This window comes from Anastrepha ludens, chromosome 3 (assembly GCF_028408465.1).
Source record: "Anastrepha ludens isolate Willacy chromosome 3, idAnaLude1.1, whole genome shotgun sequence".
NCBI lineage: Eukaryota > Metazoa > Arthropoda > Insecta > Diptera > Tephritidae > Anastrepha > Anastrepha ludens.
This window is the reverse complement of record NC_071499.1, coordinates 95,339,117-95,411,205: the sequence shown is the minus strand read 5'-3', so window position 1 is coordinate 95,411,205 and position 72,089 is coordinate 95,339,117. Positions and strand designations below refer to the sequence as shown.

The following is a 72,089-nucleotide window of genomic DNA, read 5'->3' as shown; positions in this document are numbered from 1 at the left end:
ACTCAAATGTGAACGAGACGTTATCAATAAAACGGTCCGCGGATGACATATGGCAAAAATAAATTGTTTGCTTTTTTGGTAGGACTGTTATAAGCTTACATGGTAAATTTCAGCGTGATATGTCATATAGTTTGTTCTCTGTGCTACTGTAAACAAGTCAAGCTCGAGTGTGTTTTTCGAATTTAACGATTTAAATTCAAGTTGAACAAAGAATTTTTTTGAAATTTTGTTATTCCAACAAAATTTCGGTTTCAGACGGGGACTCTGCTCTGTCGTGTGCACGTGTTTTCCAATGGTACAAATCGTTCAAAGAGGGCCGTACATCGGTTGAAAACTTGCCTCATGAACGTCGTCCAGCAACATCAGTAAACGACGAAAACATCGGAAAAGTAAAGGAAATTGTGCTTGAAAATCGCACAAATCGCAAAATCGGTTAACGCTGAATATTATTTAGACGTTTTAAAGCGTTTGCGCGAGAACATTCGTCTTAAAAGGAAGAAATTGTGGGACAACAAGTCATGGTTCTTGCATCACGATAATGCACCAGCTCACACATCACGTCTTGTTCGCGATTATTTGAACAAAAATAATGTTAATATCATTCCGCAAGCAGCGTATTCGCCTGATATGGCTCCATGTGAATTTTTCCTGTTTCCCAAGCTCAAGTTGCCGCTCCTTGGAAAACATTTTGAGACAATTGAAGTCATAAAAGAGAATTCGAAGAACACACTCGAGCTTGACTTGTTTACAGTAGCACAGAAAACAACCTATGTGACGTATCACGCTGAAATTTGCCATGTAAGCTTATAACAGTCCTACCAAAAAACAAAAAAATTATTTTTGCCATATATCATCCGCGGACCGTTTTATTGATAACGTCTCGTTCATATTTGAGCAGAAGGTATATATGATGAAAATACTAGACACATCTAAAAGAGATATGTAAAATGTTAATATAAAAAATGATTCAATCAGTTTTGAAAAGAAGTCAGTACACGCGGAGCATAGAACCAGCTAAAAAAAAGACTGTTTATACAACAAAAATAAATTTATAATGATTGAACAGTAACCCCATCTTTTTCCTTAATTCGGAATCGGCCACGTATAGTCGATAAATCCCGCCATAAAGATGTGAAGAATATGCTGATGTCGATTTCGAAAAATGCATTTATGTTCTCACAAATTTCATTAATAATGGTTATAAGATTGGAAAAATAATAGCCAAAGCGTCAACCTATATTTCACTCACCACACGTCATAAAAAAAAACAAGCATTGCGCTTTGAGGCTAATGATTTTCCAAAAATGTCTGTCTTTCCTCTCCACATGCGAGGCAAGGATGTATAATTTGTTAGATTTACTACGCTTAAACACTGCAATGAGAACGCTTGGGCAAGTGGCTCATCCACACAAAACCTTAAACTCGAATTTATGGTGCATATTATAAGGGAAACCCCCGTTTATACTAAATTATAGAATCGTGGGTCGGGTCATTGGTATTCTGCAACATTTGATTACTGATCCGACTTCCAAATGGAAATTGTGGATGGCAACACGCGCTTTTCCAGAAAAGTTTAAAATTTTGGAAAAATTTCCGATTTTCTCAACTTTTTTTAAATCTCTGGAGAATCTGTCACATTGACTTAACCAGAGGAATACAAACCCACCAATCTGATTTGGCAGCATATGTGGTGGCAGTCCTGGTAAATCCAGCGAATCCAATAATTGCATTGCATGGCTTACAATCTATCATGCACAACATTATAAATCAATTTGTGCGTTATACAAGGTGGCACAAAATCAATCTCCCTTCGGAAGATTTAATAATTTGTGCAAATGGCGTCGTATGCCAATCATATTTGACACTTGTGAATTCAGTAGCAGTATATAAATACAAACAGACGCTTGGAGCACGTAAAAGTCAAAATAAAGATTTCCATCAGCAATCAAAAACCAAATTGGTCCATTAATTTTGCGCCATACACCCACCTGCAGCTTCTTTTCCTGAATTATATTGCCATTGGCATTGTGTCTGCTGCGGATGTTATCTGTTTGTGAAAGATATCTTCGTCTAAGGGCCTTAATAGATTTAGTTCAATGAAATACATCCTTTGGCTATGAGCTAAATCATTGCAAACAGACAGAAAGTGGAAGCAAACATAAATTTTTTCGCATATATGCATGCATTTTTTGTTTAGTATGTACATACTTTGCGTACATCGCATTGAATGGGATGGAATTTTACGATATAATAGTTGTTTGTGCATATGGATGCGCAGCAACGCCACAAACAACTCTTGCACATTTTCTAGCATACATATCCAACATTAATCCAATTAAAAGAGGTATTAAACATTTGAACGATGCCATTTCAACTCGTAAAATGAGCATTGGAGAACAATTAAAGAGACTTAACCAGAAATGAAGTGCAGGCGAATACAACTACCAACAATGGGTGTGCACTTCATTGCAAAGAATGCGTCGTAAATTACTTAGAAATTGGATTGTGAATGAAACAAGCTTGCAACCTAACCATGTGCTTGTGTATAAATATAACTGATATGCAGATAGGAAGACAGTTCCATGTGTAGATGTCCACCTAAGTGGGGAAAGTTACTGGTCGCCATTCACTTGGGAGTGGCCGGGACATTTCTTCTAAATATGGTTCAAGCAGCCCGCAACTCCTGGGATCAGCCCAAGTATCCTCTGGGTAGCTTCCGAACACCTGCTCGGGAGTGAGCCAACGTGAGAAGGTGAAGCGTTCCAGGATAGCTGGTTGTGCGCTGGCTTTGGGACCCGCCACTTAAAAATCCTCCCAATGAAAAGATATACAAAGCCTCAGATAAGAACTACCTTTACTGATGACGACCACTGCAAACGAAGTAAGGAGAGAGTAAAGGCTGGCATAACTGCCATTCAAGAGATGCGATGCACGGGACAAGGCAAGATAAACTTAGGGAATTGCGACGTCTACTACAGCTGCCATGTTAAGGAGCGCAAATTCGGTGTTGTGAGAGAGAGACTTTGTCGCCAAGTACTGTCGTTCACTCCGGTGGACGAGCGTCTCGCAATAATCCGCATCAAAGCCCAGTTTTATAACATCTCGCTCATTTGCGCCCACGTCCCGACGGAAGAGAAGAACGATGCGACCAAAGATTCCTTCTATGAGCGCTTGGAACGTTCCTATAAGCGCTGCCCCCGCCACAATCGAGCTTGGCGACTTCAAAGCCAAGGTGGGCGAGGAGGGAATTATTGGTCCCACAGTCGGAAAATTCAGCCTGCACAACGAAACATCCGGTAACGGACAGAGGCTGATCGACTTCGTTGGGGCCCGAAACATGGTAGTCTGCAGCACCAGATTCCAGCGTAATAAGATGCACCAAGTTACCTGGCTGTCTCCTGATCGAATACACACTTCTAGTGTATTAGATGTACATACGAGGATCCAACACCGACTTGGATCATTACCTCATTGCGGCCAAACTGCGCACATGCCTCTGTGCAGCAAAAAACGTGCATCTACCTACGAAAAGAATATTCAACATCGAAAAGCTCCAATTACAACAGACAACCAAAAGATTCACCACTCGACTCTCCCTCCTGCTCTCAGAGAGTACTGCCCAACAAACCGGTATGCATGAGCAATGGAGCAACATTTCTCGCTCTCTATGTACCGCCACCGAAGAAGAAATCGGATACCGACGAGCCCGAAAAAAACTGTTGGTACGACGATGAATGTCATGCTGCCGCAGAAAGAAAAGCTGTTGCCTATAGAGCCACGCTGCGCTCGGTCGCAACGCGAGCCATGTGGGATCGCTACCGAGAGATAAGAAAGGAAGAGAGACGTATTATTCGAAAAAGAAATGAGAGGCCGAAATACGTGAGTGCGAGGAGCTTGAGATGCTGGTCAATAGGAACAACGCCCGAAAATTCATAAATTCATAATTACATAAGGTTTTAAGACCGGGTGATTGACATCCAGAGCATACTTTAATTCTGGAGGGAACACTTCTCGAACCTGTTAAATAGTGGTAGCTGCGCATGTCACAGAGAATGTAAAGATCCCGATAACCCAATCGTTGACGACGGAATTGTTGTTCCGCTGCCCGACCATGACGAGGTGAGAATATCGATAACGCGGCTAAAGAACAACAAAGCCGCGGGCGCCGACGGACTACCGGCAGAGCTATTCAAACATAGCGGCAAGGAGCTGGTAAGGTGCATGCATCAGCTTCTATGCAAAATATGGTCGGATGAAAGCATGCTTGGATATTGGAATTTAAGTGTGCTCTGCCCAACCCATAAGAGGTTTGATCCTGCAATCTGTGCCAGTTAACACGGGATTAGTCTTCCAAATATCGCCTATCGGGTTCTAGCGAGCGTATTGTGTGAAAGGCTGAAGCCTACCATCAAACAACTTATTGGACCTTATCGGTGTCGCTTTAGACCTGGAAAGTCTACCATCGACCAAATATTTACAAAACGAGAATCAACGCACACCATCTTTTCGTTGATTTCAAAGCAGCATTCGACAGTACGAAAAAGAGTTACATATATGTCGCGATGGCTGTATTTGGTATCCCCGGAAAACTAATACGGCTTTGCAAGATGACGTTGCTCATCACCAGCAGCGCCGTCTGAATTGTGAAATACCTCTCCAAGCTTACCAATCGAGGTTTCAGGCAGGGTGACTCGCTGTCGTGTGACTTCTTTAAATTGAGGTTGAAGAGCATCGTACGAGCTGCAGAACTCAATCGCTCAAGCACAATATTTTATAAGAGCGTACAATTGCTGGCGTATGCCGATGATATTGACATCATCGGCCTTAACAACCGCGCTGTTATATTACTTTTGCCTTCTCCAAACTGGATAAAAAGACAAAGCGAATGTGTCTGATGGTGAACGAGGACAAAACGAAGAATTTCCTGTTTTCAAACAAACAGCCGACGCACTCGCGTATCGGCACCCACGTCACTGTAGACAGTTATAGTTTTGAGGTTGTAAAATACTTCGTTTATTAGGAACCAGCATTAACACCGATAACAATGTCAGCCTGGAAATCCAACGTTGAATCTCTCTTGCCGACAAGTGCTACTTTGGATAATTTAAGTTTTGGGGAAAGGAAAAAATCGCAGTGGGCTAAATCCAGTGAATATGTTGGTTGATCGATGTTATTTGTCGAATTTTTGGTCAAAAAAGTGTTCACAATATGAACCTTGTCGGACGGTGCCTTATCATGGTGCAAGTTTCTCGAGTTCCCTTTCCTCAAATTAGGCCGTTTCCTACGCACATTCTCTCTCAAACGTCGTATAACTTCCAAATAATATACCTTATTTACCGCAGAACCATTTGGAATGAATTCCGAGTGCACAACACCATGATAATCAAGAAAAACGAGTAGTATGACTTCATGGATAGCGCCATTCAGCCGCTTGTTGACTGGTTTGCATGCCAAACTCATATACCCACGTCTCATCACCTGTTATAATCCGCTGGAAATTCACTTGCTCAAGCATGTCTTCAGCCACCTTCGCCTAATGAATTTTTGGAAAGAAATTCAACTCTCTTAGAACGAGTCGAGCAGCCACGCGTCTCATGCTCAATTGGTGGTGTAAAATGTTGCTAAGACCCGCTAAGGTCATAAGCTGCCTCCTTCAAGCTTAAATGATGGTTTTCCAGCACCATTTCCTTGACTCTGTCGACGTTTTCATCCGTTGAAAACGTGGATCGCGACCAGGTCGGGGCAAATCTTCCACGACTTCTCGACCCTCTGCAAAAGCTTTATAGCACTCGTAGACTCGTGTTTTTGGTAAAGCGCACTCGCCATAGGCTTCCAACAATATTTTCAATGATTCGGCATACAAAGACCTGTTCAAAACACAAAATTTAAGACAAATTCTCTGTTCGATATGTTTATCCATATTGTAAATCGCAGAGCAAACCTGCGGTTGACTGATATTATTAAATGCCAACAACAAGCTAATTGATAGATCACGCTCATCCTTTGCGACACTATAGAGAAAAATTGTACCAACATTCCAGCAAAGCGAGCTTCTTAAATGAACAACTACCGATATATTTTTGACAGAATATATAATGCATAAATAGCCCTGCAAGTATTTTAGCTGAGTCACAAAGCTAAGATAATTTTATTAATTTAATTCTTTATAAGCCAATGGATTATTACATCCCTACAGAATAAAATTACGATCCAGATAGCATATAAAGAAGTCAGTAATATATAAATATACTTAAATATTGGGGTCTTCAACCAAAGCTAACCAATTGGTCCTACACAGCCATTGTAAGGCCGATACTGATATATGCGGCTCTAGTCTAGTGGCCCGCTATAGAAAAGAAGTATCGTACTTCCAAACCAAGATGCACAAGGTACAAAGATCAGCGTGTATTCCAACCACAGGAACGCTTAGCGCCAGTACTGAAGCGCTTAAGGTACTAACACATCTAGCATCACTGGACTTACACATAACAACAATCCCTAATACAGCGCGGTAGGACTCAGAGATATAGGAAGCTGGACAGCAAAACCTTACGGTGACAGCAAGATTCTCTTACACGAGCCATCACCGCTCAAAAGCAAATAAGACTTCACAATGCCCGACCTTAACTTCACGAAAAATTTTACGGCACGGTTTCCACTGAAAGCCGAATGGAGGAAAGAGAAGGAAAATGATGGTTCTACGCCAAACTGTGGTGTGCGAGCTGGCCTCTATTCTGAGCTGCTCATATTATCCAAATCAATTCGACTTCCTCACTATTCCAGCGTGTTCCTGGCAGAACTATTAGCAATCAGAAAAGCTTGCAAGCAACCAAAAACCACTACAAAGAAATTGGTGCAAGAGTAGCAATCTTTTCAGACAATCAAGCAGGTATCAAGGCCTTAATACCAATTTCATTTCATCCAAACTAGTTTTACATTATAGAGAAGAACTACAATTGCTTGGTCATTAACTTCAAATTACTCCCGGTCATAAAAATATAGAGGATAATACGATAGCAGTTGAGCTAGCAAGAAAAGTTTCGACACTAGGCATAGGAGGCGGTGGCAGTTGCTACCCTATTCAAGGCAATAAAAACATCCTTGCTTCATACTACTATGCTTTAAACGAAAGAAGGTGGGTCGAAGCAATTGTTGACTTTTGAAGCTGTCATTTTTTGATATTTGACAAGTAGAAACTACGCCGTTAATACAAATGGAACAATACACGCTTAAATAACGCATTGAAATCATTAAAATTCACTATAAGAATGGTGAAGATTTGGCAGAGATGGTTCACAAAACTCGAAAATTTTTAGGTCATCGTGCAGCAGCTTGTCGGATCGCAATACAGAAATTGGTGAAAAAATTTGAGCTGTTTGAACTAATTAGTGATATGAAGAATAAAATCCGTGCACGTCGCTCAAGAACAGCCGAAAATATTGCTGTTGTAGCCGAAAGTGTTGAAGAAAGCCAGGTTTGTTCGTAGTTCTTTGGAATTAGGCAATCCACAAACGTCATTACACCGTATTTTGCATAAAGATTTGGGTCTTAAGGCTTATAAAGTCCAGTTAACACAAGAACAACGTCGTGTCTTTGCTGATTGGGTCGTTGAAATGCATGAAAACGATCCAGAATTCCATCGAGAAATCATCTGGAGTGATGAGGCCCATTTCCACCTCGGTGGCTTCGTCAACAAGCAGAAGCTCAGCAGGGCTCAGAAAATCCAAGAGTTATTGTTGAAAAGCCTCTCTATCCTCAACGTATGACTGTTTGGTGCGGTTTATGGTCCGGCGGAGTCATTGAATCTTACTTTTTCGAAAAAGAAGCTAGAGCAACAGTTACGGTGAATCGATTGCGCTATCGAGCGATGATTAACAATTTTTTATGGCCGGAATTGGATGGTATTGGTCTGGACAACGTTTATTTTCAACAAGACGGCGCTACGTGCTACACAAGCAACGAAACCATTGATATTTTACCAACATAATAACACCTCTTATTGGAAAACCCTTTACATGTGCCGCAACAGGAGAAACATGGTCGAATTACGTGTTAGGATGCTCTCGCCCCAGCATCTCAGGTATCACTGCAACCCTTACAGGTCATTGGAAGGTAGGGATAATGCAGTCAGACCGAGGGGGTTAAATAAAGTTTTTTCCACTATTTATACGAATGTCCAGGTCTGGCTAGAGCAAGATTTTGCTCTTTTGGTAAGCCTTTCTGATAGCAAGGTAATGAAATCTCAGACACTGCTATACTTGGATCTCACGAAATAGATCTGATTAGATGATGTTTAAGTTTTCCCTAAAATAAAAGACCTGAATAAAGTCAAAAATGTATTCGTAAAAATTTTAAGTGATAACAAGGTATGGTCTGAAAGTTCTGGTGTCAATATTTCAGCAAATAAATGCTCCACATTCCATATATGTCGTAAACATAATTGCTCCTTTCCCTACATATCCTTTTCTAACATTCAAATTCCCTATTGTAACACTTTAAAAATATTAGGTCTATATTTGAAAAAAATCTAACATACAAAGAACACTGTAAATCGGTTAGATTAAGCTTATTCTCTAGATTAAACCTTATAAAATTTTTATCTTCTAAACATTGTTTGTGTCATACGAATTCACTTGTAAATATTACAAAAGCCCTTTTGTTATCAAAAATCGATTATGGACTGCCGATATATGGACACTGCGCCAAGACCCACATCAAACTACTCCATGCTCCGTACCACATCACAGCTAAAAGAAGTATTCGAGCTTTCCCAACCTCGCCAACAAAAGTAGTACTTGCAGAGGCCGGATTGCCTGATATTTCCTCCAGAATTGCACGTAATACTATGATATTAATTCCTAAGTTGTTTCACTCCCGAAACGACTTATTGCTTACACAAGTTAAGACCGTCATTGAAAACCCAATCACAACGAACAAACCTTCCACCATAATGCGTTGCTTAACCCTATCGAAACGGCTCCATATCATATCAACTCCGTCATTGGTTGAAACAGCAATACTTCCGACTTGCTCCTCGCTTATACCATCACTTATTAATGTATCACAAAAACAAACCAAAGACTCTACCCACAGTTACTCAACGCAGCCCTTGAGCCTTTCAAACGTGATTGGAAGATAATAAATACGGACGGATCGAAATCCGGCACCAGTACTACGTTCGCCGTGACAAATAAGTTTGGTGCCACCATTGTTGTATACTCCTTGCCCTCGTACTGCTCGGTATTTACAGCCGAAGCCGCTGCTTTACTTGAAGCAGTACTTTTTGCCTCTCGCTATGAATGGAAAACTGTAATTTGTACCGATAGTAGATCCGCCATCGAAGCTGTTTTCAACCAATTAAACGTTACGCCAATGATCATGAAAATTCGCAACCTTCTATTTCAGTACACCAATCAAATTAAGATACCACATAGGTATACATGGTAATGAAATGGCGGATAAAAGAGCAAAGGAAGCCAATAGAGAACCTCTGCATATGACTGACTACCTTACCGAAAGAGATATACGCACACTTGTAAATAAGCATCTAAGAGAAACGTTTTCAAGTGAATGGCGCAGTTTTAGCCATTACTACAAAGGCCATAATCCCACTGGCGGAAAACCTACTTACCCCACAAGCTCAGCGTGTAGGAAGATAACAGAATTCGCGCGTCTCAGGATCGGTCATACACTCGCAACTCACGTTCATCTCTTGAATGGCATCTCCCAACTGCGTACACTGTGGATCTCCTGATTTCAACATGACTCACCTCCTCGATTACTGCCCAAATTTACAACCAATCAGATCATCGATATTTGATAACAACAAACCATCGGATTATCTTGCACAAACAGTAGACTGTCATATAGAGCTGATTGCAAAATTTGTTACGCTTTGTAAACTTAATATAGTATAACTCCATAACAATAAAAAACAAATATATACTTAACAAAACTTAATTAGATTTAAGAGCCTGAACTTAATATGCCCAGCAGTTATAATGTCCGTTTCTAAATATTTTTATTTGCCTGAAATGTTAATATTTTCTTCTTTAGTTATAAATTCTCTTAACTCATATTAAACGATCTCTATATAGTTATAATAAATATAAATTAATTTTTACTTAAGCCGAAGGTCCTGGCAGCCAGTGCTTTAGTATTTAAGTGGAATAATTATTTATAATTGTTTTTCTTTTAAATAAATAAATAAATAAATAAATAAATAGATCTGATTCAAAAAACAAAAACAAAGATATCACACGAAAACAGTGCTTACTACCCCTGCTACAATAGGAAAATTTGTTTGAAAAATAACAAAATGGCGGACTTTTGAAAAAAGGTTCGTTTTTAGGGTGGAAGTTAGGGCTGAAAAGAAACGAAAGTAGCACCTGCCAGAATGACAAGCCTACAGAATAATAATCAGTTTAACTTTTTCCTTTCAGGTGTCCTGAAGAGCCAAAATCCTGTTGACAAGCCACCTATCCTTTTTTTTAAGACGCTTACTTTGGTGCCACACTACTACAAAAAAATTTGTCAAAAAAAAAAAAAATTAATTCCATACTATCTGATGTCAGCAGTAGCACACTATAAAATCAAAATGATCGCATTTTATTTTCTTAAAAAAAAAATTCCAAAAAAATATCTATAAAAAATGAGCATTTGACCAGACTACTACCTTGAAAAATAATTGGGTCGATTTATATTTATATAAAAAAAAATTTTTATGTCGCAAGTATTTAAGGGGAATATGAAAGGTAATACACTTTAAAAATCTAAAGCTATTAATTTCTCCACTAATGGTATCTGCTATAAAAAATTAAAAAGTTCACCATTCGTATGCCTTCGAGGAAATGTAAGTCAATTCAATAATGAAAAACATGCACCATATGGGGGCACGGGGGAAGCAAAATGTAAAGAATATAAAGCCAAGCGCACAAATTTAGTTAATTTTAATAATATTAATTCCATTTGTTACTGTGTGTGGTTATACATATCAGCAACATTTACTCTTGACAGCTGGCAGATAATCCATCACAAGTAAGAAAAATACCCTATATACCTTATAAATTTATACAAATTGTATTGTAAAGATTGGCATTCATTTCCAGAAATGTTCGTCTATATAAATCAGAATCCAATTAATTATGGTAATAATATTTTGTATTTAGTTTGAAGATAAGCAAAGAAGAAATTCTTGAACAAACCCGAAGCTGAGCTAAATTTGATCAATGATTGTTTTATTTATGTTATATTATATTTTAACTTATAAGTATACAATTTGTGTAATAAATGTGTATTTGTTTGTAAGCTACTTGAAAGAAGCTGCAATTATAAATAAGATTAGACCGCTCACAGGTATGTACTTGTTTGTGTATGTCTTGTTATGAATAAAATTTTGTAATATTAGATACAAACGTCATCACAACAACGTGTCAACTGTAACTGTAGCAAAGGCATTATCATATGAGTATACGGGTACATAAATTCATATGTAATTTATCAGTTGTATGCAATAAGAGTTTCATTTCAATTACTCTACGTCAGGTTGGAACTACCAAAGTGTTACAGATAAACTTTATCCAACGCGGAACTAGGATTTTTTGGATAAAATGCTCTCATAAATATGAATTTATAAAGTAAGTAAATACTAATAAGTTCTCCTACAATAATTTATTCAAAAAAATCAAAAAAAACTTAAAAGTGGGCATAAATAATCAGGTATGTGTACATAAAATGGAATAAAAATACGTTCAAAATGTAAAAAACATAAGTAAACATAAACATTTTTTTAATTACAATCTAAATCACAATGGTGCAAATAACCCCTTTCTGGAGGTCACAATAATAATAATATTACATTCGTTCATTCACCAAAAGGTCCTATATACAATACAATACAGTTTCACCCCAACTTCATTGAGTTATCAAATAAAGCCATTGTCGAAGAATACCGCAATCCTACTCCATGCCCTAATGCACGCCTTTTTGAGTCTCTGATTACAATAGAAGAAATTGATTCCACAATCATCACAATGACGGGAAAACTCCCTGGTTCCGATAAAATTGCTTACCCTCTACTAAAAAACCTTCCATTTTCCATAAAAGAAAGTCTTGTAAGTTTATACAACAACATATATATAGTAACCAAGGTATCTTCCCCCAAGACTGGAAAAAAGCGATAATTATTCCTATCCCTAAACATAATAAATCCAATACTTGTATTTCAAATTTTAGATCTATATCACTGGTACCTAGCGCATCGAAAGTGCTAGAAAATATCATCTCCAACGGAATCATATGGTATGCAAAGCAAAGAGAATTGATAGCCCCCACCAGTTTGAGTTTCAAAAAGGTCTCGGCGTACTGACCCACTTCTGTATTTCGAACATTGTGCAACACAAACACTGTCCGAAAAAAACAACTTGTCTGTATTAAGCTTGGGCTTCGAGAAAGCCTTCAACAGAATTGGTGCCCACATCGTCCTATGGGAACTAAAAAGATGGCAAGTCGGAAACAAAACCTATAATTTTGTGAAAGACTTTCATTTGAATCGCAAATTTTCCGTTTCGATAAACAATTATACTTCCAATACCCATCCCATGCATAATGGCATACCACAAGGCTCACCACTTTCTACAACACTGTTTATTATAGCATTCAATAAACTTAGCTTAGATCTTTGCCAAGTTAAAACCACCTTCACAAATATCTTAAACGACATCTATGTATGGTCAAACACGTCCGGAACTTATATCTTCGCAGAAAAAAGTTCAACTTTTCACGTTTGCAGAAAACACAAATGTTCTTTCCCAACCCTATCAATATCTAACACCCAAATACCTCATACTAACATGCTTAGAATACTTGGCCTAATTTTTGATAAAAAACTAACTTACAAGGACCACTGTAAATACATTAGAATTAGTTTAATATCCAGACTTAACATTGTAAAGTACATTACATCTAAACACAGTTATATTCATATGTCGACTCTTGTAAATATAACAAAGGCACTGATGTTATCAAAGATTGACTTTGGACTGGCGATCTACGAACACTGCGCTAAGAAACATCTTAGGTTAGGTTAGGTTAGGTTGAAGCGGTTGTCCTGTGGGGCACACTCAGGCTCATAGCCCATTGTGATGCCGCGTGGGGAGCTTGTCCCTATCTCTCCTAAAACCAGTGTGTGTTTTTCAAAAATTTTAAAATATCTCTGATTTCTATAGTACTGAGGTCTTCTAGCTCATTAAAAAATTGTCTACCCAGAATAGTAAACCTGCGTCTGGATAGAGCAGGGCAGTGGCACAGTAGGTGCGAGATTGTCTCTTCCTCGTCCTCATCTAGACAACTTCTACAGAAGTCATGTGTTTGCACACCCATCCTTAGGGCGTGTCTGCCTATTAGGCAGTGCCCCGTTATGACTGAGATCAATGTGCTAAGACTGTGTTTATTTTGGCTTAGCAGAGATTCTGTGCGTTTAGCATTTAGAGTCGGCCAAAGTTGACGGGCGATTTTGCAGGTTGCTTCATTTCGCCATCTTTCGTTTGCTTTCTTTGCAATTTCTTCAAGGATGTGTAGCTTACATGTTTGTAAGGGTATCGCTATGTCATTATCTATGTGCTCGTCAGACAATTTAGTGCCGAGTCTTGCTAGTTCATCGGCTTTACAGTTACCCTCAATGTCGCGATGGCCAGGAACCCATGTTACCTTTAGGTGAAATGACTCAGCCATCTCGTTAAGAGATGTGCGGCATTTCATGGCTACCTTGGAGGTTGTCGACTGTTTTGTGAGGGATTTTATCGCCGCTTGGCTATCAGTGAAAATGTAGATATCATTTCCGGATATCGCATCACACTGTATCAGTGTCGCGGCTTTTATTATTGCCATCAGTTCAGCCTGAAAGACACTACAGTAGTCGGGGAGCCGAAAACTGAAGGAGATGCCCAGATGTTCAGAATATACACCTCCGCCCATCTTGCACTGATCCAAACTCCTTATCACACAGCAGTTAGAAGAAGCATTCGAGCCTTTCCCACTGCACCTCTCAAAGTGGTGTTAACCGAAGCAGGCGAGCCCAGCATTCAAGACAGAATATTACGCAACACTATTCGGCCGCCGTAGCCGAATGGGTTGGTGCGTGATTACCATTCGGAATTCACAGAGAGAACGATGGTTCGAATCTCGGTGAAACCAAAATTAATAAAAACATTTTTCTAATAGCAGTCGCCCCTCGGCAGGCAATGGCAAATCTCCGAGTGTATTTCTGCCATGAAAAAGCTCCTCATAAAAATATCTGCCATTCGGAGTCGGCTTGAAACTGTAGGTCCCTTCATTTGTGGAACAACATCAAGACGCATACCACAAATAGGAGAAGGAGCTCGGCCAAATTGTAGGAACAATCGAAATCGGGCGGCTACTCGAGTATCGTAAACCGGTTAATAGCTGTGTGAACAAATGCGGACTGAATATTCGGCTAACCAAATAATCGATAATACCATACAATGCGATTTCTGCTCTTCTTTGGCTATGCTATTAAGCTATCTCAAGCCATGCCCAGTTTTTTAAGGGACCATCTTTTGTGTACGTTTCACAAACCTTTACGGAAATTTATGCGTACATGCACTGCAGTGTCAGTACTGCCTTCACTAGTTCTGAACAACCCGACTGCCAGTTTGCTTTGCAGCTAAGTAGTCTGCTTTCTACATCTTTTCAGTGCTATCAACTGGTATTTTTAACATGGCGATGTTCTACACAGGGTCAATTGCCAGGCCATCCTTTAGCATTATACTAGTGATCGAAATTGTAGGCCCAAACATTAGTACTTCTAGTTAATGAACTAGTTCATAAAGGACAAAAGCAAAGGAGATTATGCTTCCTCAATCAACATTCACATTCATTAATCCTCATTGGGGGCATACTTAACGTTTAGGGTATTCATTTAAGTAGTATTAGAACCATGTACGAGTATTCCATGTACCTTTAATTGGTAATTTTGTAATTGGTATAATACCACGCACTATCGAACTAGTATGACTTCTTCCATCAAATACTACCACTGAGCACATTGGCTTTGCACTGCAGGGGGCCTCTGCAAATTGCTAGTATGTGCGCCCACAGCAATCACAACAACTTCATGTGCGTATTACGTAATTTACGGTAGCCATGTTGGGGAAACGAAAATAATTTCAATTATTTTGTGTGGCTATACTAGTAGAAAACAAGTGGAAAATCTTCACAATCTCAGCAATGTTAGTAGCTTATATACTTATACATAAGCACTGGCCCCAACACACACATGGCTCACTTACTATTCTTGCATCGTATGGCTGATTGCATGACTCTCCAAAAGTTTGTTTGTTCCCTCCTGGCTTTATATCGGGCAAAGTAAAAAGCAAACCTTATTTCAAACGCTCATCAGGTGCCATAAAATAGCACATAAGAAATAAAGTTCGATTTTCTATGTCAGCTGCCCTACATTTTGGCTAAATTTCATATACTTTTCAGCAGTTAAGTAAACTTATTTTTACCAAATGAGTTTAACTTGCACTCATTGTTGTGTTTTCCCATTACTCTCCTTCCTTATCTGTTGCAAAAAATGAAAAGTATAGAGATTTTTTTTAATTTTTTGGGTTTCATTTTTGCCTTTGAAAGCTCAAAAGTTCTGCATTGTTTTTGTACTCAAATGTAAAAATCTACTCATTTGCATTACAAAAGAATGTGATGCTTACATATGAACACATGGGAAAAATTAATAAAACGATATGCCGCAAAAGGCTTGAATTTATTCGAAGAATGAACGAAGAGCGAACAGCAATGCAAAGCAGTAATGCCAAATGCAAGTTTCAACTGTAGTAAAGAGATTAAAATTACTGGATACTGATTAACTTCAGCTTTAAATGATTTAATTATCTTTGACTAGAAGACCACATACATGGAAGAACAGGAGGCTTTGGAGTTCAAGCCCAAGCCGAAATTAAAATATGGACGCAATGCTTGAGAATCATCAAAAATTTTAAAAACTACAAGCAACATAACATAATTCGTAAATTGAAAAAAGCAAACATTAATGAAAATTACAATTTTATTTAAAAATCGTTTACGCCAATGCAATGATTTAAAACAATTTTATAAACCCACGGTTGAGTTTAGACTCCCATTCTACTCGTAATTTAATTTTCTGCTTTAGTAAATTTTCATAACGATGGTAAATCCGCCAATAACGTAATTGCTTTCAATACTCTACTACTATTGCAATGACTTTCGGCTGAAAGTAATTTTTAAAACTTAATTGGGAAAAGAAACTAAAATATTTCGAAGTGCAGCTCTGTATGCAAATATTGAAATGGAGAATTCACAGAAGTGTAAGAAAAGTCAGCCAAAGTTAAAACTTTATTGCAAATAATATAAACTGTACATTCGTAGTAGCTGACTAATGAGGCGAGTGACATTCAACAAGAAAGTCAATACAACGAAGCAACCACCCAACTAGGATGTTGTTACAAGCAAATGTTTATTTTTAAGTTTGTATGCGTGCATGCAAAGAGAATGGATAAGAAAAGTAGTTACTCGACAATGAAAGAGTAGTGGCTTATGCTGTCTACCTGAATGGAGTGTACTCAAGCACTTACATATATGTAGTTGCACATACATATGTGCTTGGAGAAACTTTCCACAAACCCAGTCGGAAATGTTTACTGTTGTCTCATCGCTAAACGCAACGTTTGCAAGGACTTAAAAAATATATATAAAAATAAAACTTTTGACTCAAACTATTATAAAGAGCCGAGTTTAGCACTCTTTATCGTTTTTGAACGTAGTCTGATAGCAAGGGGGCCAAAGCAATTGCTGCTTTCAAGTTCATGAAATCAATTTACTTACACTCATATTCATAATCTTTTGTACGGTCTCTGCATTTTCCTATGCTAGCAGACTGCATGAGGACAAATCGATGTAGGCAATTGAGTAATAAAGTCCTCTCTCGACGAACAAACCTAACCCAAGGCTCTCATCATGCCCGTCCTAACGTATGGCGCAAAAGCGAGGACGATGACAGTATCCGATGAGGAGTCCCTTGGAGTCTTTCGGAAAAAGATTTTGCGGAAGGCTTGCGGATCTTTGCACGTTATGGACGGCGTTTATCGAATATATATATATATATATTGGGTTGCCCACATTCGACGGACCCATGTGTTTTTTTTTAAATCAAAGAAAAACACAATTTTTTTGATGTTGACGATAATAATAATTTGATTTGATATAAGTAGATTTGTTGACATCACTTCTTGAATATGATATCTCTCAAATGGCCGCCTTGAGCCTGTATGGCGTATTGTGCCCGTTTTGCAGCATTTTCCATAGTTTTAGCTAACATTTCGGCTGGAATAGCGGATATTTCCTAACAGACGTTGTTCTTGAGCTCTTCTAAGCCTTTGATTTTAAATATCCCCACAAGAAGAAGTCAGGTGGCGTTAAATCGGACGAACGCGGTGGCCAGTCAAAATCGCCGTTTTTCGACATCAAACGACGAGGAAACATTTTCTTCAAAAAATCGATTGTGGTGCGAGCTATGTGTGGTGGAGCGCCGTCTTGTTGAAACCAGAACTGCCTCAACGCTTTCGACGAATAATTGGCATCACAATTTTCTTCTTTTCTTCCTCTTCTTCTTCTTTTCACAATTTACTTCTTTTGTTGAATTTAAATTTGAACAATTTGGGAACGCTCGCGTGGCATGTACTGGTCCATGGTAAAAATCTGCTTGGACTGACGCTTTCAACGCGGTATGCCATTAAGCGATCTGACGTCTCTGTCAAAAGATATAGGGTTGCCAGATGGGTCCGTCGAATATGGGCAACCCTGTGTATATATATATATATAAATATATATAACATTTATTATTTATCTATTGCGTCGCAAAGCTCATTTAGCTCATTCTTCTTCGATGCATGCCGCCGCTAACGTACAAAGTTCCGAAAATCTTCCGCAGAACCTTTTTCTCAAACACTCCAAGGGGTTCCTCATCGGATGTGGTCATGGATATATCTACATATATATAGCGCCAATATATATAAATATATATGTAAATGGCGCTCACACATTTGTGGGTGTTTGGCCGAGCTCTTCCTGTTTGTGACGTGCGTCTTGATGTTATTCCATAAGTGAGGGGACATACAGCAGCAGATATTTTTTATGAGAATACACTCGGAGATTTGCCATAGCCTGCCGAGGGACAAACGCCATTAGAAAAAAAACTTGTTCTTCATTTTGGTGATTCACGGGGACTCTAACTAACATAGACATAGTACAGTGTATAAAAGTCCAGCGGCTTCGTTGGCTGGATCATGTCGTCTGAATGGACACAGAGGCTCCGGCTCTGAAAATATTTAATGCGGTAGCAGCTGGTGTTAGAAGAGAAAGGCCTCCTCTGCGTTGGAAAGATTAGACTTGGCTTCACTTGGTGTTTCCAACTGGCGCCAGTAAGCACTAGAAAGAAACGACTAACACTCTTTGTTAAACTCGGTCGAAATAGCTTAAGCGATTATCACGCTGCACAGAGGCGTGTGCGCAGTTTGGCTGCAACAAGGTAATGATCCGAGTCGATGTTGGGTCCTCGGATCGTACGCACATCTAATACACTAGAAGCGTGTCTTCCATCTATCACAACATGATCGATCTGGTTTCGGGTTTTTCGATCAGGAGACAACCAGGTAGCTTGGTATATATTTTTATGCTGGGATCTGGTGCTGCAGACTACCATGTTTCGGGCCCCGGCAAAGTCGATCAGCCTCTGTCCGTTACCGGATGTTTCGTTGTGCAGGCTAAATTTTCTGACTGTGGGACCAAAAATTCCCTCCTTGCCCACTCTGGCGTTGAAGTCGCCAAGCAAGATTTTTATGTCGTGGCGGGGGCAGCGCTCATAGGAACGTTCCAAGCGCTCATAGAAGGAATCTTTGGTCGTATCGTCCTTCTCTTCCGTCGGGGCGTGGGCGCAAATTAGCGAGATGTTAAAAAATCGCGCTTTGATGCGGATTATTGCGAGACGCTCGTCCACCGGAGTGAACGACAGTACTTGGCGACGAAGTCTCTCTCTCACAACAAATCCGACACCGAATTTGCGCTCCTTTACATGACAGCTGTAGTAAACGTCACCAGGTCCTACTCTTTTCTTGCCTTGTCCCTTTCATCGCATCTCTTGGATGGCAGTGATGTCAGCCTTTACTCTCACGAGGACATCAACCAGCCGGGCAGAAGCTCCTTCCCCATTAAGGGACCGGACATTCCAGGTGCATGCCCTCAAATCATAGTCCTTAGTTCGTTTGCAGGGGTCGTCATCAGTGTTGGAAGTTCTCATCCGAGGCTTTGTGTATGCTTTCATTGGGGGAGGTTTTTAAGTGGCGGGTCCCAAACCCAGCGCACAACCAGCTATCCTGTAATGTTTCGCCTTCTTACTTTAGCTCACTCCCGAACGGGTGTTCGGAAGCTACCCAGAGGATACTTGGGCTAATCCCGGGAGTTGTGAGCTGCTTGAACCATATGCAGAAGAATCGTCCTGGCCACTCCCAAGTGAATGGCGATCAGTAACTTTCCCCACTTGTGTGAACTTCTACATATGGAACCATCCTCCGCGAATATTACGTTTGCTTAATTTCGTTCTGAAACTGTCTTGCCCCTGCAAGTATTTTTCAATATTTAACAATGAGAGCAGCGGTTTTTCCCATGTGCTCCAGAAGTTGAGGTCTTCTGCAAATAAACGTCCGCGTGTCATGTCTTCGGATACATTTACACAAATTTTCCTTGAAATTCCTTCAGGTTCACGCAACGAGAAGTTTGGCTTTATCACAAGCAAATCAATGATCATCTGCTCTTGCTCTGGAGGGACATTTTTCAAATCGTTTTTCATACACCGGACTCATTTTGTAAAAACAACGTAAACTTTATAAATTTCTCACAAAATCAACCAATTGGACCATTGCGTGTATTGCGAAAAGAAAACGCATATTTAGCAGCGCTTACACTTTTTTATAACGAAATTCAAAGTTCGAATTTCATGCGTCACACCTCTATTAGACAGACTGTAAGCCTCATACTTTAAGTTTCAAGACCTACCCAAACCTATGTTCTGTAGTATTGAAGTGTCTACCATGGAGTTTGCCGTTTCAAAATTAGCTCAAACCTTTAGAAAGGAATATTTACTTGGTGTACGAGTGTAAGGGAATAAAAGTGGGCGAAAATTGAGAGCTGCCTGACGTTTTTATATTAATTATCACTGATCTTCGATACGTAGATATACCAATAAATTCTTGAATGGAAGGATATGGAATACGAATAAAAGTAATTACAGAATCCGTAAGGCAAAATTCGAAGGACGCGCCAAAAGCTGTTTACACAAAGTAATAAGTGGTCACTGTTTGTCATACGGCCGATTCCAAACCGTCGATTCCCGGCTAGCATGGCGGAGAAGAAATGAGCGACGTGTACGGGCGAACTCATTGAAGTAGAGATTTTCATGCTGGGTAACTTTGAGTATTGATTTAAGTAAAGGTTTTCTTTGAATACTGAAGTCTATACGGAAAACTTTGTGTAACAACATAAGCAACTTTCCACTACCACATGCCACTAAGTTGAATATAGTCTGCAAAATTTACTGTAAAACTGCGAAGCTGCTTTGCTCCTGAAGCGACCACATTCACATGATTGAGTGAGCTGCATGGCTCATTTCGCAGCAATGCTCCTCAACATTTCCCCTGCTCCTCTCGTAGTAATAGTTACGCCGCATCTGGCAGTATTACTGAGCTCTCTAATTTAAAGTTAACTTTATTATTATACTTCACATACATACCTACATGCATATGTGAGTCGAATAAAATAGTGTTTTTTTGGTGAATTTAAACGTTCGAAATTGGAGAGATGTTGAGAGCAAAAAACCTAAAAACTCGAACTTATTCAATTTAAATGACATCCTGCTCTGCTATGTATTTCCTAATTCCAACAACTTAAGCAGAAGTTTCCCAAACTTAAGTGCTTAGGGAATGCTCAATGAAAGAGTGCAAGAAGCGAGGAAAAGTAAAAGGGAATAAAGTCTAAAATCAGTGAAAACTTTTTCTTCCTGCTGAGAAAGTCCATCCGCGGCCAGATTAGTGAAGCAGCCAAAAGCTATTTGACTTTTAACAAGGAATGTAGTTCAGAGCATCTGTAACTGCGTGGTGTGGCACCAACAAAAATTATAATAATAAATTTTCTCAAGAAATCACTGCAGAAAAAACGCATATATTGCAACATGTTTAAAAATTCATGGATTTTTAAAGAGGGAGTTACTGTGAAGAAATAAAAAATAATGTGAAAGTAGAAAAAAATTACTGCTGGTTTTTCTATTTGATAGAAAAGTAGGCTTCAGACTTAGGACCAAGCTTATAACGCTAGTTAAATTGTTTTATTTCATGGCAAATTTAAATGCTTTCACTTATTGAATTTAAATATTAAAAAGTGTTTGTACCAAGAATAGTCCTGGTATAAATCTCGCAATTTTTTCGCTTATATTGGTACTCCTTCTATTGGATTGAGATGTTTGGGAATTAAATTGCATTAACCAATAACAGTTCCCACTGGAATGCCAGATAAGTTGCTACCCTAACGTATGTCTGGTAACTCGTATATAAATATGCAGGAATAATTAAAGCATTTATGCAGCTTGGGTAGAAGGCAAGTCCTTGGCTTAGCTTCGAGCCGTCAGCAACTCACTTGCACAAAAAAAAACGCATGGGTTAATGTTGTCTTAATGAGAAAAGTAAATGAACCTTACTATAAATTGATAAGTGGCGCAAAAGGACCGCAGCCACCCATTAATCGCTAGAACTAGCTGATCTACACTACGATCTTTAACAAATATGCAGTTATTTCCATGTTCACATGTTTTGATTTAATATAATAATTAAAGCAATTGTTTATTGCCAAGAAAAAACTATATCGTTTGTGATGTAATATATGTGTATTAGGCCGGGTCGATTTGTGGGGAGGCAAAAAAATCGCCCACTGCTCTCTGAAAACCATATTCTAGGGATCAAAATAAGAAACTTTGACGAAGGAACCATACCTCTAAAACGAATTCTGTTCCCCAATTTGGGTCGAACTTTTTAGTTTCTTTTCTCATATAAAGGCCAAAAATTGTGATATTTTGAAATGATTGTATGGGGAACCACCCAGGGGAGTTGCAGGGGATGTGCCACTGGCATGGGTGGATCGGCCGCCCAAAGTTAGTGGGGATCGGTCATACATTTAGACTCAATTGGAGCACTCTAAATGGGTCAAAGTGGGATTTTTCGTTCGACCCAAATTGGTGGACATCAGAATTCGATTTAGAGGTATGGTTCCTTCGGCAAACTTTCTTATTTTGATCCCTAGAATACGATTTTCACAGAGCAATGAGCGATTTTTAAATCGACCCACCATAATGTGTATGTATTATGTAATGTGTACAAAGCTGCAAAATCGCACCACAGCCGCAACTTGCACTTCAATACATGCATATGTGTTGTTGTTTTTGTTTAGTAGTTAAAGGTTTGTTTATCGCCTCACAAACAACATAAAATTTCGAACAACTTTCTACGTACATATACGAATGTGTGTATGCTTATAAATATTATATATAATATGAAGTTTTGCATGAATGTATTTTCACACATCAACCGCACACTTTCTGAAGGTTACTCATACGCACCCTAAAGCGCTTGGTGCTCATATTTGCTGACCTGCAATAAAGTGTTCTCTAGGTTTGCATATACCTACGTACATATATATAAGTATGGATTTATATAAATACATAAATTACCTTGGAAACTGTATTGCACCAATGCAGTTATGGGCTTACATTGGCTTGTACGTTGTACCTATGTACATACATATAGGGGCAGCCTAATAGCTTTGAGTAGTTGCTATTTTATTGTATTTTTTATTATTATTTTTTCGACATGTTTTCGCTGTTGACGTTACTATTACTGCATTGTATTGATTGCAGTCGGGATTTATGACTTTCGAGTGATAAACTTTTTGTTGATTCTTAAGTCGTGAAGCTCCGCAGCGCGCTTATGCCGATATGCTGAATAACCGTATCTACTCATGCACGTACATATCATATATTATATATATATATACTTACATAGATTCAGTTATGAACAGCAGATCAATTTGCATACATACAAAATATTGAATATATATTTTACTGAAATGTATGGGCTCGGATCCCAACGATATGAACAAAAAGGATTGTCGTGAAGTCAGCTGACAACTTCATGAAATATGTATGACCGCAGAGGTTAAATAATATAGAGGTTTACCGGGCTTTTAATGTTTCCATAATACATTTGACGCATAAGATATTTAATTTTTGGATTACCTTTTATTTAAAAAATGGTAGCGGCTAACAAAACTCATCTAGTTTACCAGGTTGAAAAACGTATGTTTTTACACCTTTTCTTCTCACACGTAAAATTTATAATGGAGTCTTTAAAATTACTGAACAATGGGACACAAATTTTGTTTGGGGAAATTTGCAAACAGAAAAATTATATTTGCATTTAAAGCAATTTATGGTTTCTAATATTCAGTTACGTAATCACATTAACATGAATATATATGTATGAAGACAGACATACTTCAGATAATGAAAAATAAGGTTTAATTGAATTTGCAGTCTCATTGAGCCCAAGAAGAAAACGAGCAATTGGGGCATAGCGAGCATAGTTTGTTCTGAATCTGAATGAATAATGATGCCGTAAAGACAGTTGATGGCAAAAAGTTAAGGGTACCCAGTGGTCTAGAATTTTCAAAAAATCGATTTTTTGTTTTTTCGATATTTCGAAAGTATAGTATCTTAAGAATATACTATGAAACTTCGATGTGGAAATTCCCAATATTATAGCTTCTACAGCCCATTAACTAGATAGAGAGCGGTCCGCGCGCTCCTGTACCTCAAACTTTAAACTCATTTATTTCGAAACGACTTTTTTTGGCACGGCGAAGATGAAAACAAATAAACTATTCAACCGAACCACTTGAAATTTGGACATGTTATTCACAACATGTATCGCTATGGTCGGAACTAAAATCATTTTATTTCAATAATTTCCTATTTTTTAAACTAAAAAACTAGTGAAAAAAAACCCCGATTTTACGAACTTTTTTTTGAAATGTGCGCCATTTTGTCAATTTTTCATTCTTTCGATTTGTTCTAGTTCCGATCATAACTGCACTTTCTGATTAAGAATCTTCTTGAATTTTGTGTTTCAGATGAGTAGAAGTCTCGAAATCATCTACGCCGTCCGGGTTCGATTTTTCGAGAGGGTCATCTTCAGCGGCATTTTTATAATAAATATTGTTTAAAAAGTAAAAAAAAAAAACTTTTTTGTATGCTCAATAAACGTACTAATAAGCCCGAAAAGTTGAAACATCGTTTTTTAAATTTTTAATGGCAAAAAAAAAATCGTGAAATTAGGTGAAATTTTCGTGCTCTAGACCACCGGGTACTCTTAATCATTTCTTAAAGAGGCGTATAGTCAATTTCAGCCTAGATAATTTTAACCAAGAAAGACAGCGGCAACATCGATCTTCTACTTTCTAGTTGTTTAAGATTAATTAGAAGTAAGCAGGATTCATATGACGAGACAGAATCAGGGAAATTCAGAGAAGAGAGAGCGAACTAGAGGCATTTTTTTTGTTGGCATTCGATACTGCTAATGACAACTTAGTGGCAAGGTATCCAAATAAACGCGATATATTCTCACTTAGATCGCAGGAAAGCAGCAAATAATAACTTAGCTGTATAAAGGTCGGCAAAGTTCGTGCTCTTTCTTCTTTTGAATCCAAGAACGGATTGCGCTTTTGATCAGAAGGTGCATTAAAATCAAGATCTAGATCTTCCATTTATTCTTTAATATTATTATAATATTAAGCTAGATAGTCTATAATTTTGATTAATGTTGATAATTTCACCTAATGTAACAATTTTGGAGCTATTACTTATTTTAAAGAAAACACTGCCTTGATTTTCAAGATGCGCCATTTTGAAAATGCTTCAAACCCCCGAAAAGTGTCAAATATAGAACTTTTATTTTTCATTCAAAATATTTCTTTTTTCATTATTTCGTTGATGAAGATAGCCTTTTATAATTTTAATTATTTACGTTAATTATTAATAGCATTAATAAAGAAAATTTCAGAATAGAATAGAATGAGTAACTGGTATAATTAGTCTTGCCATAAGTTCTAAGACAAATTTTGGAATGCATACGGTGAGAATGAATTCGCAGAAAAAAGTTTCGTTATTTTTGCTTTTGTTCGTATGCATTGCCTACTCATAAATTATACTCAGTTTCGTGGCAATTTTTGCTTGATAACAATGGAGTGGGAGCTCTGGAAAATCGAATTGCGGTGATTGCATTACAAAAGTGTGGTAAAAGGGAAAGTGAGATTTACGATTTGCTGAAAAAACTTAATATTTCGAGAACGTTTGTTTAACGCACGATCAATTGTATTTCCCAAAAGTCTGAAGAAACAGACAGAATCAGAAGTGTGCGCCCTCGTGTGGTTCGAACCAGTGCAGGCATAAAATACATTCGAGAAAGAACTCGCTGAAATCCACTTAGAAAGCAGAAAATCATGTCCGGGGAAATGAATATATCGACCACTGTGTGTCCTAAATCTCAACTGGTTATCTTTTAATAACGCACTTGAAGAAAATAAGACTCGACAGATGCAAGTAGCTTCTTCGGTGGCACGCGCTCAACCGCCATGTTGTTGTTGTAATTGTTGAGGTTTTTGAACATTTCCACTGAAATGCTCCTAACTAGTGATCAGCACCGTTTTAGTACCACTATCTGGTGTGATGATGTTTTTTTGTATTGTGTATTTTTTTTAATTTTTTTTTGTTGTTTCCAAGTCAGATCCATTTAGTGAGGTCCAGATATAGCAGCAAATCCTTTATCTCGATGTCTGAGATCTCCTTAATTTGCTGTAGGAAAGGCTTACCGAAGGATCGGAGTCGTGCCCTGGCTAGTCCTGGACATTCACATAAATAGTGGAAAAGACTTTCCTTCGCCCCTTCCGCTTGACAGCTTCTACAGATAGGATTGAAGGGTAGATTGGGTCTAGCTGCATGATCCCCTACTTTCCAATGTCCTGTAAAGGTTGCAGTGATGCGTGAAATGTTTGGCCGAGAACATCCTAGCAGGTCATTCGTCCTTTGGATTTTATACGACGGCCATGTGTTTTTTGTTGTAATACATGTAGGTATTTGCTTCCATCTTCTTTCGGCTAAAGCGTGATAGTGTGAAGCAATGGATGCTTTTAATGTGTTCAGTGGGGTGGAGACTGCCACCGCCTCTGCTATGTCTAATGTCGAGCCCTTTCTTGCTAGCTCATCCGCTATCTCATTGCCCCGTATGTTCGTATGACCGGGAACCCATGTCAAGCCAATGGCTGAGCAGCTCCTCTCTACACTGTAAGACTAGTTTGGATTAAATGTAGTTGGAGTCTAAGGCCTTAATAGTTGCTTGACTGTCTGAGAAGATAGCTACTCTTGCACCGATTTCCTTGTAGAGTTCTAGGGATTTGCATGCTTCTCTGATCGCTAAGAGTTCTGCCTGGAACACAGTGGCATAATCAGGAAGACGAATTGATTGATATAGGTTGAGTGGCTCCGAATGGAAGCCAGCTCCCACACCACAGTTCATCATAGAACCATCGGTATAAATTTCGATTTCGTGTCTTCCAATCACCTCTCCTTTGCTCCACTCGGCTCTCGGTGGAAAACGAACCTTTTGAAGTTGAGGTCAGAGACTGTGACCGTACGACCTTGTTGTCCAGCTTCCTATCTCTCTGAGTCTCACCGCGCTGCAAGTAGCTATTGTTTTGTATTTCTTTTCTGTTGCAGGCCACCAAACTAGTGCCGCATATGTAAGTATTGGCCTTACAATGGCTGTGTAGGACCAATTGGATAGTTTTGGTTGGAGACCCCATTTTTCCCCAACATTCTCTTACACGTGTAAAGTGCTATATTCGCTTTCTTTACCCTGTACTCTTCGTTCGACTTCCAGCTGAGTTTGGGGTCAAGGATAAACCCTTGGTATTTTGCCTGTTTGGTTAGCGTGAGGCTGACGCCGTTTAGTTTTGGAAGATTAAAGTTTGGCACCTTGGTTTTCTTAGTGAATAGCATCAGTTCAGTTTTTCTCGGGTTTACACTTAAACCACAGTCCGTGGCTCAATTGCAGAGTAATACCAGAGCTCCTTCCATAATCTCACTGATTGTGGTTGGAAACATTCCTGAAACCATAAGCACTATGTCGTCCGCGTACGCCACTACTTTAATTCCCTTTCGGTTGAATTTGGTAAGGATGTTGTTGGTGCCATACCGCCATAAAAATGATATTTTCACAGCGGAGAAAATTTTCACTGCTGAAGAAGTTTTCAATAAGAAAAATGACAAAATCTATGCTAAAACTTCTAAGGACTCAAAAAATTTTGCTTCAAGGACCAGCATGGCCACCCACCAGCCAGTCTGTGTAATGGTTTGGTGGGGAGTGTCATGTAAAGTCGGTACATCTCTTCATTTCTGCGTAAAAGGGATTAAGACCGGGCAAAAGTGTACGAGAATGATGTCTAAATAGGCATGGTGAAGCAGTTTTTTAATACAAAAAATACAAAAGAATTGAAATAATAATATGATTCTAGTACGGGTGATATCCATTGATGTTATCAATAATATGTATATTAAAATTTCAAGCAATTCGGTTGAATAGGCCGAAAAAAATCGTTTCGAGGTAAATGAGTTTAAGGTTTGAGGTGTAGAAGCGCGCGGACCGCTCTCTACGGAGTTTATGTGCTCTAGAAGCTATAATATTGGGAATTTCCGTATGAAATTTTCACAGTATATTCCTCAAATATTATGAAAATCGATTTTTTGAAATTTCTAGACCGTCGAATCCTCTTAAGGAGAACGTGTATCTTTAGAAATATGTATAGTGTTGGAAATAAAGTAAAACAAGTGTGTTGCCATTAATTTGTGTGTCTTATGCGATAATTCAGTGATCGAACTCAGAGACTTATTGTAAGAGATTTAGTGGAATTTGAACGTAAGAATATATAAAAATGAAATGATGTTCGTTTGTACGCATTTTTTTTGGGCCGATACGAGGCCCATTTTATTCGTTCTTTTTTCATATTATAGGGATAGGGATCCACTAGGAGAAGGTTTTTAGCAAAAAAAATTTTTTTTAAATATTTTCTTCATATAAAAAAAAAAAGAAAAAATCAAAATATTGTACAAATTGTGTTTTTAGTGAAAATTGCCACAGAACTTGCTCGATTCTTAGATTAAGTTTCAAATTAACATTCATTTTATATGTACAACTTTTTTTGAATAAATATGCGAATTTTTCGTTATTGTGAAACGATTTGTGTCGTGTTGCTAAGTTGCAACATGTTTATGATACAATCATGAATAATGTTAGCCATGAAACTGGTGGATTGGTTTTCTTGGATGCTCCTGGGGGAACAGGAAAGACCTTTTTGATTTCATTGATATTAGCAACAATTCGATCAGATAATAACGTTCCATTGGCACTCGCTTCTTCCGGAATTGCGGCTACATTACTGGAAGGCGGTCGCACAGCACATTCTGCATTAAAGTTGCCTTTGCATATGCAGTTAAATGAAACACCAACATGTAATATTTGGAAAACATCTGGAATGGCAAAAGTTGTTAAAGTATGTAAGCTCATCGTATGGGGCGAGTGTACTATGGCACACAAGAAACCATTGGAAGCACTTGATAAAACTTTGAAAGATCTACGAGGAAGCCAAACAGTCTTTGGAGGTGGCATGATTTTATTGGCTGGAGATTTCAGGCAAACGTTACCTGTCATCCCAAAATCTACGGCTGCAGATGAAATCAATGCATGCTTAAAATCATCATATTTATGGAGACATGTAAACACGCTTACACTTGCTACAAACGTACGTGTTCAACTACAGAACGATCCGTCAGCAGTTGAATTTTCACACCAATTACTGAAAATCGGAAATGGCCAAATGTCTGTCGATCCAACAGGAATGATTACATTGCCTAACAATTTCTGCACTTTTGCACAGTCTAAATAGGCAATGACACAGAGTGTATTTCCAAACATAGTTCAACATTACAAAAACCGTGATTGGCTCAGCGAAAGAGCAATTTTAGCTGGGAAAAATAAGGACGTCAATGATATAAAGGCAGCTATTTTGGATCAAATACCAGGTGACATAGTTGCATATAAGTAAGTCAATGGACACTATTACTGATCAAGATGATGTCGTAAATTATCCAACTTAATTCTTAAACTCACTCGATTTGCCAGACCTTCTTCTTCTCCTTCTTCTTCTTAATTGGCGCGATAACCGCTTACGCGATTTTGGCCGAGATTAACAAAGCGCGCCAGTCGTTTCTCTCTCGTGCTAACCGGCGCCAATTGGACACACCAAGTGAAGCCAAGTCCTTCTCCACCTGATCTTTCCAACGCAGAGGAGGCCTTCCTCTTCCTCTGCTACCACCAGTTGGTACCGCATCGAATACTTTCAAAGCCGGAGCGTTTGTATCCATTCGGACGACATGACCCAGCCAACGAAGCCGCTGGATCTTTATTCGCTGCGCTTTGTCTATGTCGTCGTAAAGCTCATACAGCTCATCGTTCCATCGTCTGCGATATTCGCCATTGCCAACGTGCAAATGTCCAACAATCTTACGCAGAATCTTTCTCTCGAACACTCCAAGCGTCGCTTCATCGGATGTTGTCATCGTCCAAGCTTCTGCGCCATACGTTAGGACGGGCATGATGAGAGTCTTGTAGAGTGTTAGTTTTGTTCGTCGAGAGAGGACTTTACTGCTCAGTTGCCTACTTAGTCCAAAGTAGCACTTGTTGGCAAGAGAGATTCTACGTTGGATTTCAAGGCTGACATTGTTATCGGTGTTAATGCTGGTTCCTAAATACACGAAGTCTTTTACAACCTCAAAATTATAACTGTCAACAGTGACGTGGGTGCCGATACGCGAGTGCGCCGACTGTTTGTTTGAAGACAGGAGGTACTTCGTTTTGTCCTCGTTCACCACCAAACCCATTCGCTTTGCCTCTTTATCCAGTTTGGAGAAGGCAGAACTAACAGCGCGGTTGTTAAGGCCGATGATGTCAATATCATCGGCATACGCCAGCAATTGTACGCTCTTATAAAAAATTGTGCCTGAGCGATTAAGTTCTGCGGCTCGTACGATGCTCTCCAACATCAGGTTAAAGAAGTCACACGACAGCGAGTCACCCTGTCTGAAACCTCGTTTGGTATCAAACGGCTCGGAGAGGTCCTTCCCAATTCTGACGGCGCTGCTGGTGTTGAGCAACGTCATCTTACATAGCCGTATTAGTTTTGCGGGGATACCAAATTCAGACATCGCGGCATACAGGTAACTCCTTTCCGTACTGTCGAATGCAGCTTTGAAGTCGACGAAAAGATGGTGTGTGTCGATTCTCCTTTCATGGGTCTTTTCCAGGATTTGGCGTATTGAGAATATTTGGTCAATGGTGGACTTTCCAGGTCTGAAGCCACACTGATAAGGTCCAATCAGTTGGTTGACGATGGGCTTCAGCCTTTCACACAATACGCTCGCTAGAACCTTATAGGCGATATTTAGAAGACTAATCCCGCGGTAATTGGCACAAATTGCAGGATCGCCCTTCTTCTGGATTGGGCAGAGCACACTTAAATTCCAATCGGCAGGCATGCTTTCATCCGACCATATTTTGCATAGGAGCTGATGCATGCACCTTACCAGCTCCTCGCCGCCATGTTTGAATAGCTCAGCCGGCAGTCCGTCGGCGCCCGCGGCTTTGTTGTTTTTTAGCCGTGATACTGCTATTCTCACCTCGTCATGGTCGGGTAACGGAACGACAATTCCGTCGTCAACGATTGGGTTATCGGGATCTTCACATTCTCTATGACATGCGCAGCTGTCACCGTTTAACAGGTTCGAGAAGTGTTCCCTCCATAATTTAAGATTGCTCTGTACGTCAGTCACCAGATCACCGTCTTTGTTCTTACAGGAAAACGCCCCGGTCTTGAAACCTTCTGTAAGCCGCCGAACTTTCTGGTAAAATTTTCGGGCGTTGTTCCTGTTGGCCAGCATCTCAAGCTCCTCGCACTCACGTATTTCGGCCTCTCGTTTCTTCTGTCGGATAATACGTCTCTCTTCCTTTTTCAGCTCTCTGTAGCGATCCCACATGGCTCGCGTTGCGCCCGATCGCAGGGTGGCTCTATAGGCGGCATCCTTTCTTTCTGCGGCAGCATGACATTCCTCGTAGTACCAATTGTTTTTTCGGGCTCGCCGGAATCCGATTTCTTCTTCGGCGGCGGTACGTAGTGAACGAGAAATGTTGCTCCATTGCTCGCGCATGCCGGTTTGTTGGGCAGTGCTCTCCGAGAGCAGGAGTGAGAGTCGAGTGGCGAATCTTCTGGCTGTCTGTTGTGATTGCAGCTTTTCGATGTCGAACATTCTTTGCGTAGGCAGATGTACGTTTTTTGCTGCACAGAGGCGGGTGCGCAGCTTGGCTGCAACAAGGTAATGATCCGAGTCGATGTTGGGCCCTCGGATCGTACGTACATCTAATACACTAGAAGCGTGTCTTCCATCTATCACAACATGATCGATCTGGTTTCGCGTTTTTCGATTTGCCAGACCTACCACCTCATAATTTACGATTAAAAATTGGAGCACCGATTATTATGCTGCGCAACATTAATGTGCCACGACTTTGCAACGGTACCAGACTCGCTGGGAAGAAGCTAATGGGTAACGTTATTGGACAAACAATTTTGAAAGGGAAGTACAAAGGGGAAGACGTTTTGATACCCAGAATTCCACTGATTCCGACGGATTTACCATTCGAGTTCAAACGTTTGCAGGCGAGGGTGCGCTAGTTGTGTATAAAATACTTTATAAAAATATATTTTAGTAAACTCCCTATACAGATTTTTTTAGTTCAAGTCTATCTTTTTGAGCAGGGAGTGAGTACTGGAAAAGAGTTTTGTAAGAGTATGATAAAAATAAGGTAAAATGGAACCACTCAGAAGCACTTTTAGTATTTTTGACATTTGCAACCATTTAGACTCACACTCTCATTTCCATTTTTGATTTTTGTTTTTGTTTTGTATTTTCATTCAATTAAATTTTAAATGAAAAACATGCTTTTTCAGTATTTAATTTTTTTGAAGTGAAACTTCTTTAGCGGCGGTCTGATATTTGAGCGAGAATGGAGAGTGAATTGGAAAAAATGTAACGTTTAGAGATTTCGTTATGCGAGAGAGAAAAAAAGATACAACGTAGAGAGAAGGAGAAAGAGAGCTATACATTTTCTATACCTAAGACATAGGCTTCGTTGTGAGACAGAGTATACAGATATATAACATAGAGAGAAAGAGAAGGAGAGCTATACATCATAATGTTACGCGACAGAGAAAAAAAAGATATAACGTAGAGAGAAAGAGAAAGAGAGATATACATTTTTTAAACCTAAAAGACAAGCTTCGTTGTAAGACAGAGTATACAGATATATCATTAGCACATCAACAATCCCGCTTAACAACAACAAAACGATTAACGCTAAACGATCACATTTACCATTAGTTTGTACTTGTGCGACGACCATTCACAAGTCTCAGAGAAGCACGTATTCTGAAGTTGCTTACGAATATGATAAAAAACATTCGCAATCATTAGTTTACGTTGCTTTATCACGAGTCACTTGTATTGAAGGCTTGTGGATTATAACGAACGGAAATGATTTTAGATTCTACCATGGTCGACGAGCAGCAGTCAGTATGTCTCATTTACAAGATGAATTCCGGAGACTATCGTTAAATTGACTGGAAACTGTGGATAAACAAATAATCGATTTCATGACTCAGAGAAGAGGGCTATCTGTATATACCTACTCTTAATTGTCAGAGCCTACGAGCACATTCCGCAGATTTAACAGACTCTGTCATCTGCAAATCGAGTATAGTACCTTTGTCCGAAACTTGGTTAAACGATAACGAGGATATTAGTATACCAAATTTCAATTGCGTCATCAAATATAAGCGACTAAATGTTAGAGCTGGCGGTGTGGCAATCTACCACAATCAAGATGATAGCGTAAATAACGTCACCCCAAACATGGAAATGACTGCAAGGCAGTCTCAGTCATATTCATCAACAGTCACACCAGTTAGCGATGTTTACATTGCAGAATGTCAAACGCTGAAGGGAAAAACTATTGTCATAGCCGCCATCTATATCTCACCGAACCAAAATCTTGATGACATAATATATTTCATTCACCGCTCACTACTGGTTTACAGCCACGCAGGTGCAAATACACATGGAAGAGGCGAAGACAAAATTCCATTGATTCTCGGGGGAGATTTCAACGTAAATTTCGAATCCAATGATTCTTTGCCGTTGATTTCGAGAAACATTCGGTTCGCAGATAAACAAAAATCCTAAAGAATCAACAACAAAATCCGGAACTAGACTAGATGCAATTTTTACACGTTATCTAGAAAATATTGAATCACGTACATATATTTCATATTTCAGCTATCACAAACCAATTATATCAGTATTACCAATTGAACCACCAACAGATGATAGCTAATGCATATATCGTTAATAAAATCGAATTTTGGTTACACACATTTTATACTATTGTATTTCTTTTGAAACTATCCCTGTCTCCTTCTCTTCCTCTCTCGCTCTTTCTCTCTCTCTCTCTTATTCACACTCATTCACACACAGAATGATGCACATGATTTTTTTATTTAAATTTTATGTATAGATAATATAATATATGAATATAATTGAAAAGTAGAGCGGAAGTATCGGTTGGTGCTCTTTTTAATTGAAAGCTACTATAAGCAATGCAGTTGTGAGAATTGCAATGATGTTATCTGACTTACCCACTACTCGTAAGTAAAATACAACATTCAATTGACTTATTTATCCACTTTTCTTAGAGGGCAGGTGCATAAAACGCAGATGGAAAATTTTAATAAATTGTAATAATTAAAAATAAATTTTATTTACTTACTCATGCCGTGCTTTTTTAAGCGCTCAAAGTTTGTATGAATTACAGACGCACAATTACATGCGTTTATGACTTTTTTTACTTTTGGAATAAATAATATTATGAACAAGGAGTACTCATTAAAAAAGGTCTACTTTCTACTGTTCCCGCATTGCTCCATCTTTACCGCAGAAGCTCTGGCGATTACCTTTGCAGTCGACTACGTTTCCAAAGCTAAAAGCAAATACATAATCTGCTCCGACAGTAAGTCTTCCTTTCTTGCTCTTGACAACACTGCATACAATGAACCCTGGGCTATAAAAATTCGATCCACCCTTTGCAAATGCAGCTCCAAAATTAAAATTATGTGGGTCCCGGGGCATTGCGGAATTGGTGGTAATACCTTCGCGGAGAAAGCAGCCAAGGAAGCTAGCACCTCACCAAGTATTTTTCACAACACTTACTTTAAGGCGGATATTAAACACACAATCAATGCCTTTTTTAAAGAATTCACACACAACGATTGGTGCAAATATCAGCATGCCTACAAGCGCATAAATCCGGAACGAAATAGGCCAGATATCCCATCGAAATGCTCCTCTCAGCAGCTAAAAATTTTCCCAAGAAGCCATCTAAGTCATACTAAAATTAGCCACGAACACCTTCTAACTGGGAAAGCAGCCCCCAAGTGTAGTATATGCAACCGCCCACTGACTATAAATCACATTTTAGATCATTCCCCGAAGTTTTCCAATAGTAGGAAAAACATATTTAAAAACCAATCACCTTCCGTCGCATTAAGAAAATACTCACCCGATAATGTTAAATATATTTACTAGTTTATATACCAAAACAATCTACTATATCTTGTATAATACAATGATGACAAAATCTTAATGTTCTCTAAATCTAAGTTGTTATACTCAGTAATGTTAAAATATATTAGATAAACATCAGGCCGATAGTTTTATTAGCTAGTGCCTCTTTTTTGTAATATAGTTATTTATAATTATATTTCATTATTAACTCTTTCCGGGGCGCTGGTATAAAATTGATACCACTTATTTAAATGTTTTTCCTGGATTTTATGCGCATTGGTATAATTCTTTTACCACTTATACAGACAAATTTAAGCTTATATTTTCTACAAAAAAATATAACAAGTGCTTGAAAGAAATAAATATATATGATTTTTGCACGCAAAATGAGTAGAATATTGAAGTATTAAAGTGTTACTCAGAATTTATCATATTTTGTAAATAAAAGCACGTCCAGTATCGGGTTCCTACAATTTTAATAAAATAAAGTGTTAATGAATTAATTTCTCAGCCAATGGAATAAAAAGAATCAAAAAACTTAGTGTGGAAAGTGTTTAAAGTTCCTGGTACAAAAAGTATACCACCGAGCGGTATATACATACGTACATATGTAAATGACAATGGCTAAAAAACTTAAGCAGGGTTCGAGATATACTATATACGGGTAAAAAAGGAGATCTAGTCGAAAAAAAACTTGGAGAACGGGTCGTTCTCGGCTTATCTACTGATTTTGGGGGGAAACACCATAAAGTGTTTTTCGATCATTTTTTCACTTCGTTCAACTTGATTCTTGAACTGAAAACGCAGTTGATAAATGGATGCGGAACAGTGCGAACCAATCGAAAATTTCTTCCTACCGATATTAGACCTATGATTGGCAAATTAGTGATTCTGGTATACTCTTTATGAAATGGATTGACAAAAGAGAGGTTACAGCTTTATCTAACTTTCATGATCCGAGTAAATTTGTAAAGGTAAAACAACGCAAAAGCGAAAGAAATCGAAAAGCCTGAAATAATACACGACTATAATAAAATAAAAAAAAAGTAAATAATTGGCGCGTACACTTCTGTTAGGTGCTTGGCCGAGCTCCTCCTCCTATTTGTGGTGTGCGTGTTGATGTTGTTCCACAAGTGGAGGGACCTACAGTTTCAAGCCGATTCCGAACGGCAGATATTCTTATGAGGGGCTTTTTCATGGTAGAAATACACTCGGCGGTTTGCCATTGCCTGCCGAGGGGCGACCGCTATTAGAAAAATGTTTTTTTTTTTTTTTTATTAATTTTGCTTTCACCGAGATTCGAACCAACGATCTCTCTGTGAATTCCGAATGGTATTCACGCACCAACCCATTCGGCTACGGCGGCCGCCGACTATAATATGCACATGAATAACGTTGACAAGTTAGATCGGCTAAAGAAGTACTACGAGCTGAACAGAAAAAGCCGCAAGTGGTGGCACCGAATATTTTTTCACTTTCCTGATATTGCAGTCGTAAATTCTTTTATTATTTCTAAAAGTATAGGGTACCACTTACGCCTTAACCACTTCAAACTTGATTTGATTTCAATACTATGCAGTTCAGCCTCACCACCTACTCTTGGAACCGAAAATAAAAAGCAAGCTAGAGTCCGCATAAAGAAAAACAAACCGTATGTTGGTCCAAGCCTACGATCCTCGTCATCTTACTAACCAGTCAGAACAACCTTACGTAGATGTGCGTACTGCAGCACGACAAGCCACCAAAGAAGGACTGAGTGGATGTGCTCAAGTTGTAATGTGCCACTTTGCCTCAGCAAAACAAAAACTTGTTTCAATGAGTTTCATAAATAATCCTCGCACTCCATGCGTGATGGTATAAAAATCGTACCACATCCTTGTACAAAATCCTGCAAGGATACACATTTTTTTTTACATTTTCTTCATTAAATAATGAAATATTTGAAATGAAATAAAAAAATCTTTGTGCTTAATTTTTTGCTATTTTTTTCAGTGCGCTGGAAAGAATTAATAAATAAATAAATAAATATTATTCTATTTGATTGGTATTTGCTTCAATGGCAGCATAGCAGTATCTACATATGTATATTCACACTTTACTTTTGAAAGCTTAAAACCTTAATTGGATTACTTTGTACAAATATGTATATGATACTTAAAACGCTTCACTTTATTTTTATGTAACCCGAAAATAAGAACCATTCAAATTTTGCTTAAATTTCCAACGCATTATCATTGGGTTTTAGCTTTTATACTCGTATGTGTGGGTTTAATGTATTAGAAACTCTATGCGATATGCAAATCTATGTATGTAGCTCATCAGCGCATACTCGTTTATATCGAAATATTTCAAAACTAAAGTCTGGCAATTCTTATGGCAATGAAAAGCAAACAACATTCAAAGAATATTATTATCGTAACAAGTTGAATGCAATGAAATGAACTTGCAACTGGCGCTGCAAGGCAACTGTCAGCTAGCAATTTGCCAGTAAATGTTTTCGAAGTCACACACCAACGCACACACGCAATTATCAAAGTTGGGAAACTTTCTTGCAAGCGTCTATAAGTGCGTAAGTAGGGATGTGTATGTATGTGTGCGTGTTTGTCAAAGGCTTCTATTAGATTATCAGGGCATGCGCTTGAATAGAAAACTCCCAATGTGGCAACAATTTTGAATAGCTGACTCTATTCACAAATACGAGTATAACACGTAGAAGCGCATATGTGCATGTGTTCATACCACACATTTATATATGTATACGGATATTATAAAGTTAAACTTTAAGTTGTATTCATCGTACAATCATCGTGAATGAATGCCATTTCATTTATGGTAATTTTAGTGGCAACCAATTTCCAAAGCAACCACTCCAATGCCGAATTGGTGGAAGTGGCAAGGCCATTAAAGTAAATGCTGCTTTTCCCACTTCTGCTTCTGGTTCTAGCCCCGCTGAATGTGTGTTGGGTGGTACGACAAAGTAACCGCAAAAAGTTGTAAAGTTATGGCCTTTAATCAGCAGCGAAAGCAGCAACAGTGCGAAGAGGCAGAGAAAAGTCTGCGCTGATACAGACACGCCAGCATACTTTTATGACGCACTCCCTCCGACACTCATTCGGTCCTCCCATTCACCTAGGAAACGACTTGCTTCCGAAAATGAATGTGAGTTTAAGTATACCATAGCTACTCTTGTGGGCACTCGCCGGTGTCTGTAAGTCTTTCTATGCTTTCTTAGTTATGTTCTCACCGTTATTTGTATTTGTTATTACTGTTATAATGCTTTAGTACCCACATTTTCGCACATTAAAACAGCAAAGTAGCTCAATAATATACATACAAATCCCTTGGTATATACATATATTTATTATCCTTATTAAAAGATCATAAACAAAAGCAATGTTAATACTGTGCAGAAAGAAACGATGGGGCAGGGAAGTAGTAAGGATTGTTTGGAGAGAATAAGGTAGACAAAGGAACTTTCTATTGTGAAGACAAAATCTGTGCTTCAGCCCATATATTTATTGTAGTTGATATAGCAGTGTAAAAACCCACTTTCGGGAGGTAGATCCTGAGGAGAAACAAACTTTTATTATTAGATAAATATATATTATACCAAACTAATATATTACATATACACTTACGAATGTTATACATAGGACTTGATTGGCATAAGCATCAAGCGGTATTCTCGCTTTCCGCAAGTCTCATCCATAATGGAATCAGAAGTTGGGTTAGATGGTGGGCACAAAGTAACGTGAATTTGGTTGTAAAATGAAAAATCTTTATTCATTCTTGTCAATCAATTTCATCCCCTTCAAAATAATCCCCTCTCGATGAAATACACTTATGCCAACTATTTTTCCAATCCCCAAAACATGCCAAATAGTCCATTTCCGGTATAGCCATCAGCACCTTCTTCGATTCAGCTTTTATCTCCTCAATCGACTCGAAACGCGTTCCCCGGAGTCGTCTCTTGAGTTTTGGGAATAGCCAGAAGTCACTCGGAGCCAAATCAGGCGAATATGGTGGTTGCGGAACGATATGCGTGGAATTTTTGGCGGTGCATTATTGTGATGCAAAAACCAAGAGTTGTTGACCCATAATTCTGGTCTTTTTAGACGAATTGCTTCATGTAAACGACGCATAACGCTCAAATAATATTCCTTATTAACAGTTTGGCCAGGTGGAAGGAATTCATAGTGCACCACACCACGAAAATCGAAAAAAACTGTCATCATGACCTTTATTTTTGAACGGCTTTGATGTGCTGTTTTCGGTCTGGCCTCGCCTTTAGCACGATATTCGCTTGATTGGTCGGTTGTTTCAGGGTCGTAAGCATAAATCCAAGGTTCATCTCCCGTAATGATGCGTTTGAGCTTGTCCTGATAGTCTGAAAGCATTGTTTCACACACATCAGCGCGACGACGTTTTTCCAAGAAATTGAGAGTTTTCGGTACCAAACGAGATTTGACTTTTCGTAGGCCCGAATGGTCTTTCAAAATCGTTTTTACAGATCCTTCTGATATTCCGATCATATCAGTAAGGTCTTTAACAGTCAACCGACGATTTTTGAGCACTAACTTCTTCACTTTATTGACGTGTTGGTCATCTGTTGACGTCGATGGTCGTCCGGAGCGCTCCAAGTCATCAACACGTTCTCGACCCTCTTTGAAGTCTTTGTACCACTTATAAACATTTTTCTGCGACATGGTCGAATCACCAAATGCCTTCTGCAACATGCTAAACGTTTCCGCAGCCGAAATTTCATTCCGCAAACAAAATTTGATGGCACTTCTCTGCTCAATCAAATCAGACATTGTAAAAATCGAAAAATGCACTCTTGGTCGTTTGGTAAACACAAGCGTAAATATTATATATTACTGATAATGACATTCACATGAAAGTTGGCCCAGATGTTATTAACAGTGCTGCCAACTCATGAAAAAAATAACTAGAGCGAAATTTTAATCTCGCGAACTTTGAAAAATAAATTCACCTTACTTTTTGCCCACATTTACCACACATGCTTCAAGGGTATTGTCAGCCATGCCGACCCCATTCAGATATTTGATTCTTAAAAAACAACCAGTAATTCCTAATGACGTCAGTAATTACAGTTACTCAACGTGAGTTACTCACAAAGGTCTTCTGAGATAGAGATCTCTTTGGCTTAGCTAAACAAATTTTCTTATTGCGTAACTCTTAACTCACATTGCCGAACTAATATTGAAGTTGTTATGAGACTGGGTGCTTCAGCTTTTATTTCCGGCATCTAAATTTCGGCTGGCCTAGCCGAATGGGTTGGTGAGTGATTACTATTCGGTAGTGCGTATGTTAGAATCTCCGTGCATGAACATCAAATAATAGAAAAAGTTTATTTTTCTAATAGCGGTCGTCCCTTGGCAAGCAATGGCAAACTTCCAGGTGTATTTTTGCCATTAAAAACCTTCTGGTATAAACCATTTGCCGTTCGGAGTCGGCTTAAAAAACTGTAGGTCTCTCCATTTGTGGAACAACATCAAGACGCACGGCAGAAATAGAGGGAGGAACCCGGTCAAATACCTATCAGAAGTGTTCGCGCCAATTATTTATTTTATTTTATAAATTTTGCCTATCCACCGATCCATAGCTAGGTTTTCCATGGACGAAGTTGTCTACGAAGAGATTGTGTGTACATTACATGTATGTGGGGACGGGTTAATCATTAAATACTAACTAACATTTTTTTATTAGGATTTTTCCCGAACATACCCCTATTCAAGGCTGTGTTTTGACATAATAAAACCAATTTAAAGTTCAGGCCGAGACATTTTCTTTTAACATTATTTACAGGCATTTTAAGATAAGAATTATTAAAATCGGTAATTAATTGGATCGTGTAGCAATTTTTGAACAAAATTTGTCAAAAAATCCCCTCTGTGTAACGGGACTATTTTTTTGTTGTAAGCTCTTTCACTTTATTTAAACATATTTGGAATATAAGCCAATCGCACCCCACCCAATGAATCCATATTAACTAAATTACCTTCATAGGTATAACTACAATAAGAATATTGTAAAGGTATAAATATGGATATGAATAGGTAATTTACAAAAATTGTGGTTTTATGTGCATATATAAAACTAGGTAAAATGAAACGGCCCTCACTTATAGACCGGAAGCCTGAAAGAGCTTATCGATAATATAACTCCATATAAAGTGATGAGATGCTAATAGTAAACAGATCTTAGATGGTACATTTTTCAATTTCATCTTTGACTTTTTTCGAGTAATGATTGTTTTCTTCACTTCGTAGAATCGAATGTCGTCTGAATGCATGAAACGACATCGCGACGCCATTTGATCCGTGCAAAAGCACTAATGCATTTGCTAAGGTTGAAGAGTATTTTCCTACTCGGTTTATATGCGCAAATATAGTTATGTAAATGCCTGTGCACAAAAACATTTTACCAAACAAAAGGTGCCAACAATTTCCATGCAACATAAGCACCAAATGTGCGCACTATAGAAAAACATTTGCCGATATTTTAGAATTCGCACGCAAGCTACTATTCCAATATGTAATATAAGTTTTTACGTACATGTTTTTTGCTAACATATACCAAAATCAACACGTACATACACACACATCACATTCAGTGTTCATTCCAAGTCCGCCTACAAAATTTTGTAGGGGTTGAACGCCAAATGGAAAATATTTAATAGTTTTTAAATGGAGCGGTATTTATGCCTTAAACATGCAATTAGGGAATATATTTTATTTAGTGATGGTAAATATGTAAATTTTATAAAAAGATAACTAAATTAACTTTTTCAATTAAACTTGTTTAAATATATTGGATGAAAATTCGATTAAATCTGGAAAATGCAAATGTATGTTTTGGAGCAAAGACTTTTTAATTGACAAAAAATGCACTGTATTTCCGCTTTTTGCCCGGGCAAATGAATTAAGCATAATAGTGCATACTGAATTTTTAAATACTAAGAGAAAATCAATTAATAAACATAAATTCAAACTTTCAAACAAAAAGTGCATCTGTTTTCTTAATTCGTTTGAAATTCTTTAAACTTATTCAAAAGCGTCGCATAATCTGACATCCACAAATCCAGAAAAATGTAGACATATTGCTCAAGAAAGCATTTTTCAAAGTTTTCTTTCAATCTTTGGTTTTATTTAAATTAATATCCGGACTTGGGGTAGATATATCCAAAACTTTACTGCAAGAAGAACCCATATTCTGTTCATACGAACTGCATGTTTTGGATCGTTGCCATGATAGAATTTAAGCCGGGGATTATTGTCAACTATGAAGCCAAATATTGTTGCACTATTAGTCAAATTATATATTATATTATATATATTTGTCAAATATATATATACTGCTGGTCTTAGGTTAGACGCACCATCGTTTTTTTTAAACAAAATCAATTATTTATTATCATGCTTGTTCTAATTTTCCAAAATGCTTTTCTTATCAAAGTGCAAATCTTGTTCGAAAAAAAAAATGCTGACAGCTCGTTGATTTGCGAAAAAATAACTGTACATTCGGAGATTATAGAAATTTCTATGGCAATCACACGAGATTTCGGTTGGTCATTGAATTAGACGCAGCTTAAATTTCTTCGTATTGCGTAGACAAGTGTAAACTTTCGTATTGAAAAAATATCAAAAATAAACAAATAAAGTGTTTTCGAGCTACATTTGAAGAAAAAAATGGGAAAAGCTGTTGTTATGAGCTTATTGGAACGTCAAAAAGTAGACTTTCTTCAGTCGCAAGGACTGCCCAATCGGAACTTTGCCAAACAAATAAATCGCAGCTCCAGAACTGTTGACAGACATTTGAAGAATCCAGAGGCATATGGAAATAACTTCAAAGGGGGAAAAAGGCACTATCAAAACAAGCAGTACGTCAAATTGTTAGAATTGCTTCGAATTCGACTAAATCTGCTGCTAAGATCAAGTAATTGGCCGGAGTAAAAGCAAGTCTATCAACTGTTCAGCGTACGATCAGAAATGCAGAACACCTGAAGCGTCTAAAAATCAAGAAAAAACCCCCTTTGAATGCAATACGGAAAGAAAACCGGCTTCAATTCGCGAAAGAGTACATGACGTGGACTGTCCAATCTGACACTCGACGAAATGATTGGCGTTCAGTTGTATTTACTGATGAAAAACGTTTTAATTTAGATGGCCCTGATGGCTTTCAATATTATTATCACGACTTGCGGAAAGATGAGCTATATTTAAGTCGCCACCATAGCCGAGAAGGGGGAATAATGGTGTGGGGTGCTATCACGTTTTATGGAACAATTGACTTGATTTTTATCGATCAAAAGATGAACGGCGATCGCTTCAAAACATTGTTGGAGTCCGTATTTCCAAAATTAAAAGACCTCTTTGGACCCATTCCTTGGATTTGTCAACAAGACAATGCTCCTATTCATAACTCTCGAGTAGTAAAATCTTTTATTTCGAGTCAAAACGTTAATATCATGACCTGGCCACCATATTCTCCAGATCTTAACGTAATTGAAAATGTTTGGGGCTGGCTAACACGGAAGGTATACGAAGGAGGAAAGCAATACGAAGATAAGGAAACATTAACTTCAGATATTAAACGTGCTTGGAGCGAGATTTCCTTGAACTACATAGATTCCTTGTATCATTCTATGAAGGACCGGATTTATGAAGTTATTACTAACAAAGGAGCCAGTACTCATTACTGAAATTATTATTTATTTTTTTTTCAAATAAATCAAACAGTAATTTAAGTTAAAATCTAAATACTTTTCTTATAAAAATTAAAAATCCAAAGTGCGTCTATTTTAATGACCAAGAAAAATTCGCCTTATTTTGAGTAGCTTTAAGAAAATGTTTGAAAAACACAATTTTGTTAACTATGTATAATCATTTGAATATTATATTTAAAGTATCATTAAATAAGAAATGTTTTTGCATATCAACTTCTTTTCTATCGTCCTTTAATAAATAAATATGAAGCAAAGTTGTATGCAACTAAACGTGCGTCTAACCTAAGACCGGCAGTGTATATATATACACCCTTTTTGGGTGTTTGGCCGAGCTCCTCCTCCTATTTGTGGTGTGCGTCTTGATGTTGTTCCACAAGTGGAGGGACCTACAGTTTAAAGCCGACTCCGAACGACAGATATTTTTATGAGGAGCTTTTTCATGGCAGAAATACACTCGGAGGGTTGCCATTGCCTGCCGAGGGGCGACCGCTATTAGAAAAATGTTTTTCTTAATTTTGGTGCTTCACCGAGATTCGAACCAACGTTCTCTCTGTGAATTCCAAATGGTAGTCACGCACCAACCCATGCGGCTACGGCGGCCGCCAAGTGGTATTGTAAAATATTCAAATATTATCGTGCATCTGTCTTATCTTCTATGAACACCAAATTACTCGTTCCCTTGCTGGATGTGCATCCCCACACTATAAAAGAAAGTTTGCTAAATTTCACTGTCGGTATAATATTCAGCCTTTCCAGTGCATTTAGTGATAAAACACAAACCAGAATTCCTTATGAATAGAAAAAATGAAAGTAATTTTTAATAAATTTATTGCAAAATAAAATTCGTACTGCAAAAATTTAATAGCTAAATTGTTGTAGTTAAATTCTGATGTAAATTCAGAAATGCCGAGTGTATGTACTTCAGTTGAGCAAATCGGTGGCTGAGTAGATTATTTACAAGCAATCAAAAAAAATGGGAAAAATATTTTATTTAAATAGCCCTTGAAATCGAGAATCTCGAAAACGGTTAAATTTTGGACATCATCAATTAATCGGAAGCAAAAATAATGTCCTCAAGTAACTACGGCGAATTTCTCGTTTACCCTGTATTTTGAAATTTTTTTTATTTACTTATTTCATTGGTTAACTCATTAAGAAGATCCTTCAAAGCTATCCTTTAATGAAGTTTCAATGAAGTATAGCTATTTATCAGGACGTTCAATAATGTGTATGACTGACACATAGATGGCGGCACTAGTACTAAATCAATATTTGTTTCGAAAGTTGGCAACTTTTTTAGGCTTACTGCCAAAATCATATGTTAATCCGACTATTTGTTTACAAGTTACATTGCTTTAAGTGACGCTACTTTTGAGTTTTAAAAAAAAATGAATTCAAAGCAATTCCGTGTGCTGATTTATTATTGTTTTTTAATGAAAAAAAAATACTGTTCAATGCCAGGAACGGCTTGAAAAACATTATTCGGACTCTGTTCCATCAAAAAGAAGCAGTTGTTATTGGTATGCTGAATTCAAACGTGGTCGTACAGACACCGATGACATTCCATCTACTGGAAGGCCAAATGACGCTGTTATTCCGGAAAACGTTCAAAAAACACTGAAAATCATTATGTCCGACCGTAAAGTGAAAGTGAGGGAGATTGCTGACATTCTAAAGATATCAGCAGGCAGTGTACACACCCTAATACACGAACATTTGGGTATGAAAAAGGTGTTTTCCAAATGGGTGCCGCGTTTGCTTACACCGGAGCAAAAACAACAACGAATCGGTTATTCAAAGAGCTGTTTGGACATGGTTACGCGCAATAAGTCGGAGTTTTTGCGTCGGTACATTACAATGGGTGAAACATGGATCCACCATTTCACTCCATAGTCAAATCGGCAGTCTGCTGAGTGGCATGCAGCCGGTGAAAGCCGCCCAAAGCGACCAAAGGCGCAGCAGTCGGCTGGCAAGATTATGGCGTCTGTATTTTGGGATGCGCATGGAATAATATTCATCGGCTATCTCCAGAAGGGGCAGACCATCAACAGCGACTATTATATAGCGTTATTGGAGCGTTTGAAAGACGAAATCGCAAAGAAACGGCCTCATATGGCGAAGAAAAAAGTGTTGTTCCACCAAGACAATGCACCGTGTCACAAATCAATGAAAACGATGGCAAAATTGAACGAATTGGGCTTCGAATTGCTTCCCCATTCACCGTATTCTCCAGATTTGGCCCCCAGCGACTACTGGCTCTTCGCAGACCTCAAAAAGATGCTCCGTGGCAAGAGATTTGGCTCAAATGATGAAGTAATCGCTGCAACTGAGGCCTATTTTGAAGGCAAAGAAAAATCGTTTTACAAAGGCGGTATCGAAAGATTGGAAAAGCGTTGGAATGATTGTATCTCCCTAAAAGGGGATTATGTTGATGAATAAAAACGAATTTTGGCAAAAAAATGTATTTTAATTAATTAGTCACACTCATTACTGAACGAAGGTTACTTCCATTCTTTGTGACAATTACAGTTTTTGTACAAATGTTTTGACAAGCTTTTTGTGGATATACTCATTTGCTTGGTCAGAGTGCAAAAGGTTGAGAAAAGTACACCCAATCCTATAAAAATTCTGAGAAAATGACACACAAACACGGCAGCTCTGGCGCCGGGTGGAATAAATGCGACCTTTCAATTCTTAAATAGCGGCAATCAGCATGGCAACGTTTTCAAAAGTTGTTTACCTCACTAAAATAAACGGAAAATTAAACCGCTTTGTGCTGTTAATGTTGCCTGGCAAAGCTACGTTCGTTAGTACATTTTCAGAAATGAAGCACATTAGCCAACTGGAAAGTTTTGAATATCTGTCCGTTGATCCAAATGAGCTGAAGAAAGCTCTTTTGTATACCGCTTTTACCGAGACATCTACGAAGTTGCGCATCTACCAACGCAGCAAAATGATAAATGCAACTCGATTCGTACCCGCAACTACTAGCAGCGCAGTTAAGGGCCACCAGAGCTCACGTCGCAGCTCTACGAAAATACCAAGCCAAATGGCGGATGATGCCGAAGATGTGGTCAATGAAAAAATCCTAAATGAAATAAGATTGGATCAGGAGTTGACTTTGTTGCGTAGAATTTATGCTGAAGCACTCTCCGCACTTGACTCCTCCGGCAATGATAGTGTTGCTACAGAATGGAATGATGAACCACGCAATCCATACACCCAGCTGTTTGCTGCTATTGAAGCACAGCGGGCAGACAAGAATGAAGTAGAACAAGCGCTAATCACACTCCGTACCAACCAAACAACACTCAAACAGCTGAAATCACAGCTTGCTGAAGAACGTCATGCAGCCGAAGTTAAAATGGCCGAACACAATGAATCTATTGCTACACTACGTCATAATCTACGTAATGTGCGTCTACTTAACGAACTTGAGCTACGTCTGGTGCAGCGCTGGGAGGAGAATCGCTACACACAGGCGAGTATAGTGGGGGCGAATGAGGAACGTACATTGCAGCAACAAATCGATGAGCTACGCCAACGTATGGCTGGGGAAGAGCTCATCATTGCCGAAGTGGATAAATTCAGAGTGAAACAATTTGCTGAGTTGAATGCCAGCATCGCAGCTTGGCAAAAAAAATACGCACGTGTGATGGAGATTAAATGTGCTGAGACACAGGCAAAAGAGCGCCAAATGCAGCGGTTGCAAAAATCGCTGGAACGCCATCGGGAAACTTATGCAGAGCGACAGCAATTCGTGCGCGATTACTTGGTTGAAAAGGATGTGGAGCGGCAGCTGTACGAGCAGCAAATTTATCGTGTGGAATGTGCGGTGCGAATACAGGCGTGGTGGCGTGGCCTAATGGTGCGTCGCGGACTGGGTCCTTTTAAGAAAAAAGTGAAAAAGGGCAAGAAGGGAAAGAGCAAGCCGAAGTAATTCATTCGTTTAGTTCAGAAGCAAGAAATCCGATAAGGCTTGCTGAACTCTAAACGAAATGTGTGTTGCTCGATTAATTCAATTCTTATTTTCGTTGGTAATTCGTGATTTGTAATTAATTTTACGTTTTTATGAGCGATATAATGTGGTCGACTGCGCTAAATTAGTTGAGTCAAAATAACTTGCTTAGAGTTTATTAAATAATAAAATTTAATTGCACAGCATATATTCTTGTATTATTCTTCATTGCTTATTACATGAAAAAAAGAAATAAGTTAAATACTCAATATGAAGTTAAACCTTTTTATCGCGCCGTCTGTTGGGTTACTGTTGACCAATGCATACGTACTGCCGTATTTATTAAAACTTAGTACTATTATTATTATTATTAGAAGGCCATTACGCACTGCGACCAGAGCTGATCTATTGTGAAAGGCCTATTTTGTAACCCTAGAGTTTTAGGCTTTTTAAAAATTTTAGCACAATTTTGGGTTTGTTGTTCCAAAGATTGCATGGAGATACTACGATACCACCAAGGTGATGAAGTCTCTGTCTGCCCAACGCAGGACATTCACAAAGCACATGTTCTGAACTTTCTATATCCATTTCGCAAAAGCGGCAGACATTGGTCTCAGATAGACCAATATTATTTAGATGATACCTTAGGCTGCAGTGACCTGTAAGATATCCTGTAAAAAGACGCAGATCTACTCTGCTTAGTGAGAGACGCTTGTCAGATATTCCTTTGTTGGGACTTAGGAATAGTTTGGCTTGACGCTGACCGGCACAGTTTAGCCAGTGTGCGGCAAATTTTCTTTCTTACCATTTCCTAAGGAATTCATTAATGTGGCCTTTTGTGAGTCCACAGAAAGACTCAGGACCAGTAAGTTGCATATTTGCTCCTTGTTTTGCAAGGTCATCAGCCATTTCATTTCCCTCATGTCCTTCATGTCCCGGAATCCAGCCTAGTGTTACTATGTTGAGGTTCCCTAACGTGTTGAGAAACTTAGTACTAAATAATATCAGTAATTCCTAACCTATTGATTCTAAATATTTTCTTTTACAAGATAAATCAGAAAACACATAGTAAATATATCTTTAAATACCACTTTTTTCGTTCGGAAACAAAACTGTAGAACCCTACATTTATGGAACAACATAGCTGTATAAGCTCCTGTTATATATGTATATATTTTATGTAATATTATACTTAGTCTTGCCATAAATTCTGCGACAAATTTTACAATGGATAGGGCGAAAACCAATTCGCGGAAGAAAGTTCCGTCATTTTTGCTTTTGTTCGCATGCATTGCCTACTCATAAATTATACTCAGTTTCGTGACAAATTTCGTTTGTTAACAATGGAGTGGGGAGCTCAGGAAAATCGCATTGCGGTGATAGCATTACAAAAGTGTGTGGATGTTTATTTCATTATAGGGAGAAAGGTATGCCCTTAATAGTGGAAAATAACATCAGGCAAATGGAAACCACGGCCACGCTTTCAGCACAGTATCCTTTTCATGAAATTTTCTATAACCGAATTGCAAAATGGCTTCCCTATGTCCTCGAAAGCCCCACGAATTCCATCTTTAAGGTATTGAATCAACCCTGGGCTGTTGGCGTAGACCTTCTCTTTTACGTGGCCCCAAAGAAAAAAGTCACGAGGTGTTAAATCACAAGATCTCGGTGGCTAATTGTGATCACCTTTTCGAGAGATAACACGGTCCGGAGATTTTTCCCGTAAAAGATCAATGGTTTCGTTGCTTGTGTGGCACGTAGCGCCGTCTTGTTGAAAATAAACGTTGTCCAGATTAATACCATGCAATTCCGGCCATAAAAAGTCGTTAATCATCTCTCGCTAGCGCAATCCATTCACCAATAACACCTTTTATTGGAAAACCCTTTATATCAATAAGATTCAAAATAAGTGCACATTGACGAATACAAATTTAATTGTTTAAGCAGAAAGATCAATTAAAAAAGTTGTGTATAGCTTGTGGTCACACTTGTTAAATGCTATCCTATTAACCTGTTCAGTAATAGGGACAGTTAGGAATATTAAGTTCATGGGCTCTCTTGAAAAGTAAATTAAAATAATCGAATTTAAGTTATTTGTTCGCATAAAGCAAGGGTCGTATAGATAATAAATACACGTAAACTCCTTACAATTCGTATCTATCCAAACTTTTTCTTATTGCTATATCTAATTTTTTTCCTCCGATGAGTTTCTAAATTAACCTCTTTTACTGGTCGGAATAAAAGCTAATTAAAAGGCCCGGAGTTACGAGGAGGTTTTGTTATGTCAACTTAAAGTATGGTAGGTTCTATGTATATCTAAAAAACGGTTTAAAATTCAGAATGAGAAGAAGGTAATTTTTAAAATTGATATAGTTAAATAATATCCCCTATATATGATTAGTTCGCAATTCGATAATAAATAAAACGTACGTATTAACGGTAAGAGTACTAGCGCTTCCACACCATTTTGTGGCCACATTCTCGTTACCTACTTGTTTAACGGTTATTTACAGTATGACTGCATCCAGTCTGTGCGGTTTTTTTTTTGGCGGTGAGGTTGGGTTAAAAATGGCTTCGCACCATATAGTAACCGTCGCTACTACGTGTGTGGTGATTCCACTAAAAATATCCCTCCTTTTCTCTTTGATTTTTCCCTCCACCCCGGGACAGCTTCCGCATTGCTTCGAGGTAGAGGGCCAAGACGGCGTCCTAAGAAGGACACTTACTTACTCACCCTGCATCCAGGGTCGCCTGTTTTGGGAAGCCTATGCTCAATGCTCTTCAGCATAGCTCTCTATTTCGCGCTTCTTTTTTCGGATAATATCCTCCACAAAATTTGCGACGGCATTCCATTTTTCTTCGTCTATCATCATTTTCTCGATAATTTCTTCAGGTGTAAATACATCAATAGCTCGCTGCAGACCTGTTCTCTCTACGTTCCACCTCTCGCATTTAAGGAAGGTGTGTTCCGCATCATCATACTCAGTATCTCCATATATGCAGTTTGGTTGGCTCACTTTTCCCATTCGCCACAGATACTTACGAAAGGACCCATGTCTGGACAAAAACTGTGTGAGGTAATAGTTAACCTCACCGTGCTTTCTTTCTACCCACTTTTTTAGATCGGGTATTAGTCTCGCTGTCCATCTACCATACCTTTCAGAGTTCCATCTTGCCTGCCAAAGTGTGAGTGTTTGAACTCTATTATCGGAGAAGTATGGTACTGGGGTTCCTGTGTTTTTTGCCTCCCATCTCCGTTTACGCTCTTGTGCTAGAATATCTATAGGGATGGTTCCGCTGATAACTAACACCGCTGCTTCAGATACTGTTCTGTATGACGAAACCACTCTGAGAGAACAGGTGCGTTGCACAGATTGCAGAATTTTCCGCCGGCATTGCACCCTTAGCGAATCTGCCCATATTTCGCATCCGTATAAGAGAATCGAGTTCTTCGTGTCCATTAAAAGTTTGCGCTTGTTCTGCGTTGGACCCCCAAGGTTTGCCATGAGCTTACTTAACATGCCGCTTACCTTGGCAGCTCTTGTGGCAGCATGGTTTATATGCGCCCAGTAGGTTAGCCTTGTGTCTAATTGCACTCCTTGGTACTTGACCACTCTTTTTGTCGGTAAAGTGGCATCAAGTACTTGTATGTCTACTTCTAATGGGATACGTCTGTTCGTTAGAAGGATTAGCTCTGTTTTCTCTGTGGCCAGCTTTAATCTATGGTCTTCTAGCCATGTCTGGACTCGGATCATCACCTGATTTAACTTTCTTTTGGCTTCGTCGGTGTTTCGGGAGATTATTACAGCTGCAATGTCATCTGCGTATCCCACTAAATGCACATCCTCAGGCATCTCTATTCGAAGGATCTCATCTTACCTTATATTCCAGAGTTCAGGTCCAAGTATCCTTGATCCTTGAGCCGCACCTGCTGTTATTTGTTTAGTCTTACACCCTTCTCGCGTGTCGTATAAGAGCACGCGATTGCTGAGATAGCTACGAATAATCTTCAATAGATTATTCGGGATCTTGAATATTACCTTTAAGGCTTCAATTACGTCGTTCCAGCTTAAACTGTTGAAAGCATTTCTAATATCCAGTGTGGCTAGTAATACCAAGCGTTTGGAGTATCGATTACCCGCCTGAACATGTTCTACGCTAGCTATTACATCTTGGATGGCTCCTAAGGTGGATCTGAAACTTCTAAAACCATGCTGCCTTTCGGAGAGGCCGCCACTGTTCTCTACGGCTTCGCTAAGCCTATGCTTTATTAGTTTCTCAAAGAGTTTTCCTGGTCTATAAGCGGACGCTAATGTTGGGTCTCCCTTCCCCTACTGATTAGTACCAGTTTTTGTTTTTTCCATATTTCTGGAAAAATTCCTTCTTTTAGGCATGCGTTGGACATGTTTAGCAGCAAAAGAGGGCGTTCGATTGCCAATAGTTTCAATATTTCTGCAACTATGACATCAGGTCCTGGCGCTTTATTGCATTTCATTGCTTTTGCAGCATCCATTAGTTCTTCTTCTGTGAATGGGACAGGTTCCGTTGCTTCATGCTCGAGTTCTTCCCTCTCAGCACAGTGTGTTGGGAAGAGTGTGTCGACTATTTTGCTTACCACTTCGGTTTCCATATCAGCAGCAGGGGATTTGGCTCCTAGCTTTTTCATAACGTTTTTATAGTCCAACCCCCATGGGTTATTGTTTAGATCGTTTCGTAGCTCTTCCCATTTGCCTTTTTTGCTTTGGCTTATGGCTTTCCTCAATTTTTTTCTGCTCTTTTTGTATTCTTCGGATTCCGGTATAGCCGGGCCCAATCTTCTGGCTCTAGTATACTTTATACGCTTATTGGTGCACGTATCTCTAAGTTCTGCGATCTCGTGTGTCCACCAGTATATAGTACAGCGATTCTTTTTTTATTCTTATATATTTTAGGCATAGATGCATTGCAACCTGTCGTAATGCATCGCATTGATATCTTGACTACATTAGTTACTATACTGTCTGCTGCTGTACTATTCGTACAGATCGTCGTTTTATTTTCGTCAATAGTTGCAAGGGGCGTCGCTGGGTTTAGCTTGTTAATGTTCCATTTGCGTGTACTTTTATTTTGATTTTCACGCACTCTTTGGTCTTCCATTTCAATGCAAAACGTGATGTATTGATGGTCACTCCCATTGTAATCTTCCAGGACTCTCCAGTCTTTAGTAAAGGAGACTATGCTTTCCGATGCTAGGGTTATGTCAGGTGTTGTGCCTTCGCAACCTGGCTTTCGGTACGTAGTCGTTCCTGTGTTGAGCACCACTAAACCTAGTCTGGCTGCCATGTCCAGTACTCGTCTACCTCTTGAGTTCGTTGTCGCCGAGCCCCATTCGGTTGCTTTTGAGTTGAAGTCTCCCGCTATTATTAGGCGTCCCTCTAAACTAGGGGCTTTGTCTTCAATACTTTCCACTTTTCTGGTGAATTCATCTATATTGTCGTTCGGTGGAAGATATCAGCTTATCATTGTGAATTGGCTGTTTTGAACGTCGTCTTCGATCCAAGCTTTCTCGTATTGAGTGTATTGTTCGCTTATCAATACTGCTTGAACTCCTTTTTCTAAGACCATCTGCTCCATTAGCAGGTCTGCGTTTTTACTCCTGTGCATATTTGCTTGAAGTATAATCATATGTTATCTTGTCTTGGCATGTTCTTTTATCATCGGGCATTTGCCCGAGCCTGGCATATGCTTTGTTTCGCTGCGATTGGCATCAGTGTATAGACAGCATTTGGGCTCTTTGGTGCACTCTTTCATTTTGTGCCCAGCTTCTGTGCGGTTTGAGAATATTATTAGGTTGTTGACGTCTAAGCCAGGCAGTTGTTTGAGACTTCCAAACAGTAGTTTGTCATGGGTTGACAGGAAAAATCGTTCCTTTTTCTTGGGTTGTGACAGTGTGTCTTATGAGGGATTGCTTGTTCCACGGCAGACCAAAAGCCATCAATATTGACGTTTGTTTGTGGTTGTAGGTGCGCCATAAAGTTCTGCTAATTTTCGTGTCATTTGGTCTCTCCATCTACAAGCTGCTATTCGGAGGTATTTTGAGGAAATTGTACTCTCGTTTGCAACCAGTGGTGTGAGGACCGATTCTGCAAGAACGTTATTCATGTAAAATGGCAGGGCGGGGGCCAGCTTATCTACTTTTTCGTATCTTTCAATGTTCCGATTTGCCGGAAAGAGAATGGCAAAATTTCTCCTGAATATTACCGTCGGGACGATGTAATAACCCGACTAGAACTACAGTGAGGCATGCGGAAGAATCAATTAGGCCCGAATTAGGCAGGCCTTACTGAGGCACGCCTCACTATTACCTTACCAGGCCCACGTTAGGCAAGGCAAAGATTGGCATGCCAGAACAACACCAAATTTGGTTGTGCTCACGAAAATCTGTGGCAGTGTCTCACTTAGGTATAAATTGGAATCCCTAACTGATTTGTAAAAGGGCATCCGGAGTATTACCGAAGTTCGGTTTTTCGGACCTGCGCCTAATGAGGCAAATGCGTGGCGATATTTTTCGGGACTTGGGCCTAGTTTGGCTGCCTTATAAGGCGCAAATTTGGAATGCGGTCTGCCTTATTTGCGCCTAATCACCGCCTTACCAAAATTTCTAGTCGGGAAGTCCTCTCCGAGGTGTGCTGAGTTTGTCCTAATATGTTTTTTTTTCCAGTGTCTCACTTCATTTAATCTAATTGCATCCTTTATTGTCATCTTTTTGATATGCAAATCTATCGGCATAACGTGCGTCAGTGCATTAAGAGTATCCGATCTGATGGCAACGACCATTATTGCAAAGGCTGATCTTTATATTCTGCGAAGCTCCCTAGAGCTGTCCACCAAACTACCGATCCACATGACAAAATTGGTCGTATAACAACCTTATACAGTCAAAAAGTGCCCTTAGGTTGACGACCCCATCTTCTTCCTAGCATACGTATGCAGGTATATAAAGTAATTTCTGCTTTCTTTACCCGTTCTTCAAGTTGGCACCAGGTGAAAGTGAAATGGTGTTTCCATTAATATTTGGTAGGGTAAAAATTGGTATCTTGTATCTGCCGGTAAAAAGCATAAGCTCAGTTTTACGCGTGTTTGAACGATCCCACTGATCATAGCACAGTCCTGATGACAGCACAACGTCATCAGCATACGCCACCACTCTTACCCCACCTCTATTAAGTTTTATTAAGATTTTCCTAATCGGACTAACCAAAGAAGTGGGCAGCAAAGCGAACGTTGCATTTAAAATCTGCGTCCATAGCAATACCACTTTCTTAGGTGGGGAGCACTCACACCTGAATCTGCGCTTATGCACAGGATATTACGAGTATATCAGAAGTTAGTAATAGTATGGCATTACCAATAATCAATAATATCACTTTCTTCTTGATTTGGTATCCAGCAATAAAAGCATTCTGATTTTTATTATATATACATATAAACCTGACCCAACATGTTACATATATATTATATACTTGTATGTATGTATGCCACTTATAGTGGCATTTTGCAATAATACTATAGTTCCATATAACTTCCATATTTCAATAAATATGCAAACAAATCCTATTTTCAACGCACAACAAACACTTTTGTTTCATGAACTATAATTATATATGTACATATGTGCATACGAGTATATGAACTTATGCATATTTTCAAGAAACTGTATGTAGTTTTACGTATACATGTCCATTTGTTTCTCTATTGTGATTGCTATTATTAGCTCCAACAAATGTCCGTATATTGTACCATTTCAAGCATCAGACTACCAATTGGCAATTTATTTTACAAATGGCATTGCTTGTCAATGTTTTTGAAGAGCTACACTGAGCTCTTCAATGATGTGTCACAAAAGAGAAGGAGTGAAGAAATGTTGTAAAAGAAATCCAGAAAAAAAAAAAAATATAAAAAAAAAAAAAGAAAGATAAAAGATGTTATGCGAAAAACATAGATAGAGGCAAAATGAAAAAGTGTTAATCTCAATTTGTCACATTCGGCATTGCTTACTTTCAAGATTCGTTTTATATCGAATGCTGTTTTGTAATGAAAATGTATTGTAGTGTTCTGCAAATACTGGATTTGTGTAAAAAAGTAGCTCTACTCTTTTCGCAATTGAGTTTCTGTTTAAATGTGGCAAGTTTTAATTGTCATCTTATGATTTCGATACGACAAATGGAAAATTGTTCAGTTCTTCTAACATGCCTTCGTACATACGTTCATATTTATTGAAAGGCAATATGCTCAAAACTACCTCAATATCAGATGGACTAGTTGCTGACAGAAATTGCTACCCGTTGTGGGTATAAGAGAGTAGAAATGTTGGGCCTCTTTTACTTTTTAAGTAATCGCCTTTTAAGTTGTTCTAAAGGGTGATTTCTTAAGAGCTATTGGAAAGTTTTTCAAAAAAAACACATGCAAAATTCAGAAAAATGCACGAAAATTTTACTTAAATCGATAGTACAGTCCACATAATTTAATGTTTGAAGATTATTTCATGCAAATGTTGACCGCGACTGCGCTTCAAATGGTCCATCCGCTTAGTCCAATTTTGGCATACTCTTTCCAATGTTTCGGCCGGTATCTCACATATAAATGCTCTAATGTTGTCTTCCAATGCGTTAATTGAAGCAGGCTTGTCTGAATAGATATGAGCTTTAACATAGCCCCACAAAAAATAATCTAAAGGCGTTATATCGCACGATCTGGGTGGCCAATTGATAGGTCCCGAACGTGAAATAAAATGTTCACCGTTCTCGCCTCTCAACAAGTCCATTGTTACGCGTGCTGTGTGGCATGTGGCACCGTCTTGCTGAAACCACGTGTCATGCAAGTCAAGCTCTTGCATTTTGGGCAAAAAAAAGTTGGCTATCATTTCACGGTAGCGCTCACCATTCACAGTTACGTTACGATTCGCAGCATCTTTGAAGAAGTACGGTCCAATGCTACCTCCAGCCCATAAACCGCACGAAACTGTGACCTTTTCTGGATACATTGGTAGCTCTGGCAATTCTTCTGGCTGATCTTCACTCCAAAATCGACAATTCTGCTTATTTACATACCCATTGATCCAAAAATGAGCTTCGTCGCTGAACACAATTTTTCGACTTTAAACTTTCTTAACAGAACACGCATTTTTATAATAAAATTCAATGATTTGCAAGCGTTGTTCGTTTGTAAGACGATTCATGGTTGAATTATAGACCAAACTGAAGATGTTTGACATTGAAACAAAACACGAAACGTGCGTCATCTGTTTAAACCAACTGTTTAAAGGGATAATAGCTAAAAAATCACCCCTTATTCTCCTGAGCATTTCATTATCTAATGAAAAGAATACGTATCTCGCTACTCAGCATTAAACATTTATATTCAGTCGCAATGTCAGAACGTCACTCAAGGTTTACTCAAAGTGAAGTTCACGAACGAGCAGAGCTTGGAGTCTATTAAAAACAACTACCAAAATTCTAAGTGATTAACACCCTTTTTTGTACAGACATAGCGATATAGTCATAATTACCACTCAATCTTCCCGTTTCAGTGAAAAAACGCAGTACCGAAAATGTCACAGCACACAATAGCTCAAAATTATATATATACAGGGTGGGCCATATAGCGTTTGCTTTGTGAACCAACTTGTTTTTTAAGAATGGTAACACAAATGACATTGCAAATGTGTTCATAATTCACTTAAAGGTTTGACATTTACGAAATGGGACGCTATACGCTTGAACAAAATTGGGAAATATTGAAAACCTATTTCCAAAGTGGTGAGTCTTCTTCTTCTTTTCTGATTTTCACATCGGTGGCTACGTCCATAAGCAAAATTGTCCGATTTGGGGCTCAGAAAATCCACACGTTACTGTAGAGAAGCAAATGCATCCACAACGAGTCACTGTTTGGTGCGGTTTTTGGTCTGGCGGCATCATCGGGCCATTTTTTTTCGAAAATGAGCGAGGAGCCGCGGTTACAGTAAATGGCGAGCGTTACCGTGACATGCTCAACGAGTTGTTTCCAAAAATTGAAGAGGATGACATGAACAACATTTGGTTTCAACTGGACGGTGCAACTTGTCACACTGCCAAAGTTACACTCGATCTTTTGGCTACCGTTTTTGAATTCCGATATCAATTGGCCGCCCCTCGGAGCTGTGATTTAAGCCCGTTGGATTATTTCTTTCTCGAAGTTGTCATTCATGAAATTGGAGCCCAAACAATCGAAAATGTGCTTAAAAATTGGGTTGATCGAATGGCCTACTGTAAAGTCAGTCGTGGCAGTCATTTGAACGATATTATTTTTATTCATAAATGACAATGTCCAATCTTCAAAATAAAAAAAAAAAAGTTTGAAAAAATATTCATTAGTTTTTTTTTTATAGCCGATTCAAAAAGCAAATTTTACATGGCCCACCCTATATATGTACTTATATCTAATTGACTCTTACACCCTTTTTGGGTGTTTGGCTGAGCTCCTCCTGCTATTTGTGGTGTGCGGCTTGATGTTGTTCCACCAATGGACGGACCTACAGTTTTAAGCTGAGGAGCTTTTTCATGGCAGAAATACACTCGGAGGTTCGCCATTGCCTGCTTAGGGGCGACCGCTATTCGAAAAAACTGTTTCTTTATTTTGATGTTTTACGGAGATTCGAACCAATGTATGCCGTACTGCGCCCCCCAAAAAAAGCTCAAACTTAATTGACTCATTTCCTCCTTGTACTGGTGTATTGCTTTAAATAAATATTTTATTCTAACGGTTTCCCATTTACCCCATCTTATATATTAATATATAAAAATAAATAAATTGCTTGATTGTGCGCTTGAGAGCATGCAATATACAAGTGCTGCTGATCGTGCCCAAAACTTTATTGATCAGATTTGACTCGGAGACTTTTGGGGATTTCTGATATATAAATGCATAATTTATTGGTATTGAGAAATCAGGAGGACGGGCACATACTCGTGACCATTTGTACTAAAGTTATGTTGGTGAAGGTCATAGGATACAACAGTTACTTTGGACTCGCTACGGAGCAAGGATACGCAATTGTTTTTTTTTACAGGATTATTATCGAACAGCGACTAGCAATAAAATTGCGCATCGTAAAGGAAGACTTTTTACCACTCCATTCAAAAGTTCTCAGTATCGCTGGTTGAGTCTTAGAACAAATAGTTCAATTTGGGGTAACACTGTTTGCGTACTCCAGGTAATAAATATTTCAAAAACATTGTCTCTCTATGAGAAATCTGAGCAGTATATGTTTATTTCTTAAATTTGTTTTTCGTTTTGTAATTAAAGTTTGTTATTTTTTTGGTTGCATTTGAATGATTGAATAGGTGACGCAAGTTTTCTGTACTCTATTTTGGTCATCTGCACTATCATATTGGAACATTATTGCTTGAAAGTGGCTGCGAATGAATCTGAGTGCAGGTGGTAGAGAGGTTTTTGGGGCATCTTTATATCCTAAATACCATGAATCTTTGAGTATGATAAATTCAAAATAGTCAATTCGATCTAATCGATCATATTGAAGTATGATTTATAGTGAAAATTTAAGAAATAACCTACCTGTGAACCGAACATTTGACGGTGGCATCCAGTTGCTCTCTGAGGGCTGCTGCAATTTTCGTATAGTCGTGTGAACATACTAGCTGATATGGGTCCGTCATCATTGTTAACAAAATACTATCAGGATGTAAAAGTGCGCCTTATTATTTTTTTTTTTTTTTGAAGACGGACGGTGTGTAGATTTAGTTAAACAAAGTAAGAGAGATCGTTTTAGTTTATACCTAGCAATCATACGTGCAACCAAGGGGGGTTTTATGGGCTACATACTTCCCATTATTGAAGTAATAGTAATGGATGGTGTTCAAGCTAACCAAAGTAAATCTTAAAACTAATAATTACACTGATCCACAAAAATGATTTTAATTTAAATCTTAATTAGCCACATGCACTGTTTTAATACTTTTAACTTTCTTTTATTTATTCTTTCCCTTCATACACAGTATGTTCAATAAATAACATAACTTTTCAGATGTAGAATAAAACACGTATCATACTGTGTTGGAAAGTTATTTTTTATTCAAAATAGTCTCCAATTTACTCGATACAACGTTCAGAACGATCAACCAAATTCCGCATAGACTTTTTTATGTCATCTAAGGGAATGTTCTTTAACACCTGTGTCACGGCTGCTTGAATGGCTGGAATATCATCATAAAACGCACCTTTCATGGCAGTTTTCAATTTAGAGAACAGAAAATAGTCGCATGGTGATAGAGCAGGAGAATACGGTGGGTGGTCGATGACACAAATATGTTTTTGCATCAAAAATTCACGAACATTTTTGGGCTTGTGAGGTGGTGCATTATCATGCAATTAAAACAGCTGTTTCCCCTCTGGATATTCAGGTCTTACACGAACAATTCTCGACCACAAACGATGCAAAACTTGTAAATAGTATTTGCTATTAATAGTTTGACCTTCTGCAACAAATTCCTTGTGTACAATACCCTTGGAGTCGTAGAACGTGATCAACATTGTTTTGATTCTTGACTTCTGAAAACGCAATTTCTTTGCTTTTGGCTCCCCTTTCGTCTTCCATTCTGCAGATTGACGCTTGTTTTTAGGGTCATATTTGAAGCACCATGTTTTGTCACCAGTTATGATCGAATCAAGAAAACCTGCATCGTTTTCAGCTGGTGAAATGATGTCTTTACAATGCTCTACACGAGCGATTTTTTGATCTTCAATTAATTGGTGTGGAACAAAGCGTGCACAAACCTTTCTTTTACCCAGATCGTTAGTTAAAATTTTCCAAATAGTACCAGTAGAGGAATTTAATTCTTCAGCCAACATTCTTACAGTGAAATTTCCGTCAACAGCAATGATTTCGCGGACTTTTTCCACCAATTCAGCACGATTACTTGCTTCTGGACGACCAGGTCTTTCATCATCATTCTAATCTTCACAACCATTTTTAAATCGTTTAAACCAATTATATACATTTGAACGAGCTAAACAATCATCACCATGAACTTTTTGCATCAATTCGTAAGTCTCACTAAATGTTTTTCCAAGTTTAACACAGAATTTAATATTTGCTCTTTGCTCCATTGTATTTTTATGACACAAGCACAAAACATACTGTCAATAAAAGACGCATAACTTGTTAACCTGTCAAACGATTTACATGAAGTTGGCTGCGGTTGAAAGCTGATGCTTGTACCTTTTGATCAAAGTTTAATAGATAGCTCTACATGTTCCATGATTTAAATAAAAAGTTCTGTTATTTATTGAACATAGTGTGTATATTTCTTTTTTTTTTTTTTTTTTGTTACTGGAACTGTATATTTTATAAAATGTTCTGAGACTTTCCCTGATCTTCAACTTTCAAAGTCTCTTTCCTCCTTTCCCCTAAGTTCTCGGAAATGAAGAGGATGTTTACTGTTATTATTACATTTAATTTTGAATGATATAAGCCGATGATCGATTACTTGAAAGTAGCTGTTCTATTAAAAAAAAATGGTCCACAACATTTTTACAAATTTTCAAGGCAGATTTTTCCCTATTCGACTCTCTTTGAAAGGAAAACTTCAAGCTATTTACCACAGCGGGCAGTAATATTGACGGAAAATGCAGTAGAATCATGAGTAGCTGAAACAAAAATCTGTGGGTGACAGAAAAAAATATATTATACAGGGCCGTCGAGGTAAATCCGGAAAAAATTTCGAAAGCTCTGGTGCAGTAGCGTTAAGTCTAAAACCGCTGATAAAGGGACATATTTTTAGTGTATTGTTTCCTGATTGACATTGGAGTACCGGAGTAAGTGCTAGTGAAACGATGAGTGACGCAACTATGACATCAGGTCCTGGCGCTTTATTGCATTTCATTGCTTTTGCAGCATCCATTAGTTCTTCTTCTGTGAATGGGACAGGTTCCGTTGCTTCATGCTCGAGTTCTTCCCTCTCAGCACAGTGTGTTGGGAAGAGTGTGTCGACTATTTTGCTTACCACTTCGGTTTCCATATCAGCAGCAGGGGATTTGGCTCCTAGCTTTTTCATAACGTTTTTATAGTCCAACCCCCATGGGTTATTGTTTAGATCGTTTCGTAGCTCTTCCCATTTGCCTTTTTTGCTTTGGCTTATGGCTTTCCTCAATTTTTTTCTGCTCTTTTTGTATTCTTCGGATTCCGGTATAGCCGGGCCCAATCTTCTGGCTCTAGTATACTTTATACGCTTATTGGTGCACGTATCTCTAAGTTCTGCGATCTCGTGTGTCCACCAGTATATAGTACAGCGATTCTTTTTTTATTCTTATATATTTTAGGCATAGATGCATTGCAACCTGTCGTAATGCATCGCATTGATATCTTGACTACATTAGTTACTATACTGTCTGCTGCTGTACTATTCGTACAGATCGTCGTTTTATTTTCGTCAATAGTTGCAAGGGGCGTCGCTGGGTTTAGCTTGTTAATGTTCCATTTGCGTGTACTTTTATTTTGATTTTCACGCACTCTTTGGTCTTCCATTTCAATGCAAAACGTGATGTATTGATGGTCACTCCCATTGTAATCTTCCAGGACTCTCCAGTCTTTAGTAAAGGAGACTATGCTTTCCGATGCTAGGGTTATGTCAGGTGTTGTGCCTTCGCAACCTGGCTTTCGGTACGTAGTCGTTCCTGTGTTGAGCACCACTAAACCTAGTCTGGCTGCCATGTCCAGTACTCGTCTACCTCTTGAGTTCGTTGTCGCCGAGCCCCATTCGGTTGCTTTTGAGTTGAAGTCTCCCGCTATTATTAGGCGTCCCTCTAAACTAGGGGCTTTGTCTTCAATACTTTCCACTTTTCTGGTGAATTCATCTATATTGTCGTTCGGTGGAAGATATCAGCTTATCATTGTGAATTGGCTGTTTTGAACGTCGTCTTCGATCCAAGCTTTCTCGTATTGAGTGTATTGTTCGCTTATCAATACTGCTTGAACTCCTTTTTCTAAGACCATCTGCTCCATTAGCAGGTCTGCGTTTTTACTCCTGTGCATATTTGCTTGAAGTATAATCATATGTTATCTTGTCTTGGCATGTTCTTTTATCATCGGGCATTTGCCCGAGCCTGGCATATGCTTTGTTTCGCTGCGATTGGCATCAGTGTATAGACAGCATTTGGGCTCTTTGGTGCACTCTTTCATTTTGTGCCCAGCTTCTGTGCGGTTTGAGAATATTATTAGGTTGTTGACGTCTAAGCCAGGCAGTTGTTTGAGACTTCCAAACAGTAGTTTGTCATGGGTTGACAGGAAAAATCGTTCCTTTTTCTTGGGTTGTGACAGTGTGTCTTATGAGGGATTGCTTGTTCCACGGCAGACCAAAAGCCATCAATATTGACGTTTGTTTGTGGTTGTAGGTGCGCCATAAAGTTCTGCTAATTTTCGTGTCATTTGGTCTCTCCATCTACAAGCTGCTATTCGGAGGTATTTTGAGGAAATTGTACTCTCGTTTGCAACCAGTGGTGTGAGGACCGATTCTGCAAGAACGTTATTCATGTAAAATGGCAGGGCGGGGGCCAGCTTATCTACTTTTTCGTATCTTTCAATGTTCCGATTTGCCGGAAAGAGAATGGCAAAATTTCTCCTGAATATTACCGTCGGGACGATGTAATAACCCGACTAGAACTACAGTGAGGCATGCGGAAGAATCAATTAGGCCCGAATTAGGCAGGCCTTACTGAGGCACGCCTCACTATTACCTTACCAGGCCCACGTTAGGCAAGGCAAAGATTGGCATGCCAGAACAACACCAAATTTGGTTGTGCTCACGAAAATCTGTGGCAGTGTCTCACTTAGGTATAAATTGGAATCCCTAACTGATTTGTAAAAGGGCATCCGGAGTATTACCGAAGTTCGGTTTTTCGGACCTGCGCCTAATGAGGCAAATGCGTGGCGATATTTTTCGGGACTTGGGCCTAGTTTGGCTGCCTTATAAGGCGCAAATTTGGAATGCGGTCTGCCTTATTTGCGCCTAATCACCGCCTTACCAAAATTTCTAGTCGGGAAGTCCTCTCCGAGGTGTGCTGAGTTTGTCCTAATATGTTTTTTTTTCCAGTGTCTCACTTCATTTAATCTAATTGCATCCTTTATTGTCATCTTTTTGATATGCAAATCTATCGGCATAACGTGCGTCAGTGCATTAAGAGTATCCGATCTGATGGCAACGACCATTATTGCAAAGGCTGATCTTTATATTCTGCGAAGCTCCCTAGAGCTGTCCACCAAACTACCGATCCACATGACAAAATTGGTCGTATAACAACCTTATACAGTCAAAAAGTGCCCTTAGGTTGACGACCCCATCTTCTTCCTAGCATACGTATGCAGGTATATAAAGTAATTTCTGCTTTCTTTACCCGTTCTTCAAGTTGGCACCAGGTGAAAGTGAAATGGTGTTTCCATTAATATTTGGTAGGGTAAAAATTGGTATCTTGTATCTGCCGGTAAAAAGCATAAGCTCAGTTTTACGCGTGTTTGAACGATCCCACTGATCATAGCACAGTCCTGATGACAGCACAACGTCATCAGCATACGCCACCACTCTTACCCCACCTCTATTAAGTTTTATTAAGATTTTCCTAATCGGACTAACCAAAGAAGTGGGCAGCAAAGCGAACGTTGCATTTAAAATCTGCGTCCATAGCAATACCACTTTCTTAGGTGGGGAGCACTCACACCTGAATCTGCGCTTATGCACAGGATATTACGAGTATATCAGAAGTTAGTAATAGTATGGCATTACCAATAATCAATAATATCACTTTCTTCTTGATTTGGTATCCAGCAATAAAAGCATTCTGATTTTTATTATATATACATATAAACCTGACCCAACATGTTACATATATATTATATACTTGTATGTATGTATGCCACTTATAGTGGCATTTTGCAATAATACTATAGTTCCATATAACTTCCATATTTCAATAAATATGCAAACAAATCCTATTTTCAACGCACAACAAACACTTTTGTTTCATGAACTATAATTATATATGTACATATGTGCATACGAGTATATGAACTTATGCATATTTTCAAGAAACTGTATGTAGTTTTACGTATACATGTCCATTTGTTTCTCTATTGTGATTGCTATTATTAGCTCCAACAAATGTCCGTATATTGTACCATTTCAAGCATCAGACTACCAATTGGCAATTTATTTTACAAATGGCATTGCTTGTCAATGTTTTTGAAGAGCTACACTGAGCTCTTCAATGATGTGTCACAAAAGAGAAGGAGTGAAGAAATGTTGTAAAAGAAATCCAGAAAAAAAAAAAAATATAAAAAAAAAAAAAGAAAGATAAAAGATGTTATGCGAAAAACATAGATAGAGGCAAAATGAAAAAGTGTTAATCTCAATTTGTCACATTCGGCATTGCTTACTTTCAAGATTCGTTTTATATCGAATGCTGTTTTGTAATGAAAATGTATTGTAGTGTTCTGCAAATACTGGATTTGTGTAAAAAAGTAGCTCTACTCTTTTCGCAATTGAGTTTCTGTTTAAATGTGGCAAGTTTTAATTGTCATCTTATGATTTCGATACGACAAATGGAAAATTGTTCAGTTCTTCTAACATGCCTTCGTACATACGTTCATATTTATTGAAAGGCAATATGCTCAAAACTACCTCAATATCAGATGGACTAGTTGCTGACAGAAATTGCTACCCGTTGTGGGTATAAGAGAGTAGAAATGTTGGGCCTCTTTTACTTTTTAAGTAATCGCCTTTTAAGTTGTTCTAAAGGGTGATTTCTTAAGAGCTATTGGAAAGTTTTTCAAAAAAAACACATGCAAAATTCAGAAAAATGCACGAAAATTTTACTTAAATCGATAGTACAGTCCACATAATTTAATGTTTGAAGATTATTTCATGCAAATGTTGACCGCGACTGCGCTTCAAATGGTCCATCCGCTTAGTCCAATTTTGGCATACTCTTTCCAATGTTTCGGCCGGTATCTCACATATAAATGCTCTAATGTTGTCTTCCAATGCGTTAATTGAAGCAGGCTTGTCTGAATAGATATGAGCTTTAACATAGCCCCACAAAAAATAATCTAAAGGCGTTATATCGCACGATCTGGGTGGCCAATTGATAGGTCCCGAACGTGAAATAAAATGTTCACCGTTCTCGCCTCTCAACAAGTCCATTGTTACGCGTGCTGTGTGGCATGTGGCACCGTCTTGCTGAAACCACGTGTCATGCAAGTCAAGCTCTTGCATTTTGGGCAAAAAAAAGTTGGCTATCATTTCACGGTAGCGCTCACCATTCACAGTTACGTTACGATTCGCAGCATCTTTGAAGAAGTACGGTCCAATGCTACCTCCAGCCCATAAACCGCACGAAACTGTGACCTTTTCTGGATACATTGGTAGCTCTGGCAATTCTTCTGGCTGATCTTCACTCCAAAATCGACAATTCTGCTTATTTACATACCCATTGATCCAAAAATGAGCTTCGTCGCTGAACACAATTTTTCGACTTTAAACTTTCTTAACAGAACACGCATTTTTATAATAAAATTCAATGATTTGCAAGCGTTGTTCGTTTGTAAGACGATTCATGGTTGAATTATAGACCAAACTGAAGATGTTTGACATTGAAACAAAACACGAAACGTGCGTCATCTGTTTAAACCAACTGTTTAAAGGGATAATAGCTAAAAAATCACCCCTTATTCTCCTGAGCATTTCATTATCTAATGAAAAGAATACGTATCTCGCTACTCAGCATTAAACATTTATATTCAGTCGCAATGTCAGAACGTCACTCAAGGTTTACTCAAAGTGAAGTTCACGAACGAGCAGAGCTTGGAGTCTATTAAAAACAACTACCAAAATTCTAAGTGATTAACACCCTTTTTTGTACAGACATAGCGATATAGTCATAATTACCACTCAATCTTCCCGTTTCAGTGAAAAAACGCAGTACCGAAAATGTCACAGCACACAATAGCTCAAAATTATATATATACAGGGTGGGCCATATAGCGTTTGCTTTGTGAACCAACTTGTTTTTTAAGAATGGTAACACAAATGACATTGCAAATGTGTTCATAATTCACTTAAAGGTTTGACATTTACGAAATGGGACGCTATACGCTTGAACAAAATTGGGAAATATTGAAAACCTATTTCCAAAGTGGTGAGTCTTCTTCTTCTTTTCTGATTTTCACATCGGTGGCTACGTCCATAAGCAAAATTGTCCGATTTGGGGCTCAGAAAATCCACACGTTACTGTAGAGAAGCAAATGCATCCACAACGAGTCACTGTTTGGTGCGGTTTTTGGTCTGGCGGCATCATCGGGCCATTTTTTTTCGAAAATGAGCGAGGAGCCGCGGTTACAGTAAATGGCGAGCGTTACCGTGACATGCTCAACGAGTTGTTTCCAAAAATTGAAGAGGATGACATGAACAACATTTGGTTTCAACTGGACGGTGCAACTTGTCACACTGCCAAAGTTACACTCGATCTTTTGGCTACCGTTTTTGAATTCCGATATCAATTGGCCGCCCCTCGGAGCTGTGATTTAAGCCCGTTGGATTATTTCTTTCTCGAAGTTGTCATTCATGAAATTGGAGCCCAAACAATCGAAAATGTGCTTAAAAATTGGGTTGATCGAATGGCCTACTGTAAAGTCAGTCGTGGCAGTCATTTGAACGATATTATTTTTATTCATAAATGACAATGTCCAATCTTCAAAATAAAAAAAAAAAAGTTTGAAAAAATATTCATTAGTTTTTTTTTTATAGCCGATTCAAAAAGCAAATTTTACATGGCCCACCCTATATATGTACTTATATCTAATTGACTCTTACACCCTTTTTGGGTGTTTGGCTGAGCTCCTCCTGCTATTTGTGGTGTGCGGCTTGATGTTGTTCCACCAATGGACGGACCTACAGTTTTAAGCTGAGGAGCTTTTTCATGGCAGAAATACACTCGGAGGTTCGCCATTGCCTGCTTAGGGGCGACCGCTATTCGAAAAAACTGTTTCTTTATTTTGATGTTTTACGGAGATTCGAACCAATGTATGCCGTACTGCGCCCCCCAAAAAAAGCTCAAACTTAATTGACTCATTTCCTCCTTGTACTGGTGTATTGCTTTAAATAAATATTTTATTCTAACGGTTTCCCATTTACCCCATCTTATATATTAATATATAAAAATAAATAAATTGCTTGATTGTGCGCTTGAGAGCATGCAATATACAAGTGCTGCTGATCGTGCCCAAAACTTTATTGATCAGATTTGACTCGGAGACTTTTGGGGATTTCTGATATATAAATGCATAATTTATTGGTATTGAGAAATCAGGAGGACGGGCACATACTCGTGACCATTTGTACTAAAGTTATGTTGGTGAAGGTCATAGGATACAACAGTTACTTTGGACTCGCTACGGAGCAAGGATACGCAATTGTTTTTTTTTACAGGATTATTATCGAACAGCGACTAGCAATAAAATTGCGCATCGTAAAGGAAGACTTTTTACCACTCCATTCAAAAGTTCTCAGTATCGCTGGTTGAGTCTTAGAACAAATAGTTCAATTTGGGGTAACACTGTTTGCGTACTCCAGGTAATAAATATTTCAAAAACATTGTCTCTCTATGAGAAATCTGAGCAGTATATGTTTATTTCTTAAATTTGTTTTTCGTTTTGTAATTAAAGTTTGTTATTTTTTTGGTTGCATTTGAATGATTGAATAGGTGACGCAAGTTTTCTGTACTCTATTTTGGTCATCTGCACTATCATATTGGAACATTATTGCTTGAAAGTGGCTGCGAATGAATCTGAGTGCAGGTGGTAGAGAGGTTTTTGGGGCATCTTTATATCCTAAATACCATGAATCTTTGAGTATGATAAATTCAAAATAGTCAATTCGATCTAATCGATCATATTGAAGTATGATTTATAGTGAAAATTTAAGAAATAACCTACCTGTGAACCGAACATTTGACGGTGGCATCCAGTTGCTCTCTGAGGGCTGCTGCAATTTTCGTATAGTCGTGTGAACATACTAGCTGATATGGGTCCGTCATCATTGTTAACAAAATACTATCAGGATGTAAAAGTGCGCCTTATTATTTTTTTTTTTTTTTGAAGACGGACGGTGTGTAGATTTAGTTAAACAAAGTAAGAGAGATCGTTTTAGTTTATACCTAGCAATCATACGTGCAACCAAGGGGGGTTTTATGGGCTACATACTTCCCATTATTGAAGTAATAGTAATGGATGGTGTTCAAGCTAACCAAAGTAAATCTTAAAACTAATAATTACACTGATCCACAAAAATGATTTTAATTTAAATCTTAATTAGCCACATGCACTGTTTTAATACTTTTAACTTTCTTTTATTTATTCTTTCCCTTCATACACAGTATGTTCAATAAATAACATAACTTTTCAGATGTAGAATAAAACACGTATCATACTGTGTTGGAAAGTTATTTTTTATTCAAAATAGTCTCCAATTTACTCGATACAACGTTCAGAACGATCAACCAAATTCCGCATAGACTTTTTTATGTCATCTAAGGGAATGTTCTTTAACACCTGTGTCACGGCTGCTTGAATGGCTGGAATATCATCATAAAACGCACCTTTCATGGCAGTTTTCAATTTAGAGAACAGAAAATAGTCGCATGGTGATAGAGCAGGAGAATACGGTGGGTGGTCGATGACACAAATATGTTTTTGCATCAAAAATTCACGAACATTTTTGGGCTTGTGAGGTGGTGCATTATCATGCAATTAAAACAGCTGTTTCCCCTCTGGATATTCAGGTCTTACACGAACAATTCTCGACCACAAACGATGCAAAACTTGTAAATAGTATTTGCTATTAATAGTTTGACCTTCTGCAACAAATTCCTTGTGTACAATACCCTTGGAGTCGTAGAACGTGATCAACATTGTTTTGATTCTTGACTTCTGAAAACGCAATTTCTTTGCTTTTGGCTCCCCTTTCGTCTTCCATTCTGCAGATTGACGCTTGTTTTTAGGGTCATATTTGAAGCACCATGTTTTGTCACCAGTTATGATCGAATCAAGAAAACCTGCATCGTTTTCAGCTGGTGAAATGATGTCTTTACAATGCTCTACACGAGCGATTTTTTGATCTTCAATTAATTGGTGTGGAACAAAGCGTGCACAAACCTTTCTTTTACCCAGATCGTTAGTTAAAATTTTCCAAATAGTACCAGTAGAGGAATTTAATTCTTCAGCCAACATTCTTACAGTGAAATTTCCGTCAACAGCAATGATTTCGCGGACTTTTTCCACCAATTCAGCACGATTACTTGCTTCTGGACGACCAGGTCTTTCATCATCATTCTAATCTTCACAACCATTTTTAAATCGTTTAAACCAATTATATACATTTGAACGAGCTAAACAATCATCACCATGAACTTTTTGCATCAATTCGTAAGTCTCACTAAATGTTTTTCCAAGTTTAACACAGAATTTAATATTTGCTCTTTGCTCCATTGTATTTTTATGACACAAGCACAAAACATACTGTCAATAAAAGACGCATAACTTGTTAACCTGTCAAACGATTTACATGAAGTTGGCTGCGGTTGAAAGCTGATGCTTGTACCTTTTGATCAAAGTTTAATAGATAGCTCTACATGTTCCATGATTTAAATAAAAAGTTCTGTTATTTATTGAACATAGTGTGTATATTTCTTTTTTTTTTTTTTTTTTGTTACTGGAACTGTATATTTTATAAAATGTTCTGAGACTTTCCCTGATCTTCAACTTTCAAAGTCTCTTTCCTCCTTTCCCCTAAGTTCTCGGAAATGAAGAGGATGTTTACTGTTATTATTACATTTAATTTTGAATGATATAAGCCGATGATCGATTACTTGAAAGTAGCTGTTCTATTAAAAAAAAATGGTCCACAACATTTTTACAAATTTTCAAGGCAGATTTTTCCCTATTCGACTCTCTTTGAAAGGAAAACTTCAAGCTATTTACCACAGCGGGCAGTAATATTGACGGAAAATGCAGTAGAATCATGAGTAGCTGAAACAAAAATCTGTGGGTGACAGAAAAAAATATATTATACAGGGCCGTCGAGGTAAATCCGGAAAAAATTTCGAAAGCTCTGGTGCAGTAGCGTTAAGTCTAAAACCGCTGATAAAGGGACATATTTTTAGTGTATTGTTTCCTGATTGACATTGGAGTACCGGAGTAAGTGCTAGTGAAACGATGAGTGGAGAGCAGGACAGAAGAGCTGCGATACTAGAGTGACTTCGCGCCGGAAAAGCCCTAAAGAGATAATTGAGTGGTTTGGCTACAAAAAAACGCAACCCTGGATGGACCGCGTGGCTGCTGGAAGAGAATATGTGTTTCAGCAGGACTCCGCACGTGCTCACAAGGCAAAGAAGACTCAGGCTTGGGTCCAGAACAACCTAGCCTACCACTGGTCACCAGATTTTTGGCCACCTTAAAGCCCAGACTGCAATCCTCTTGATTATTACGGGTGGGGCACAGTTGCAGCAAAAGTTAACGCGAAGCCTCATAACACTAAGGACGCTCTGAAGACAAGCACAATGGACAAAGAGGAGGTAGCTCGCGCATGTGGGCGCTTCAGGTCCCGGCTGGAGCAGGTAATTGCACGAGACGGAGGTTACATTGAATAATTTTCAGCTATGATATGTGTACTCCCATTATACAAAGTTAAGTGCAAATAAAATTATTTTGAGTAAATATCCAATAGTTTTATTTTTAAGTTCAACATTCCAGATTTACCTCGGCGGCCCTGTATAATAATTAGCATAGAGAATTCGTGTGCAGAAACCTTGTCGATCAGTGTCACTGATAAATTCTGACTAACCATATGACCGAATTGAATGTTTAGTGGACAACCTGGGCTTACATTGGGGCAGACACTCTGTCTCCTTTATTACCATAATATTAAAAGCCTCGAGCGTCTATACCTACTTTAAGTGATATGCCTTCAATAACGCCCACAGGTGTGTTTTGGCGGTATGAAAGACAAAGTTTGATAAATCATAAGGAGTAAGCTATGAGCTCATTACATGTATTAGATATTTTATTATTGCAAGTAGAGCAAAACATTCGAGGATCATATGAACATTTAACTCTGGTAAAAATTATATTATATTAATGAAAATTTTAGAGATAACCCTGAAATTTACAAAACTTATATTATAATATAATATGCCTGTATATTTTTATGAATATTTTAAGATAATTTCTTTCAAAATATATAAATAATTAGTAAAATCATGAATGGTTGAAGACAGCGCTGCAGGAGAGTGCATATCGTTTTTTATCTTCTTTGGTTTTTCTCGAAGTCGCATTCTTTCAAAACAGTAGCCATCATGACTCAAACGACTTTCAA

At 38.4% G+C, this 72,089-nt stretch overlaps 1 protein-coding gene across 1 annotated transcript; it reads left to right on the top strand.

Moving 5' to 3' along the window:
• The first annotated feature begins 46,503 nt into the window (after window positions 1–46,503).
• On the top strand, window positions 46,504–47,619 carry LOC128857609 (dynein regulatory complex protein 9). The gene has a single exon (XM_054093360.1). It carries the CDS (start codon window positions 46,504–46,506, stop codon window positions 47,617–47,619), a length of 1,116 nt encoding a protein of 371 aa, XP_053949335.1.
• Window positions 47,620–72,089: the final 24,470 nt, after the last annotated feature.

What these genes read in the sequence shown, in the direction of transcription:
- LOC128857609 (XM_054093360.1), top strand. Translation starts at nt 46,504, where the DNA reads ATGAAGCACATTAGCCAACTGGAAAGTTTTGAATATCTGTCCGTTGAT.